A 72,089-nucleotide genomic window follows, 5' to 3' on the forward strand; every position below is an offset into this window, starting at 1 on the left:
CTAATCCACCAGTGAAGCCAGTATGAAGCAGCATGAAGATGTATGAACCAGACTGAAAGGAGTCTGGTTTTCATTGGACTTGGAGTTTTCTCAATACCTCAGAAATCCATATTCTTCATCTTCCAATATATTGCACACTCAGCAGCTGAGACAGTAGCAGCTGCTTACACAAGTGATAAACTTTCCTGTAGGAAGTTGTGAGGTCCAGATATAAACACAGTTCTTTGTGACCATGTCACAGCAAGATGTACACTAATAGTGGCTTTTGAGAAAATGAAAATCAAATGCTTCACTGGGTATAAGGGGGTGCTGGGGTCAGTATGAACATCCAAACCTACCTGAGAAAGTAGGGGCTCTGAATAACCCCACTGCTGCATGAAACAGATGTTAGTCAGATTTTGTGGCACCTGGAAACTTCCCCTGTCTAACAGAAGACTCTTTAGATCTTTCTAGACTAAACCATACCAGAAAATCAAAAATCAACAGAAAGTCAACACATTCAGCATACAAGTCTCCTCCCCCCCACACACAGGTTGTTTGGGTGATGGAATTGCACCGACTCAACCAGCCATCCATACGAGTTTCATCTTGCATGCAACAGAGTCAACATGTACTGTGACTTGGTTTGGATTTCTGGATTGGTGTACGTCTGAAAATCCTGGACAAATTACAAAAGCTGACAGAAAAATACAAGAGGGGAGTAAACAACCCATAATGGCAACCTGTCACAAAGTGCAGCAGCTCTGATAGAGGTACTTTCAATTTGGCTTTTTTAACAACAGCTGAGCCACCGTAAGATTAGGCCACTGACCATAATCATCCTTGGTATTTTTTTCCTAGTTAACTGTTTAAGTGGCTTTCTCAGGCTAGCTCTGTAAACCAGATCTATCTACATTAATGAGACTTCCTTATGAGGTACAGACATTCACTAGCATGCTAGCAGGGGAAGATCTAGAAAAGCTTACTAGATCTACTAAAATTACATACTATTAATAGTATTGTATAATAACATAACTTTTTATATATAGCCCGAAGGCTAAACATATTAAAATGAAGCACAGCTGTTTCAAGGAAACACAGCAGTTCTATTCACTCATCTCAGCATTGATTTCACACCACGGACTGCCCTCAAGCGTCAGTCTGAGACATTCACCACCAAAACACCAATGGGACGGGTGCTCCAGCCAAAGGCAGAAGCAGAACCAGGAGCCAGCCCTGGCAAAGAGTGGGTCATGATTCCTTTGGGGAGGGAGCGGCTAAGGTGTACGTTCCTTCCCGAGTCCTATCCCTTTATTACTATGTGTTTATATCAACTTCTCCATTACCCTCCACTCCACAGCCATCCTCCTACACACAGGTTTCCCCTAAGAAAGCACTGCCGAAGACCACAAGGGCTGTCCTCGTCCCAGGGCCCTGGAAAAATATATGCATATATATAGGGAAAAGGCATGTGTATAAAATTTATTTAATTATTTGTGTAGGGAAAAGCCCTGCGCCCCCGCACTCTCATGGCGGTAACATGAGAACCAGGATGGGGATGGGGCCGTGCCCGGTAGCCGGGGAGCCCCGCCGGACTCTGCGCTCCAGCCCCGGCTGAGCCGCACGGTCAGGCCCGGTACCCGGCGCTCCGCTCCGCGCCCCGCCGGCGGCTCCCGGCGGCTCCCGGTAGCGGCAGCAGCAGGAGCAGGAGCAGGAGCAGCAGGAACAGGAAGCGGGGCCGGCGCGCGGCCGCGGCTGCTCCCCCTGGTGGCGGGACGGCACGGGACAGGACGGGGCGGGGCGGGGGCGGTGCCACCGCCAGGCCGTGGCCCCGCCGCGGCCGCCCCAGAGGCCGCTGCTGCCGGCGCTCCCCTGCCCGCCCCCGTCTGGCGCTCCCTCCGTCCCTCCCTCCTCGGCCGGGGTAGCAGGAAGCGGCTCTGATGTCAGCGGCGGCGGCCGCGGCGCGGCTCTGAGCGGCTCCCCCACCCCCGCCGCGGTCCCCTCTCCCGCTGCCGCCGCTGGGGCTGGCGGAGGAGCCCGGCTGCGGCCCCGGGGGCGCCGCCTTCTCTCGCCCGGGGACGCGCGGCCGAGACGGTCCCGAGCTGCGCAGAGGCCGCGGCCTAGGGGAGTCGGCGGCGCCCCGCGGGGGTGCGGGAGGGCGCGGGATGCGCAGCGGCGGCGCCGGGGCCTGTGCCCGCCGCCACTGAGGCCCCAGGCCGCCGCGGATGTGGCCCCGGCGGCGCCTCGGCCAGGCCCGCCCCGACCTGCGCCAGGAACCGCCGCCGAGCCCCGCGTAGCCCCGGCCCCGGCCCTCGGCTGCCTGGTGCCGGACCCTCGCGAAGCCCCGGCCCCCTCTCCTCCCTGCGGTGAAAGAGGAGGCATGTCTGCTGCCGCCTCCGCTGAAATGATTGAAACCCCCCCGGTCCTCAACTTCGAAGAAATCGACTACAAAGAGATCGAGGTGGAAGAGGTGAGTGAGGGTCCCGCAGAACCCCTCGCTCCCCGGGCGCGGCCAGCCTGGCCCCCGCCGCGCAGACCCCGAGCGCCCCCGAGGTTCTCCCCCCCGGAGCCGTCCCTTCCCCGCGGAAGGGGCCGCGGAGGCTTCCCGGGTGCGCCGGGATACCGGCAGCCCCCCAGAGTACCTGCCCGGGGGTTCTGTGCTCCCGTGGATGCTGCAGCTGCTGGCACCGGCGAACAAAGGCGGACTGGCTGGGAGCGGAGATACCAGTTTGCTTTAGCCAGCCCTGCTGCTGGATGCCTTACTGTGGATGTTTTATTTTAACGTGATAATTTATTCAGGACTTTAAAGTTTCACCGCTCATTTTGCCAGTCACTTTAGTTTAGGTGGGAAACATAGTTGTCAGGAGAGAACTGTTAATTTGAATATTTCTTTCGGATCTCTATTTCTCTACTCCCCTGCTTTCACCTTCTGCCACCAAACCGAGCCATTGTGTATGTAATGAACGTACCACTCTTTGTTAAATTTACACCTCTGTGAACTGTAAGGATAAACAGATGTTTTTTTCTTAACATAGGCTAGTGATGTTGCATTCATGGATATGTAAATTTCATTTGTGACCTGTGCCTGTTACCCAGGAAGTGACATTCAGTTATTGTATAACAAAGTTGGAAGTTTTTCTTCAGTGAAAGTAAGATAGTGAAATTATTTCAGGTGTACCTTTCATCTCTCTGAGGTTCCTGTAAAAATAGGGTGGGCGTGGTCTAGGATGGCTGGCATGCTATAATAACGGGCTCAGTAGTCTCTATCTACTACAGTATCATTTGACACTCAGAATTACATAAAAATATTGCTGCTGTTTTTTCTTTTGTCCCCTGCTAAATTCTCTACAGGAATGAAGTTGCTTCATGTAGATCCATAATGAATTTGATGAGACCAGCTTGTGGACCTAACAGGCATCCAAGACTGCTGAAACAGTCTGTGTGCTTTTATTTGTAGATTACCGTCTTTCTCTTTCAGTAATAATTACCCTCTTTTCCTTAAAAAGTTTGTATGGAAGTGGAGTTTTGTGTAGTAGCTTTTATAGGTATGACAACTTGCATCTCAGGTTTTTAGAGTAGTTTGCTAGATACTGGTTTGTTCATAATTAGCCTACTGGGCTTGGGTCTCCTGAGGATAGCTCAGGGACCTTAAAATCTACTGTGTTTCCATGGAGCACCAGGGCACTTTCTGCTATATTCAGGAAGTATTGTGGCAACTTTGGCTTTCACCATAGCAGGCACGGGACACTAGAAATTTTCAGCAGACACTGTCTCTCAAAAGATTACCTTTATCTCTTTCTATGATTCTGGCGATCATAGAATTTTTTGTTTCTACAAGTCTAGTTGTTCCGCCTCCCTTTATGCATGTAACTATTCTGAAGTGAAGGGTTTTTTGTTGTTTTTGCAACACTTGCTAATAGCCGGGAGTCAAATCACGTGTTTCGGGAGAGACACCGTTTCTCACCCAGTGAACGAAGTTTAAGTGGGTTATCCATCGTAAAAAGGTGCCCTGTGATGGCTGATAGAAGTGAGTATCACATCTGCTGTGTTAGACACAGCCCTTTGAATGAATAAAGTGCTATACAAATCTTTAATCCTCACAACACCCTTGGGGAGGTTGTTAGCAAGGATTGTATTGCTGTTTTACATGTAGGAAATGTGGACCTGCAGAGTGTGTAATTGGTGTAACTAGGGTTTAGCATTCTAAGGTTTAGTGCTCAGAGTTTGACTGTGTGCCTGGCACTTGCAGAAACAGGACTGTCAGCACAAAAATGTATCTAGAGACAATGCCTTAGTAGAAATTTGTTTAATGCAGTTGTTGCATTATCAACAAAGTATCTTTGTAAAGATAAAAAAACCTCATGTAATATAAACAAGAGAACTCTGATAAAGTGTTGTCTCCATGAAAAATCTGTCACACCTGGCATAGCATTTTGAATGTACCTGTCCTCACAGAAGTTCTTATAGGTAATGGGGATACCCTGGTGCTGAACACAGTCTAAATGTCATTGCACAGAGCAAGAAATAAGACCTACTCTACAAGAAAACAGATAGATTGGAGGTCATACTTAGACCTTGCTTTTCTGAGCTGTGGGTGTTGACCTCTTACTCATGATGCAGTTTCAGCACAAATAGCCAACTTCGTAGTCATAACAAAACACACATCTTTAACTGAGGATTTTCTGTGCTCTCACTTTAGGCTCAGAAGCTTTCAAGGATTTTAAGTGGCTGTAATACCTCAAAATGGTCATATTTATGCTTGGCAAACTCCAAATGTTTCAAAATGGAGTGCTAAAGAGATCTACACTGGAAGCTCAAATGCTTTTATAATCGTAGCTTTGCTGTTGTATTATCAGGGCTGTCTTGTCAGCAGATAGCAGTCCCACTCTGCCACTGGTTTATTAATAGATATTGAAGTTCTGGAATACTTGCAGGCCCAGAGACCTTGCTAATAAATGTGAGATCTGTAAGTGCACTTTCATTTAGTTTTGTGTGAACTCTACTAAGATAAAAACAAGAATATACTGTATTTCAATTTAGCTACCATGCACATGACTAACTGTAGTGTTACTTCCCACCAGTCAAACATGTCTCCAGCTTCAGTCTGCCTTTTTGTTATTTCAAGTGCTTAAAATGAAGTAAAACATAGAGGCAATTATTATGAAAGAGTTGGAGTCAAATCAAAATCGATGTGACGCAGCAGGAGCATCTTCAAAACTAGAATGGGAAAAACAACATAAAACTTGTGTTCAGCAGAAGTACTCTCTATTTTACTATGCAAGTTTTCAATTGTGAAATTTTAAAGTTTTAGTATAACTAGACAAATCATTAGAAACTGAAAAAATAAAACCTAATATAACTGAAATCAAGTCAACAATAAAAAGCCTAATAGCCTTGTCTTAAAATCTCATCTTTAAATCTAGAACAACACTCCTGTTGTTTCTTCCCAGAGGAGTTTCCACATCTAAGCAACAAGCAGACTTTGTTTTTTAATTGTTCCGGCAGCCTACTCCCTACTCAGGAAGAGCCTATCACTTTTTCCTGAAGATTCCGCAGGCTTTCCTTCACCAGGTAACTGGGTAACAGTCCATACTTGACTAAAGCATAGACCTCTTCATCACATGATGTGTTTATCCTTGGATTGCACAGCCAGAGGTACATGTCTGGTCATGTATACTGCGACCCTGCCCAGTCACTGCCTGATGTAGACAAGTTAAAAAGTTAATGCCATATTTGCATAGTTGCAAATTACTTTTGGATGGTCTGAAATTGTAGATTATTTGGAAACTGTTGTTTAATGCTCTACTGGTATATTGCAATTTTCAGTAAAGTTTATTTTCAACAATCTATTTGGGGAGTGATTAATTCTAAGAGAATTGGGGTAATGTTTTCCTTGAAATTAACAGATAAGTGTTATAAATATTTATTTTAGAAAATTTGCTTAAGGTCCCAGCAACTAATTATTTCAAAAATAGTTAATTAATTTCATTAACTGAGTAGTGTGCTGAGAACTACATGTATTCCTTTCAATTCTGGAGCAAAGCAGTTCAGAGGCATGAGAATGAGCAGTATTGCAAAGCAGCTGGGTTTTGCTCTCTTTTATATAGTTAACTTTTAAAAAGTTAGTGAGATGCAGTAACTGATAATGTCCATTAGAAGGTAAAGCAGATTTGTGTAAGCTGCTGTTGAGCACGGAGCTGTTACTACCTCCGTTGTTTCTGTGTCCTGGGTGATCATCCCCAGTTGTAGAATACCAATCTGAAAAATTGGAAGAAATTTGGAGAAGAACCAGATGTGATTTGAGATCTGAACAGCATTCTTAGGTATGATGTGAGTACAGAGGGATTGGTTCTCAAGAACCCAGGGTGACAGTTAGAAATCAGTTTGAAATCAGTTTGAAATCAGTCTAATTTCTCGACCTTTTTCAGTAAGGTTTAAGGAAGCTGGGTATTCAAAAACAAAGGCAAAAAATAATTACATGGTGAAAACATATGCCTGTATTTTCTCTGATTTTACTCAATACATTTCTGAATTAATTCAAATAACTACTTAAATGTAGTTTAGTTACACCAAAGGAAGATTCTCTTCATTCATTTACATAAAAAATAGCTGAAGTGTCAGCTGGGGTGTGAATTTATAGAAGTTATGCAACACCAATTCCATGTGGATGAAATTTACTGTGCAGTGAGTTAGAAGATGACTAATAAGCTAGTTAAACTCTTAATGTGACACTTTACACTAATTTCTGCACGTGCAGATATATTCAGTGACTCAATTTGTGTCCTGTAAAAGAGACTCATACTTCACTCCTGTAAAGAACAGATGGGAAAGAAACATCACAGATCTTCCTGTTCCAGTGATGAAAGCAAGATCTGTATTGATGAGACAAAAGCAGAGTTCTATGTCTAGTGCCTTTCCCTAAGAAAAAAAAATAAAACAATAGAGCAAGTTTCACGTGTCCCTTATTTGTTTCACCCAGTGGATTGTTACCAGTATTTTACTGGTTGCAGAGCACTTGTTTGTTTTTTGGTTTGTTTTTTTCCCAAAGAGCTTCACCCTGAGTGCCTCGTTACCCAACATCTTTTTTCTAAAATAATAATCCACTCTCTAGGCTGCTCTGACAGAACAAATTGATTCATACCAGAGCATCTGACAGTAGTTTTGTTAATGTTTTTAAATTGCTGGTAATTAAAATGAGTTCAGTTCTCGAGACAGATGTATAAAACCCTATCAGTGTGTAAAAGCTTTTCAGTATGTGATAAACCAGAATGAAAGTATGAGTTGATAAACTGTTGTATTTGAGATGCATGCATTTCTTGGAATGACTTGAGCTGTCAAAATGCGGGGAGGGTTGGTTACATATTCAGAGCAAAGGAAGAATTTCTGGAAACACCATTTTCAAGAGCAGGCTGGATGGGGTTCTGAGTAACCTGGTCTAGTGGAAGGTGTCCCTGCCCATGACAAGGGGCTTAGAACTAGATGATCTTTTAAGGTCCCTTACAACCCAAACCATACTATGATTCTATAATTTCAGGAGCATGTAAGATGATACTTTGATTCTTCATAAATGTGTTCTAAAGAAGCTGAAAAGAGAGTTAGTTCTTAGAACTAAACTCAGATAGACAAGCCACTGAATGAAAGCTGTACAGTGTTATACAGCTCTATAACAGATGAAATTCTGGTTAGGGACCAACTGTATGAGTTTGTCAAGTAGAACTCGCCTATGTTTATTAGGAATCTAAGTTGATTTTAGTAACCAGTTTCTTTCAGGAAGAATTTTTTTTCCTACAGTGTTTTGCATAACTTCTAAGTTGAAACTTTGAAACTAAATTTAAACTAAATGACTTAGTTTACTTTAAATTGGTAGGATTGCTTACAGGGTTTTTTGGGGTGGGGGAGTAGAGAGGATTTGGATGTTTCTTGATTACTGTATGAATCCCTGAAAGGAAAAATAACACTTAGAGTTGTGCTCACACTAGTACAAATAAACTTGACCAGTTAAAGAACATAGCTGTAAGAATTGGCAGATAGATCTGAACTCCTTCCTAAGAGTGCTGCCAGGGTATTGGCCACAGTCATTTGTGGCACAGGGCCAATTTGCTTCAACCTACTTAATAAAGCATAGCACACACAGAGGAACCAAAGCTGGAATTTAAGGCTAGTTGAATGAATGATACAAAGTGTAGGCATATATTTTTAGAAGCTCTAAACTCTTGTTCATGGCTTCTTTTGGCACTCTTTTTTTTTTTTTTTTTTTTTTTTTTAATTTCTGCTTCATGTGTCATACAGGCAGATATGTGAAAAACTGAAAATATTAGTGTACTTTATTGGTAGTGCTGGTGCTCTGGTAGACAGAGAGAGTAGAAACAACTGAATTTTAAAATGTGAATCTTTTTTGTGTTTTTAGAACTCATTATAGAACATTTTTTTCCACTCTGTCTTGTTTAGTGTCTGGAGCTTAAGAGACCCAAACATTCAGTTTGCATACATACAATTTCATTAGCGGTATACCAGTAAACAAAGCAACACAGTTGTTAAAGATAACTTAAAACCTGTTGTCATTGTGGAGGCATGGTTTTTGTAGGGTTTCTGTTGTTGGATTTTTGTAACTGCTTGTCTTGCTTCCCAGTATCATAGATGAGTATGTTATGCCATAGATACTGCTAATTATTAAGTCAGTTCTCCAAAGAGTACTATGTCTGCTAACCAGGGAGCTATTATATTTTATTGCTGTCTTATATATCCAGCAAGTTTTTTTTAGAAAGAAAAGCACTAGGTATTCCAGCAGGCAGAGCTGCCTTACATGGAAACTTTATGGCTAGAGAGAAAAACTTTGCATTTTTATGTTTTTGAGTTAATAGAAAACCTGTGCAGTTAATGCAAAGTTGAATTAATTCTTCCAAAGTTTTGACATTTGTTAGGGGATTATAGTGCATCTGAATAAATAGAGATGCATTTTTCTTGTTTTACTGGGGGAGGGGAAATTTTTGGTCACATCCCTTAGGACAAAATACATCCTTAAGGTCTTAACATATCTGCAGTCTCTATTTCCTGCATGATTTCTAGTCTACATAACTTACCAGTCAGTATAGTCTACATACTTACAAGTCAGTATCATGTATCTTTGTTTATGTACAGCATTTGATACTATTTGTACACAGAGACGGAGGTAATGCTGGTTCCAGGGTTCTTGTATGGTTCATATTCTTTAAATAAGACTCTAAATACATTATCTGGAAAACATGCCAGTGGCACCGTCCTTCACCATGTCACTGTCACACAGTAAAATGTAACTTTTTACCGGTATGTATTTTACCGGTAGAAGAATAAATTTTAATACCCTTTTAATCTTTGATTCTCTGTAAGTATTACTTACAGTTTAAAATGGTTTTTTGTCATGTACTTAGTGTTTTTTGACAAACTTAATTCTCTTCTGTCAGGAAGGTAGAAGAAGACTTGTTCTTACTCTATTTCTAAATGTCTCATCTGCCCTATATTTTCCTTTTTTCTCCTAGATGATATTTAAAGGAACAGAATCTTTTACCAAAAGAATGTGTTTATTTTTAGATCATTTTCCAAATATACACAGTGCTGCAGATCAACTGCTGTTTATTGATTTGTTGTGTCAATAATTCCATTAACTGTGCTCTGTATAATTCCGAATATGCACTCTTGCCCAAACATATGGTGTGGCACCAACAGCAGGGGACAAGAAGGAATGAGCATGAAGAAACTAAAGTTCAGGCAGTGCCTCCCTCCTGTGATATTAAGTTACTTAGTTCCAGCACTGAAGAAAACTACATGTTGTTTAAACTGTTCTGACAATATCGAAGACTTACTTCTTTAAAGAATAAATTTAAGGGAAGAAAATTATATGTAAATGAACTCCAGCACAAGCTGCATTCTGTCAGTTGTACAGGGTTTTTTGCTCTGAGTAAGGTACTTTTTCCAGATTAAGTCAGAAAACGCCACTGAGTTTTCGCATCCAGGAAACTTCAATTTGTCTTGGATCCATCATTGTTTCTGATGGTTGCTCTTTTCATGTGCTATCCAGGAGCCTGAGCTGCTTTAATGGAGGCTCTTCTGTTTTCCCTGTATCCTAGGTAAATATTCACTGCATTCATGTCCTCTTCTCAAGTTCAACCCTCTGCCTAAGCAGGCACCAAGTCACTGGTAAATTGTTATGAAACCTTGACATCATAATAATTTATCAAACTATTTTCACCAACAATAAAATACACATACCTGATGGTTTCACAGCTTTCTGTTATGTTATTAAGGTTTAGATTGTCTGGTAAACTCCTCCTCTTGGTACTTGACACTGATTTATTTTTTATTATTATTTTTTTCCAGTCATCAATGGGACTTCTAAAAGTACATCTGATTTTTGGAATTTATTCCTCTTTTCAGCTAAAACCTGAATATTGTGACATTCATGGCTCAACGTAAAACACTACATTGGGCAGTATACTTGTTTCTGTGAGTTTCTTCATTTAATAGAAATGTTTTAAAATACAACAGCATTGAAAAATAATGATTTCTTTAGTATATGAACTGGAAATATATGTATTTCTCAGGGTGAAACTTGCTAATAGCCATGGATTTATCTGCTGGGGAACAGTATACATTTATATTGACTTATGTCCTGAATTTAACCATGTGGAATCAAATGGAAGAGATACATGGGCTTTCTTTTTTTTGTTATACATCAAAAAAATATATTTAATGCAAAAAATATATGTAGTATACATTGTATAATCATAACATTAAAATCATGTACATAATACATAAAGTGTATTTGTGCTTATGGACATATACAAGTCTTTTCATCAGGGAAAGATACAACTAGCCAGAAAAAAAGTAAGCCTGTCCCTTCACAAACTGTTGTTAGTGATTCACGCTGAGTAAAAAAAGAAAGTCAAATTGCTTCATTAAATTTTGACACCAATCTTTTAACTGTGTATGCACTGTAATTTCACGATTATAAGCCGCACCATTTTGACTAAAATTTTGATCTGAACCCAGAAGTGCGGCTTATAATCAGGTGAGGCTTATAATCGTGAAATTACTGTAATTCTTTTTATTCTGTCACTGGATTACTTGTTAAGAGAGTTGTAGATGAAAACTGTGAAAGAGTATGAAAAAAGGTATATTCAGAAAAGGAACCTCCTGAAAGGTGTCTCACAGAGGCTTGTACCATAAGACCAATTGTATTCACCTAGGAGAATTCTTTATATGCCCATCTCCTTCCCTCAGAGGAAGGGAGGGTTTTTCCCATTCATTTGGATAGCCCTGTTTGGATTCCTTCAACCCTGTTTGGATTCCTTCACAGTGTAGGGGAGCAGCTGATGTGGAACTGTATTGCTGCTGCCAATACACTTCATCCTGCACAAACTGCCCTGTGGCATCCTTCTCTCCTTAGCTGTCCTTAGTATTTCCCAGGTGCTTGCATGGTGGATTTTTATGTGCTCACTAATCACCATTTCTGTGAAACGCAGACTTACGACACACATCGACTGATGAGATTTTCTTTATTCTGTAGGTTTGGTCATGTGCTGTGCAAGGTGGGTAGAGGCTTTTTAATGGACAGCTCTTGTGGCAGTAGAAGGTGAGGGACCTGCCAACCCCAAGAAAATGGGCAATTTTATTCAAAACGTGGTCTGAGAGAAAAGGAAATAACAAGGATTGTTTGGGACGTTTATGTCTTCCAGTGACTCATTGTTTCCAATTTGTTTATATGTACTATTTTTGTAGGCTGCTCGTCTATCATTCATATGGCTTGGTGTTTCCAACCTCACTTGTGGAATGCAATAGTTAGTGTGTGTTCCCTCAGGACAAGACATAACAAGGCAACACAAAGTGCAAAGCTCTGCACTTTGGCTGGGGGATGAGGTTACAATCAACAGGTCCTGTTCTTTAATGGAGCAGAACGGGGCATGTTCTGTGCATCTCCTGTGCATATCTTATCGCAGACTCAGTCAGTGAACCACTGTTGTGGAAGGTAAAGATGAGATGGCAGGAACTCCTGGCAGGCTAAGTGCATACTGTAATGTAAAAAAGAAAAATATTTTCCCCTAAGGAAAAATTAAAAGAAGTGAATTTTCAATTAAACATCATGTGTAATTCACCGGTAACTGAAAGTGACCTTCTTTCTTATCCTGCTTTCATTTCTATGCTTGCTTTCAAAGAGCTACTGAAGTAATGGTGGTGTTAGGGCTTCTTCACAGCCCTAGAAGGTTAAAGATTACTTGAACACTACAGCGTGCAGAAGTTGCTAGTACTGCTTTTGCAAAGTTACATTGAAGAGTTATGACTCTTGTCTGAGATTGGCTTTTCAGTTTTAGGCAATGTTAATTCTTAATAAGCTAGGAAGCAGACTTCAACAGAAATAGGGAAAACTTAGGGAAAGTTTGTAGACACTGTGCTTTTCTTGGAGAACTTGCTGGCTAATTTACTGCTATCACACCCTTGAGTCATCTGTAAGAAAATGAAGTGATAATTTTGAGCACACTGAACATCACGTCCCAGTTTCATCATGGTCCTGTGCAGTTGTGCATGCATTTAAATTTCAGAAGTCTTAATTCCTGTTTTTAGCAAGAATAAGCAAATACAGCAGATGGATATAATTTCATGGGTGAAATCTAAAGAAAACCTAGTCTCATTCCTCTAATTTTCTTCTAAGCAAATCTTATTCTAAATAATTGAGATGATGCTTTTCTGAAATACTGTCCCTGCACGTTAGTAATAGAATGTTTTGTCTGTGTTTTCCAATTCTTCTGTAAATGATCTCTTGAGCAAGCCTAGCTATGACCAGTTATGCTTTGATGGCTTAGTATTCAATTCCTACTGCAAAACTTGAGCCTGTGTATCTTTAGTTTTCTAAATTAAATTTCTTTTCTCTTTGTGAAGTCCTGCACAGCAAATGAAACCATTTCAAGTTTTAACTCTAGTGTTTTGTATTTTGTTCTAGGTTGTTGGAAGGGGAGCCTTTGGTGTGGTCTGCAAGGCAAAATGGCGAGCTAAAGATGTAGCCATTAAACAGATAGAAAGTGAATCTGAAAGAAAAGCCTTCATTGTCGAGGTACAGTATTTTGGTGGAAAATCCGGGGTTTGATAGAGCTTGTTTCCTGAAATTCATGGATGCATTTAGTGTACTAAAAACTGTTTTATCACAAGAAAAATACTGCCAGTACCCAGTTCACGCCTGGACCCTTATCTTGCAGAACAGGAGACCTGTCAAACCACATTGCAGCACCTTTAGTTTGCTTCTCATAAAAACTGAAAAGCAGGAGTGTAGGAGAGACAAGGTAACACAATTAGGGAAATAATAGTTCTTAGATTCTGTCCCAGTCTGAAGTCAGGGTGCAGCTGAAATACTGCCAATGCCTTGGAGCTGATTAACACTTCCGGGGGCCACCACATAGGTTCTCCAGTACAATCAGCTTGATATTTGAAACTGTTTCTGAGTTTTTTAGAACTATATCTAGTAAAATGTGACATGCTGAAGGGCTGGAAAAGCATGTTTGTAATAGCCTTTCTGTAAATATTTATATGTTTTGCATTATGATGGAAAGTTTTTAAGGTTGTTAATCTGAGTCTGGCTTAACACTGAGTAGATCTGATCAGTCTCTTGGGATTTTTGTGTTCAAAAGAGATCTGAGCAGATAATCCCAGAAATGCTGTGGTAATTACTGCTATTGAGGAAACTGCGCAGTGCAAGCATCAGTTGAAAGATTTCATTCTGATTTTTTAGATCTTCTGAAGTGCATAGAAAAAATAACATTTGCTCTCTACACAGCATAGACTACTTCAGCAGTCTGTGTAAAGGGGAAAAAAGTTCCTTTTTGCTTTCTTCTACTATGTACTGGTAAAAAAAACCGATGCAAAATAATACAGTTGTCAGTACAAATAATAATAGGTTCTTGGAACTATGTCATTTTAATATTAAATTACAGTAATTTCACGATTACAAGCCGCACGGACTATAAGCTGCATCTCCGGGTGTTGGCAAACATTTTGTTCTTTGTCCATACACAAGCCGCACCCAGTTATAAGCCGCTCTGTCATTCTCAGGGAGGACCCACGTGCAACAAAGTTGCCAAATAGTAACAGAATCGTGGCATGGCGGGGTTTACTGGCTTGGCTCGGGCTTTGAGGGCTCGGGGCTGGGCCAGGTGGCCCAGCTCGGGGCTGCCGCTCGGCAGGGCTGCTCGGGGCTGGCTGCCGCTGGGCTCGCTTGCCCCGGCCCGGCGCCGTGGTAGCAGAGGGGCACGGAGCCTGCCGGTACCTGCGGCGGTGGTGGGAGGCAGGGATGGAGCCCCCCGCTCCCGCGGCGGCAGGAGGGGAAGGAGCCCGCTGGTACCCACGGCGTCAGGAGGGGACGGGAGCCCCCCACCTCCCCCCGAGCCACGGGGCCAGCAGGAGGAAGCCCCTGCATCTCCCAGGCTGGGCTGCCTGAAGGAGGGAGTCCCCGGCCTTCCCCACCCCCCACGCTGCCAGTAGGGAGCCTGGCTCCACCCGTGGCGCAACAGAGTAACCAGTGTGTAACAATCACACAGTCCCGGGTTTTACTGGCAGGTTGCTCGACTCGGCACCTCGGTTTGCACTTCCGGGGTTGGAAATGTCAGAAAATTATTCACATATCAGCCGCTCCTGAGTGTAAGCCGCATTTCCGGTGTGGGAGCAAAATTTTGGTCAAAACGGTGCAGCTTGAAATTGCTGTATTTTATAGGGTTGTGGGCTTGGGGATTTTAGAACTTTTTTCCTCTATGTTGTCAAAACATACAGTATTACTCTGTTTTGGTTTTTTTATTTAATCAGACAATTTTTATTTCGTCCCAAAATTGAAGGCTCCAGGAAGAGCACCAAACCTATAGACATCATAGTTGCGCAGTGCTTGTGACTTGAGTGACTTTTCTATAGCCTGACAAAAATACTTTCTTTAAATGTAATTTCTTCAAACTTTCTTTTAAAACACGGTTCCAGTTTGACACAAACCTGATTACATAAATTAAATTACAAAGAATGACATAAGTCTTATAATTCATAAAATCACCATCTGGTCTTACGCAGATATAGAGAGCTGTACTTACTGTTGTGGTGTATTATTTATAGCTATGAAAATAAATCATTAGCCTTTTTTTCCCATGGTTTGAAACTGTGATTTGTATTGCAGCTTCGACAATTGTCACGAGTAAACCATCCCAATATTGTCAAGTTGTATGGAGCCTGTCTAAACCCAGTAAGTTATAGCTTATATCAGATGACAAAAGGTGACTAGCTTAACATATGCAAGCATCAATTCACAGAACATGTATTTTATATTAAAAATGTGTCTTTTATGTATTTTGTCATGTTTTAGCCATAATAAGGAAATACACAGATGTGTCGATTGGTTGATATTTTGGTATTTGTTTTTTCCTTTCTACTGCTATGAAAAATAAATTTTTTCAAGAACACTCAAATCTGTTTCAAAACACCAGTTATACTTCAGTTTGTCAAAATGGCATCTATGTCTTACATATGTAATTGCATTCATATCAACGGTCTATTAATTGCAAATGAATTCAAAAAGGAAATACATTATCAACACAAGATTGTGTCTTGTAAATCAGCTCCTATTTTCATACATGCAGTTCTCAGGATTTGCTTGTTTTCTGTCACAGCTGCAAATGGTCTCACAAATTCTCTAAGCAGAAAAGAGGGTACTGTGACAGGACAGATGTATCCTTAGGTAATTCTTTTAGGAGCTATTTAATTGCTTAAAATACTGTTTCATCCCTTTCGTTTCTTAGTACTAGTGAAATTCTTCTGGCATTGTGTTTAACTTATTTTTTTGTAAGCCACTGAAGGAATAAAGTAAAAGAGAACGAACTGCAGTTTGAAGACAGTATTTGCTTTTTAACTCTGAGGAGGAGGGAGGTCATTATTTTATTTTCTAACTTCAAGTGAGAACTAAGTGTAAAACTGACTTTTCTTACGTGTAAATACAGACATTTCAAACGGAGTGATGTGTTTTCCATTAGCTTAGGTATGGAGGTTTGCAGTTGCTCTCAAAGAACTTCTCTTTCAGTTTACAAAAGCTGTTTTATGCCTCTGCATTGAAACTATGCCCTCTTTTTTCCTCTTTCCCCCAAAGGTGTGTCTTGTTATGGAGTATGCTGAAGGAGGTTCTCTGTACAATGGTGAGTATCATTTCAACTTCCTGGAGTTAAAGTGCTAGTATTAGGGCAAACATCATCTAAACTACAATTTGTTTCGTAAGTGTATCTCCATTCTTGGAGAAGCCACCTGAATACAGTCCAGGGCAACTGACTCAAGGTGGCCTGCTTGACCTGCTTGATGGACTTCCAGAGATCTCTTTCAACTCTTATGTGATTCCTTGAAATTCTTAAACTAATTTTAAGGAGAAGGGAGTGTGCCTTTTAAAGCTACTTTTCAGTTCACTGATTTGTTCTTAATAGCAGTTTCTTATATTTTATACCAGTAATTTAAGATTTTCCAGTGGAACATCTGAAAACGTTCTTCTTTAATTTGTAAATTCCCAGGGCATTTGTTTAACACAGAATTTAGCAGGGATAGCTGAGAACAAGCAACACCTTTCATACTGAATTTTAATATAAATTATTATGGAAAGCGTACTAAAAAATTAGGAAATATTTTGACATTTCTGTTATTTTAACAGTCTGCTGAAGAATATTTTTAGTTGCAGTAATGAGGTGTTGGTGATTACTTAGATTCCATAGAGCTTTCTGACTGGTATTTTGTTAACTCTATTGTATCTGTTGTAATATGCAATAAAGTTCTTTTTAGTTTGTGCCTTTGTTTTGCAGTACTGCATGGTGCTGAACCTCTGCCTCATTATACTGCTGCACATGCCATGAGTTGGTGTTTACAGTGTTCTCAAGGAGTGGCATATCTTCACAGTATGAAACCAAAGGCTCTAATTCACAGAGACCTGAAACCACCAAAGTAAGTTTATAGTTATTTTTTCATATTTTCTTGCAATTGGTATTTAAGATCCTTTATAATAATTGTATTGCATTTAAAAGAAATGCCTTTAATTGATACTAGCTTTTGAAGGTACTGTATTCCAAATGAAAGCTGTGCATTTGAAACTTCAGTTGCAGAATGATGGTTTATGATACAGAAAATTAACTATTCAGGAACTCTGTTAAACTGGAAAAATACCCTGCTCCTGCCCTGCATCATGGAAGAGGATTTTGTTAGGAATGGGGCTTCTAATCAGAGGCATTTAAAATCTCCCCATTTTGGAATGGTTGTAGTGTTCAATGGGAGAACATTGCAGGGGGGTTAATTAGTTCTAATGTCATATTTAATCTGTTGCATTAGAGCTCTTTTGCCATGTGGCCATCCTACTTTTTCCCCTGCTTCTGCCTGTTGCACTACCCCTGTCAGAAGCTTCCATCACTTTCCGGCAAAACAAAATTTAATACTTTTCTACCCAGTCAGTTTGTTATCTGGCTCATATTACAGCTTCAGATCTGGCTTCACACATTAGATAGAAACAGATATTTGAGGATCAGCAGAATCATCCCTTTTTGGTGGTGATCTGGAGTTATTGCCAGGTAAAATTTAAATCTTTAGTTCTTTCTTGTATTCCCCAGGTTTGATTTGGAGAGTTGCTCTCATGTAACTTTGAGTGCTTCCATTTAATTAGCTATGTTGACTGACATTAGTGGGAGTCTTGGTTGTTCTTCTTTTGGTAAAATTGTTACAGCACTTGCTGGTTTTCAGTCCCTGGCGTCTGAAATTCTACTTTTGTCACTATCTGCTTAGTGGTTTACTATGGCTAAAAATATTCATTTAAAATCCAGCAAGTAGAAATATGACTAAATTACAACATATATTGTATTGCTTTAAAATATATAATATGTTCACATTAGACACAAATGACCTTCCATATTTCTCAGATTATAAAACAAAGCACTGAGATACAAAGGCTGAGATATTCACCTATATTAAAATGATAGTTGTTGGGATTAAAAAAAATGGTGGTTTGTTATCAGACTATTTTATTCTACAGTTTTAATAGCCTTTTTTTTCTTTCTTTGACAGTTTGCTCTTGGTAGCTGGGGGGACAGTTCTAAAAATCTGTGACTTTGGTACAGCCTGTGACATTCAAACACACATGACCAACAACAAAGGAAGTGCTGCTTGGATGGCACCTGAAGTTTTTGAAGGTAATAAAAATGCAGTGTTAATACTACATTTTCTTTATAAGGATGCAACTGTGAATTAATGTAGTGTAAGAATGAGAGCATCATGTAGTCTTTAAAATAAAGTTTACTGAAGTTTTTAAGTAACAACTGAAAGAGTTTCAGCAGAAGTCTAACTTTTTTTAAAATTTTGTACAAGTGTATATTGTCAAATAATTGTGCAGAGGTTTGAAAAGCAGCACTGAACCAACTCTCTCATGTTAATATTAGACATTTAATTACATGAAGATGTGGAACCTTTATTTGTCATTGCTGAGATTTGCATAAGGAGTACCTTTAGACAGCTTCAGTTCCTTATTTTGTAAGTAAGTAAAATACAGCCAGAGGGCTCTTTCCCCACAATTTTGCTGTTTCTAAGATGCTTAAATCATTTCAAACTCTTCTGTCATTTAAATACGCTGTCATTACTTTCACTCCCTACTCTGATCAGCTTTTAACTTCAGAATTTCCCTGTTAGAGTCTCTAAATTGAACATAATTGCCTTCTTTTTTGATCCCCCGCTTTCTTGTAACTCCCATCTTCATCTGCTTTTTGTGTAATCTAGAGTTTTGATGTACTTCCTCTTTCCTACATATTGAGGAACTTGTTAATACCATTTAATTTGTTTAATTAGGAAAACAAGCTATTTCTTGGAGTGTAATCGGGGAAGACTGATGATACTTGATAATTAGATACCTATAATTGTTGCATGATTATCAAAGAAATAATCCCATAGATATTAGATTGAAGATTAAACACCTTTTAACCTGTCTGTACCTTAATTATCAATGCAATCAATGGTTTGGAAAAGTCATCCTCCTGCTCTAGGAAGCAGGTGTCCTTGATTTGATATATTTGGCAAGTGCTGTGTTCAGGGGTGGTTTCTCAGATTCTGGATCCAAGTGGCCTCTTTTCTTTTACTGTCCTTAATTCCAGAGACTGTCCATATGCAGTTTTAGGATTTCTCCCAAACATCACCTTTGGAACTTTTGTTCTGAAGTTACCATTTTCGTCCACATATCACTTAGAGTGCCAGCCCGTTTGTTTCGCTCTGCTGCCTGAAAATTTTCCATTATGTCATTTTATATTCAGGCACTTCCTCTATTTTTTAGCCTGGATTGCTTCTTTTCTTAATACTTGTTTATTATTAAATTAAATTGTATAAATAGGATTTTTTTTTTTTTTTTTTTTTTAGAAATAAGCAATTGAACAATCAGTGTTAAAGCTAGATTTTTCTGGTGAAAAGTCCTAAACTAAAATGGATATAAGTAAGTGTATTGTAGTAGGGATTTACAGGTCATATCCTAGTTCCTTTGGTATATGAATCCAGCCAGGTAGAACAAAGAAATCTTGTATTGCAGTTACTGTTGGACAGCAGCAAGAAACCTTCAGTTTACAGTTGTTTTTTATGTGCTTTTTACTGAAAACATTTACTGATAAGTAGACAAATCATTATAAAAACACAAGTGTCAAGGACAGAATCTATGATGCATGTTCTACGATGCAGCATATCAAATTAGTCTTGAAACAGTCATTAAACTACTAAAATAACCACTTCAAATGTCAAAATTGTTAAAAATTTCTTTGCTTGCATCAGAATTCGACAATGGAATAAAGGCTAATATTACTTGGTGCTGTTCTAGTACTAAGGTTTCTGGATGAGAACAATAAAGGCATGAAAATCATCCGTTGCAGAACATGGCATTTAGTGAAGTAGTTGCTGTAATACTAAATTTTTTCACCCCATTTTAAATATTAGGGCACCTAAAGCCTTGTACAAATCAAATAATGTAAATTAAAATAATATGATATAGATCAGGATGAAGTAGAAGAGAACAATTCCAATATCAGAAGTCCCATTAGAAGCAACTATAAAAAATTAAAATTGCTTTGAGATAATTGGATAAATTGAGGAATTACTGTGTGTCTTGGGTTCAGACACCTGTCCTCCAAACTAGGACACTGTGTCTATCCAATCTTAATTTCTCACATAAGGAAATAATACAGAATACTCTCCCACTTCTTTTGGACTTCCACTTTTTAGAATTTCTGCCACAAAGTAGAATTTCATTGCTCAAATAGGGGAATAGCCCTACTTTAGTTTCATAGGCTGTGTGTTACAGAAGTGCTGTGACTGCATAGATGAGACTGTTTTGCTTCCCTTAGTGCTCTGTCATTGTTTACATGACATTGTTTCCCCCAGCATCTTTGAAAATAAGGTAACTTTGTTTTTCTTCTTCGTGCCTTTTGAACTCATTAACCACATTCAGCTACTTTGATACGGGTGTAAAGAGTTTTTGAGATCCACATTCTTAGAGAAGTCTGTAAAATTGGAACTAATGCCTTCACTTAAAGAGGGCTTGTGGTTCATGCTGCAGCCTGTCTTGTGTTTGTCTTGCAAACTGGCTGGGCTGGAAGAACTACCCAGAGAACAGGCTGCTTGTCTTGCACAGTTTGTCAGAGGTATGGGGGCAGAGGAACTTGGCTCACAGGTAGTTGATGGAGTCTGTCACAACTGGTGCTATTTGGTGGGTATTCACATGAAACTAGACTTCTTTAATTCCACTATTACTGAAACGATTTGTCTAAATAATGCTTTCTGATTAGGTATAAACAAAAAAATCTGTTGGCCACTATATACCAATTTTAATCCTTATTTGAAGATAGATGAGCAAATCTATCATTTCTATTCACACATTTACTCTCATGTCATTAGCGATTCACATTTCTTATTAGTGTTTGCATGAGTTACGGTTACCAAGTGTACATTCTTTCTTTATAGCTTCTAAACATTTTTATTTATTATTCTATGTCACCTACCTGTCTTCAGCACCTTAGGAGTCTTAGAAATATTGAACTTATGGTCCAAGAATTTTAATTAAATAATGACATTACAAAAGAATGATAATAATAAACCAGGCGGAAATCAGATGGTGAGGAATTGAGGACTTTGCTGAATTCATTCATATAAATGAACTTAGTTCTTCTGAAGACCTATAATTAATAAAGAGTGATAGATATGACAGATGATGCCAACTGGCATATTGTCACTAAGGTTGGAAGAAGTTAATTGAAGAATATTTAGAGGAAACAAAAATAATCAATAGATCCTGAATGCAACAGCCTAATAAATTGCAGTTGATATTATGTAAGGAAACTAATGCATTTTATCATTTCAAGATGACTCCAAGGATTAATTCCTAGAGAGGGGTATTCTTAACAGTCATACTGTCAGGTGATTTCTGACTTAAGTTAGCATGGATCAGCCAGCTTTAGAAAACTGGTTTTTCTCAGCAAAATAAATGTGAAGTGAAAGTACGTATGTAACGCTATTTTTTTATTGGAGCAAGCTGCCATGGGGAGTGGTGGAGTCACCATCCCTGGAAGCGTTGAAGAAATGACTCAGCATGGCACTTTGTGCTGTGGTTTAGTTGACATTGTGGTGTTATTGAAAGGTTGGGTTCAGTGATCTTGGAGCTCTTTTCCAACCTGATTCTATGATCTGTTCAAATTGTATTTCTTTTTGATGTGTTACATAGAAGAGTCAAATTATATCGATGGCTTTCTTCCAGGTAGCAATTACAGTGAAAAATGTGACGTTTTCAGTTGGGGTATTATTCTCTGGGAGGTAATCACCCGTAGGAAACCTTTTGATGAGATTGGTGGTCCAGCTTTCCGAATAATGTGGGCAGTTCACAATGGTGAGTGGAAAATACTTTATTACATTTGAAATTGTGTATAAGACCTTTAAATTTGCTAAACACTCTTAACTGTACAGCTTTAAATTACTAGTGTTTCTATTTTGTACTTCATTAAATATGCATTTTTGTCACAAAGACTAAATAGTCAGACACTGCCACTTTTGTGTCAATGTGGATTTTGAGCTACTTGGCTGCTACAGTGCTTGCTGTGTGGAACTGGTGAATGAACAAAGAAGGATGAAGAGCAATGTCCTCATTATTACAACACTCCATTTTAAAAGTGGTCTGAGAAAAGTATCTTACCTGGCTGAATAATGGTTTTGTTAGGTACATTGTCTTTCATTGTATTTTTTTTTTAATTGGACATATACAATAAATGTGTAAGTAATTTAACCTGTGTTTAGAAGTGTTAGAAACTCATCCAAGACCATTAGACATTAATAATGTTACTTTCGTTTTTCATCTGTGGTGTTTGGCAGTTTGGTATTTTTTTATTCTGCTGTTTGAATGATTTTACCTTTATGCCTAGGTACCTGCAGTCATGGAGCAGCACTCTGCTGTGCTAGGTACTATACAGAACAGAATTCCAGGAACTTAGACAATGAACAGGACACAGTGGTTATGTTCAAATGGACTGCTTTCTTTAAAGCAGTGGTGTAACATTGGTCAGGGTAGTAGACCCTGTAGTATCTTCACGCTAGAGGTGTAACTGTTGTACTGCTTTACTGTTTTTAGGTACCATGGCAAAATAGAATTTTTTGACTAATAAAATAATAATAGTGAAGTAGTTCAGTGTAGTAGTTCAGAATGTCTGCAAAGAGTTTCTACCATTTGTGAGAGACAACATCAAAGCAAGCACAAACCTTTTGGAAGAAAAAATTAACAAACAAGCAATGAAAGCTTGTACTCTGCCTGAGTGTCACTGCTTCAGTAGTAAATGATAGAAGCATAAGGTGAGCACAAGCATACCCTATTCAAAGAAGAGAATGAGGCAATGATAAAATCAATGAATATTATAGTCTTAATGATGCACAAGAGAGATGTTTGCAAATGCCATTTTTTAATGAAGAAAGAGATTCTCCAGTTTTTCAAGGACACTGAATATTGAGATTAGGAGTGATAAGTACCTTGTATAAAAGCATTAACTGTAAAACTAAGTGTAAATCTAGTAGTAAATCAGGAAGCCTCAGAAGTGTGGGAGGGTACTTTAAAATTCCCTGTCTGTACCTAGTTTTGCTTTAAAATTTTATCTCTTATCTTTTTCTATTTTCTTTTTCCTTCTTCTTAAGAAGGGAGTGTTAGTGCACTTCATCTCACTTAAAGCTATTGTGGGATTCTTACTTCATGTATTCCTTGTTCTGTTTAATATATTCTTAAATACTTACTTCTTTCTTTGCAAACCATCACTGTGTATCATGTATCAAACACAACTGGTTGTCCATTAATTATTCTTATTGGAATTGTAATAAGGGGAGGTACTTAAAGCAAAACCCAGCTGAATAGTTATACAATTGTTGAAGTAACATGTTATTAAAAATGAGTATAGACCATGAAAAAGTAACACAAATTGGTAGTTCAGGATGTTCTTAGGAGTTAAATCAGCTTTGAAATACTTTGAGTCTTTTAGGCTTTTTCTTTGTTGTTTTTTTTTTTTTTGGTTGGTTGGTTGGTTGGTTGGTTTTTTGGGTTGGTTTTTTTTGTTGTTGTTTTTTTATGAATACAGCATAGAAACCAAAGACTGTTATTACTTACTTCCTAGTTTGGCCTAGAACTTTATTCTTCAGGAAGAAGTAACATTTCATTAGCCTTTGTAATACGCTGTATGTATTTGGTCAGTCAACAAATGTACTCAAACCTGTACTGAAAAAATAGTTTAATTTTTCTTGACTGCTGCTATGTAGTGCAAAGGAAGTTTTGTTAGTTTTTGTTTGTAAGAGAGAAAATTAAGTACAAACTACTTCATCCAGATTACAATTAACTCTGCATTTTCCTTTATTTAGCAAAATACTGGAGATGGATCAGACACTCTCAGTTGTTTTAGAGTCTGTTTAAAAAATTTAAGGATGTTTTCTAATTTCAATTGCAGGTACTCGACCACCACTGATCAAAAATTTACCTAAACCAATTGAGAGTTTAATGACCCGTTGTTGGTCCAAGGATCCTTCACAGCGGCCATCCATGGAGGAAATTGTTAAAATAATGACACACTTGATGCGGGTATAAAAATTTATTTAAGTATTTTAATCAATTCTTAAACTATTAAACTGAGGAATATATTTTAAAAAGGCATGCCTGTCATCCCACTCCAAAGGTGGGCTTGTGTGTTTTCTTTTGCCTCTCTCTTTTTGACAAAAATTGTCACAATTATTGTAGTAGAGAAAGGAATTATTTGTCTTTTATATATATATATATATATATATTTGTATGTATGCCCCCTTTGGAGTGGGCATAGTAGATTTGAGAAAATAAACAAAGTCATGGTTGTATCTAATGTATTAAATTTTTTAAAATAATTGCATTCATTTTTCTTTTAAATAAGTTATAATTGTAATGTATAATCTACACTTATAAATTATGAGGTACTGTTTAAATAATTTGAAAACAATTACTAATTATTTTCTTATCAAATAATTACTGTTTTTTCACAGTACTTTCCAGGAGCTGATGAACCTCTGCAGTATCCTTGCCAGTATTCAGATGAAGGCCAAAGCAACTCTGCCACTAGCACAGGTACGTTTGTATAAATTAGAGAAAAAAAACAGCAACATGAAATAATGCAGATAGATTATAAAGCACATTCTTACATTGATTTTGAACTCAAAATGGAAAAGATTTCCAAAATCTTGAGCATCAGCAGACTCTATTATTTTGTTAATGCCTCATACCACATCATACTTGGTGTTTTCAGTCGAATGGTTTTGCTGAAGTGTATATGTAGTGAAGAAAAAGCTTATAATAAAAACTTTCTCTGAATGCCCAGGTTTACTGTCTCCATTTTTTCCCCATAAATGTTTCTAGTATTTGACACTCTTTTACTCATATGTAATGTTTAGGAGCTATCAATTTCACTGACTTTACTAGTTTTTCTCTGCCTCTCAGTACATGTTTTTAGGATATAATTTACACTTCAAACTGATAATATATATATTGGCTGATATTTTTGGGGTGTTCTTGCTCCTCTGTAATGATAGTCTTTGTTATTAATTGTGAATGAGGTTACTGTTGTGTTGGTAATATAGAAGCTACCCCTAACAATTTCAAAGACAGGTAAAGATTGACTTCAGAATTTTATCATGGTATTTAGTTACATGTTTTTTCACTCCTCTTGCTTCTTATACTAATTGATCTGTAGCAGTCTTGCAACTTGTCTTTCATTAAAAATTTTCAAAAGTGTTGCATTAAAGGCAAGTTAGAGTTCTGAGAGCTTTCCTGTGAAGAGATGCACTTCAGTATTTTTAGTTGGCATTCTCAAATGCTTTTCCTTTTTACTACCTCCTAGGTTCATTCATGGACATCACTTCTACAAACACAAGTAACAAGAGCGATGCTAACATGGAACCAAGTGACTTCCAAGGAGCTTCTACCAATGACACTATTAAACGTTTAGAATCAAAACTGGCACAGCAAATGAAAAGTACAGCCAAGCAACCGGTAAGCCAATGTGTGCAATTTTAAACCATAGTAACACAATGGACATGGGTAGACATTAAGTGTTGTATTTGCTCTGAAACATGTGTCCTTAATCAAAACAGTGCAAAATTTGATCCAGTTAGTTATAAGAATACGAAAAGGGATGGAAAAATTATTCCAAAAAAACTGGAGATCTCTAGTGAAATGTAAAAAATAATTCATTGTATTTAAAGGGATTTATTAGATCTAAAAAAAAGTTTGAAAATTGATGCCTTGATTTATAACAAAAATATTAGTATTACATGAAAGGATTAAACGTATAGGTAAATTTTGAAAATACTTTGGCTTATTTCAAGTAGAATGCAAAAATACAAAGATTTTCTTATGACAATATTTGCCTAAATCTGCTGATTTTTTAATCTGTGTAAAAATAGATTATTTTCAAAGCTGCAGATATTTCATTTGTATATACCAATAATAGTTACATTATTGCCATTTAGAAATTGTTATAAATTTGAAAACTTTTCCCTTCGATAATGCACATTGTAGAAACATACTGGTGCATATTATGGAGGGTCTTCTGGAGAATTTTCTTTTCGCAAAATGTGGCTGTTAAACAGGGTGATCCTGGCCGTTTGAGTTTGCCCCCATCCCGTGGGAGCAGTGTTGAGAGCTTGTCAGATGTTCGTGCACGACCACCATCTGCCCTTGTTTCTGGAGAAGCCAAAAGGATGAGTGCTGACATGTCGGAAATAGAAGCAAGAATCGCTTCCATCACAGGTAAAATTTAATGATGTTTGGGGAGTAGACTAAGGAATTGGAAAGAAATAAAGGAGGAAGGAAAATGCAAAACATGCATAGTCTTACAGAAAGTTGACAACAGTAGCCATATGAAAATATTTGAGGTGTTCCTGTAGATTCGATTGTCCTTTATTAATTGGGGGGGCAGAATGCCTTTATTTATGGTTATACACTCAGCAGGACTGAGTACAGTAATTTCACGAATACAAGCCGCACCAATTTGACCAAAATTTTGGTGGAAACCCGGAAGTGCGGCTAATATTCCGGGGCGGCTAATCTATTAACAAAATTCTAAAAGCTGCCAACACGGAAGTGAGAGCCCGCGGCAGCCCCAAGCCAAGCTGGAGCCCGGCCGGCCCCGGCAGAGGTGGGAAAGCCTGGCAGAGGCGGGGCCAGCAGTGTGGGGGCGGGCGGCAGAGCCTGAGCCAGCAGGGCGGGGCAGGGAGGGCGGCAGAGCCTGAGCCAGCAGGGCGGGGCAGGGAGGGCGGCAGAGCCTGAGCCAGCATGGCGGGGGAGCCCGGGAGAACTGGGGCTAGCAGTGCAGGGGAGCATGGCAGAAGCAGGAAGGCCGGCGGGTGGGGCTGCCTGGCAGCGGGGGAAGCCCAGCAGAATCGGGGCCAGCAGCGTGGGGGAGCCCGGCGGTGCGGGGGCCTGCAGTGCCGGCCAGGGCGAGGAAACGCGGCGGCGGTGCAGACGGGAGGGGGCGGCCGGCGAGCCTGGTGGCGGCGGCGGCAGCCCTGCCGGCGGGGCGAGCGAAAGCGCCGCGAGCGAAAGCGCCGCTCGGCGAGCGAAAGCGCCGCCGCTCGCCGCGAAAGCGCCGCCGCGAAAGCGCTGCCGCTCGCCGCGAAAGCGTCGCCGCGAAAGCGCCGCCGCTCGCCGCGAAAGCGTCGCCGCGAAAGCGCCGCCGCTCGTCGCGAAAGCGGCGCGGGGCGGGGCGGGCGCGGCGCTCGCGAGGCGCGGCGCAGGGCGAGCGAAAGCGGCAGCGGGGCGGGCGGCGAGCCCGGCGGCGGCAGCCCTGCCAGCCGGGCGAGCGAACACGGCAGCGGGGCGGTGCTGACGGGAGAGGGGGGCCAGCGAGCCCGGCGGCGGCGGCGGCAGCACCACCCGGCCAGCCCCGCCGAGCCGTGGCGCTGAGCTGGGCCACCCGGCCCCGTCGGCAACCATGAGCGGGCCGAGCCTTCCTGGCCCCGCCCCGAGCCAGTAAAGCCCGCTATACCGCGATCCTGTTACTAATTGGCCAATTTGTGAAAGCTGCGCACGGATTCTCGCGACGAACGAAAGTGCGGCTAATATTCGGGGTGCGGCTTATCTATTGACAAAGACAGCAACATTGTCGAGGCACCGGGGGTGCGGCTTATAATCCGTGCGGCTTGTATTCGTGAAACTACTGTATTTTAATTGAGTATTTTAAAAGTTTTAGAGATTTTGTTGAATTAGATTTTTAACTATCAGTCCTATTCCAAATGCACAACTTTCTTCTTTTTATCTGAAATAGTGTTATTACATCTCTGCTAGCGTAATTATTTATATAATAGCATTTTCTTCAGGGTTGTCTCTATAATACTTTTGAAATTAGGAGGTAGGTTTGAAGTTCAGCATGTTCCCAAATAAATTTAAAAATCCACTTTAACAGATTTGAGAATGAGAAATGTAATTAGATTTTATTCACCAGGTTAAGGCGGCCTTTTGTTAAAAAAAAAGCTACAGGTGTTTTGCCAGGTTTCCTTCAGATATAAACTGTCATTTCTAAACCTTAAATCTTTGAGAGAATTAGAATTTATCTGTAAGTATAAATACATAATTTTGTGGTGAAAGCAATCTTGATTCATCCCAGAGTGAATTAATAAAAATGTGTACACTTGGCAAACACTTTCTTGTCTCTTTTCTTCATCAAAGGTATTGTTTGTTATTATATGTAAACTTCAGGTTTTAAGTTTCATATGTGAAAGTTTTTTGTTATGGTATATAACCACAGATTTAAGTATTGAAGCAGAATTGCTTTGGTTAGTTCAGGGTTATTTAGTTGTTTGAGTATTTTTCTACCAATATGTAAATTGGGGTAGTTGAGTAGCTACAATTAATAAGAAATTACACATCAAAATTCTGGCTTTCTTGTGCACCATGGCTATTTCATTTTTGTTCTTCATTGTGTTATGATTATTCCAGGATCTTGTTTTACTAAATACTGAGGTACTGAAATAATGTATCTTGCCCTAAATTATTTTTACTTTCATGTTTTTATTTTAAAGCCTTATTCCAAATCTTGTCTTTTGTATTGTTAGTCTTTGACTGGATGGCTATGTAGCATATCTCACCCTGAATATCTCTGAAGGTTTCTTAATACAGAAGGCAGCTGTGTACTTACTTGGTAATAACACCACGCTGTTTTTATTTTAAAACATGTCAGGACTCACTTTGGTCACTGACATTCCTAATGTAACTTTTTGACATTAGCAGAGATAACCTGGCCCTCCTTTGTATAAGTTTTTAATTTTCCTAGTTTGTCTTCTTTTAGTACTTTGCTCTGAAATAATAATTGCTATTCAGAATAATCTAAGGATTTTTGGGGTTATTTTTTGTTATGACGGTAGGGTTTCTTTTTCTTGAAATAAAAGTACATATTGAACATACTATTTTTGCTTTGGAGTGCTTTGGGTATTTTTTTGTGGAATCACTTCAGGCAGTAGTGGACTATGAAAAATGAGGTCACACACATATGACCATAACTTTTTCAAAAAGAGGTGAAATAGCACTGTATTGGTTTTGATTTTTGTTTTTTAATCTTGTTAACTGTATGACAGAAATAATATGCTGTGAACCTGAAAAGAAACTTCGTGGCTGGGGGAGGTTTGGGCTGTTGTTAAATCAAGTTGAAAATTATTTAATCTTGTTCCATCATCCTTTAGATTAAATGCAAGAGTAAATCATGTAGCGCACATCACCATTGCTTACTGAGATGAGTATGCTACAATGTTCTACCTTTGGGAGATGTATTCAAATTTGTTTCTAAATAGGAACTATTTGTCTTAAACCACAGAAGTTGTAAAATTGAAAAAAAAAAAGTACGATTAGATTTTAGTTCAAAGTGTATAATGTTTCTTGAACATTATTCAGAAATGAAAAAGCTGGTAGTTACATCCAGTTTTCAAAACAAAAAAATCTTCACTGGACAAAAGAGTAACTGGCAGGAATGATTGTCAAATGTAATGAAAATGAGCATTTTTTCAGTGATAGATGAGATTTGCTTTGAAAGGAGGTGATTTAAAGAAACAGAAGTACCTGGCAATTAGACTTTTTCATAAAATAGTTTGTATCTAACACTAAAGAGAAAATGTTAGTTAAGTTCAGGCAATCAAGTTTTTTTTCTGAATGTACAGGTGAACTGAAATAATTTAATTTGTTCTCTGTTTGGATAATTACATTTGGTTTTCCCTTCTGTGTTGCCATGCTGCTTTCTGTGTTTTGACTTTTGTGTTGCTAACTATAACTAATTACACCGTGTTGTAATGATGGCTAGTTCTGCATTTTTTGCTTTTTAACAGTTGCTTTACTATGTGTAAGCATGAGTGGAAGGCAATGCAGTTTATTCTGCATGACACGTTTTTGCATGAACTCTAGTTTAACCAATTATATGAACAATGCAGTATTAGGAATTTAATAATTTTGCTCTTGCCATTTTAGTGTTTTGCATGTGTATTGTATATGTGTATTTTTTCAGCCTATTCCAAGCCTAAACGAGGCCATCGTAAAACTGCTTCATTTGGCAACATTCTGGATGTCCCTGAGATCATCATACCAGGTATCGCAGACCAGGTGAACGGGTCAATTGGTTAAGATGCCGGAATAATGATCAGACTGCTAAAATACTTCTTGCTCCAGTTGCCTTAGGATAGGCCCAGAAATTATCCCACTGCATTTTTCATAGTGCTTCAGTAAAGAGGAGCATGATATTTTATTACAAACTTACTTTTATCAGTAAATTATACAATCTTCTAATTCAAATTTACTTCTACTGTTAAAGGATTTTTCCCTTACAATCTTGGTTTTCAGAGTCTTCTTAGAGGGCAAAATTCTATGTGCATTCTTGTATTACAGTACCTCATTTGGTGAAAATGGGCCTAAGTTGAAAAATTCCAGTCTAGGTAATTGTTTTACCCTGATCTTTGTTGTGTTTGGGCCCCCATTTATAATCAGATAATAGTAGAACAAAAAACTAAGATAAATTATGTACAGAATTTTAAATCCATTTGATACTTGTAATTAAAACATTAACACTTAGTCTGTGTAATTCTTATATTTAACTACACTTTTCTAGGGCTAAAATGTGTGTGCATGAGGTATTGCTGTTGTGTTTAAGTTAACGCGAACTAAAATTTCTAGGAGAGGCTTCTGATAGGAAAAAAAATTAATACAATCACGCACCATGGATAGGAATATCATTTGGGGCTTTAATGAATAATTCTTGTGTATCCCAAGTCTTTTTTTAGTTAGTAGCATGATGTTTTTCTTTCTTTTATTTCATACTTCTCAAAGTCTAAAAATAAGCATAATCAATCCCAAGCTGTGAAAGGCATACCATTAACAGTATGCAAGTCACTTCAAAAGGATGTATCAGGGGCAGGAAATGCAAGTGATAGTATCTAGAAATCCACAAAAACTGTGTCCCTCCTGTTCTAAATTTCTGTCATCTGAGGAAGTTTCCTTGTAAATCTTGATATTGTTAGCTATTATAAAGTTGAATGCGAAAGATAATTTTCTACAAAAGTTTCTTTCAAATAACTTTAATGAAGGTTAGAGTAAAAATACATAATATAAAAAAGTAGATTCCAAAGAGCAATAGCACCCATAAAAAGAAAACCCCTTTGGCATTGAGGCTAACAGATTGGCAAAAAAAGTTTTCTAGAGTAGCTTTCCACTGTAACTTTAAAGCAGTCCTGGCCTGCACTGACATAACTGAAATCCTGAGAAAGCAAGGGAAGCGAAAGTGAAGACATCTGTCCAGTTTCAGTGTTAACTCATGATGAGAGCCTGGTAGGTAATCTCTAGAAGCTAATGAGCATCTCTTGTCTCTCTACACTGTCTGCCCATAACAACATTGAGGCTTCCAAGAAACCTTGAAACTTTTAGGTAATAATTAAGAAGTCAGTGAAATAAAATACCATGGTGTTTTCACAGAACAGATCATAGCAGTCTATTGGTTTCTTAGTTAGGCAGAGGCAGTCACTAAAAATTCTTCACCTGATCTATAAAATAGATTGAATTTGACAGGATGGGAATTTCAAGATAATTTGGAATACATATGAAAGAAGCAGAAACCTGTCAAAATAAAAAAAAAGTATAGGGTTGGAGCAAGCATATTAATGAGTTTTCTCAAAATTTACTCCTAAGGTATTTAAATCAAATGAACAATAATAAAATACCCTGTTAATGCTTTATCAGAAGCAGCTATTCATGAAGACGAGGATTAGAGTATCACATAGGGAGAATTTTGCTGTAACTGAATATGTGAATAGCAATAGGATAAAATCCAGAGTCATGCATTAGCAGCAATTTCTGTTAATAAAGTAACATGGGACCATAGCACATGCATGCAGATTAATCCCAGGTAGTATGAGCCAGGAATAGAATGTAGCTGTGCAAAACCGAAATCTTAAGATTCATTTCCAGGAAATGACACTGTTGCTGGCCCTTGTTGAATTTGAATCAGGAGTTGAACATACTGTTCTGGTCAGCCATATAAAAGAAACATACATGCACTCAAATAATATGAAGAATAGTTTCTAGGATAAGAGGGATATAGAGGGCATAAAAGCAAATCTGAAAGCATGGCCTTTTTTTAGCCCACAAAATGAAGGCTGAGAATGAATTATTTTCTATAGATGAATCTGCAGCTAAAAACCAGGAAGAGAGAGCTACTTAATCTAAAAGACAGTATTGGCACTACAGAAAGAATATATAAATTGTGTGCAAATAAATCTGGGCTTTATATTGAAAGTTTTCCGGTTGTCAGAATGGCTTTCCAGTAGTAATCCCAAAGCCAGAAAAAAATGAGGCTAATCATTACATGACAGAATGTGATCATCTGCCCAGTAAACTAATTATATTCATCTGTATATTTCTCACTTTCCTTTCTTTATGCTCTCAGCGCAAGGCTCTCAGTTCTGGACTCTGAACACACTTTTCGTTTTCTAGACCTCTAAGCTTCTAAGACCCCCCAAACTGCTACCACCATTTCAATCCCACCCAGTTATGTTCCATATTATTACCACCACAGACCCAGCTCCTCCAGACTTCCCTGGGCATGTCCCTCGGTGAGGTGAGTGGCTCGTCCCTGTCCTTGGAGCCGCAGGAGTGCTGGTCTGTGCTGCTGCCTGGAGTTGTGCTGAGCACATGGTAGAGCAGCTGCTGCCCAGAGAGGGGAAGCACCAGGCAGGCATGTTACCATGAGTCAGCTGCTTTGGGCAGGGCTATTTTGGAAGTATGAGTACTACATCTGCTATCATTGGGGGTTTTCGTAATGTGTTGCCTCAACTGCATTTCGTCCATGAACTGATTATGCTTCCAAGGTCGTAAAATACATATTTATCAATTAAAGGTAAAATATTGGCAGAAGGGGAAGTTTTTAGAATATATTTGCTCTTCTTTCTAAATAAGTAAGCTAAGGGTGAATAGAGCTATTTGTTCATTTAAGATGCTATTTTGTGTTATTAGCTTGCAAAACTTGAAAACTGAAAAATGGGTCAAATAATTCCTCCTTTGTGTAACAACTTTGTAAATTAGTTTGCAGTGGTGGTATCCTGCAACCAGATAGCCTAGTGACATATCAATTCTTACTTTTTTGCATTTTTTGTATGCATAGTACAGGTTATAAGCACCAACTTTATTTTTATATACATATTTATATATAAAACATAAAAACCCTACCAAGTACAAAAGGTTTAAGTATCTTTATGTTTAAAGAAACAAAAAGAAATCTGAATTCTAGTTTGTATACTTTTTTGATAGAAACCATTCAAGCAGCATCTAGCAAATATACCTACAAGTACAGCCTCCTCTTCACTGGCAATGTTAGACATCTTGTGCATTTAGCATGCGTGCATTTGGCTTTGTAATTTTGTCATCTTAAACTGCCACAGCGTTACGATTTTTATAGCATTGACACTGCATAAATGATTACTCAAGATAGACACGTTTTGTAGAGGGTCTTTAAAAAGTGGATAGGAATTATGTATGCTATAGGTCTGTAGTTTTTCTATCTACTTTTAAATCAATCTATGCCAGAAATCCCACCCTTGTCTTCCCTTTACTTCATTCTTCTGAAATTCAGATAAATGTTTTAAATTATTCAAAAGATCTTGTAGCACCGTTACAGTCACTGATCATCCTGCACTGTGAGAAACACTTGAGCTCTGTAGGTGTGTAAGGAAGAGAGGGGACTGTGAGTAAATAAGAAAGTGTAAAAGGAGATGTGAGTATCTGCTAAAGGGCAGGGAGAAGAGGTCATAGCTGGTCTGGATATTTGGCGACTGGGTGGGGGTGGTGATCAAAAGCTTAATAAGTTGTACAATTTATTTTTGCCTAGAGTATGTGGGGCAGGACATGAAGGAAGTTTCCTGTTCCTTTAGAATTTAATTTTAGAAAATAAACAACACTATGTGAAATGGTTTTTCTGAGACCATTAAGTATATTTGCGACATTTGCTTTTTAATCTTAAAATCCCATAAACCACCAAAAGCCTGACAATGTGCATCAAGTTACTGTGGATTAACTTTGTCCATGTAAGAATCTCTTCATTTTTATAATGAGGAAAATTATTTTTAAATGTACATAGAGGTAAGAACAAGATCAAAACTGGGAGAGGAAAGCATAAAAAAGGAACCTTGATGGTTTAAAATAAATATTTTTTGTTGTGTTGTATAGTATATTTTTCAAATGAAATTTGTCTTGAATCTGGAGCAATAAGTATTTGTTGATTTGTAGTCTGTTTCTGCCTTGTTAAAGCTATTTGCCAGATGTCTGCAGTATAATACTAATTAAAATGGCATTGCCTAGTAGAGCTTGCTCTTCCCTCATGCTACTAACTTGAAGATATTTCATTTAAAGGTGTTCATTTTTTACAACAGTAGTTTTGGCCCCTCTTTCCCCCCTACCCCCCTTCACTTCCCGCAAGGCATTTTCTTTTCTTTCTTGCACCCCACCCTGATTATTTTAACATTTTGGCAGCCATGTTCTAATATTTCAGCAACACATGTGCTGGGTTCTTTAAATTCACAAATGTTGCTAATCTGAAATGAGAATTTCAGATATTTTTGCAAGCCTATTTCAGCTGAGCTAATTTTATAACAATGTTGTTGAATGAAATGTGCACATAATTTTGTATCAGTCGTGGGTGGATTGCACATATGTTGAATATTGAGATGAGCTGTGGCAGCCAGATGAAGTATCCACAGCACAGAATTCTATTAAATGTATAATCTTGTTTGTTTAATGATTACATTAAAAAGTTCACTGCAAATGAAAAAGTTCAGACATATTGACACGGATTTGTCATTCACAAGATCCCTAGTATCAAAGTATTAAACAAACTTAGTCGTTGTTGCTTGGGTAAGTATATACTTTCCCTGAATTTCAAAAGCAATACATCAAGACCACAGAACAGTTGCAATTCAAATCCATTTGTAATCAGAGCAAAAAGTATATTCCCGTTTTAGAATCCTGGTTGATTTTCTTATATGCTTATTTCTTATAGTACCTTCTATAAATTTTAAAAAGTCATGACAAATTGATAAAGTGACACTAAACATTTTGTATTGCCGTTGTTTTCCTGTGTTCCTACTCGTAATAGTACATATATTTAAAACTTTAAAGGCTTATTAAATATATCAATCAATATTAAATATTCTTGCATTTTTGTAGTAACTTGCAGTTCTAAACATGTGTCAGGATAGGCTTGGAGTCGTGGGAATTATGCTGAATGAGAAGTATCTAAAAGGTCAGCAATGTGATGCCTTTTTCAGGGCATTGAGTGAGTTGTGTTGGTGGCTGAGTGCGGGGCTGCTGGGCGAGGGGCTGCCACGGCTGCAGTGCATGTTTCAGATGCTCCCCTCCAGTAGCAGAGTTACGTAATGCAGAGCTAAGAGCAAGAATTTTGAGCATTGTCAGCTGTTACTCAGGACATTTTGGTGTTTCCTTTTGGACAGCTGACCTGCTCTCAAGAGATAATATAAACAATCACTGTAATAAAAATCAAAGTAGCCAGGGAGATTCTGTTGCATAATCTCCTTTTATTTTTAAGGAGATTTTGTTTCCTGAAAATGCCTTTGATTGCTTGTCAGTGCTAAAATTTAAACTGTTTTATGTAGCTGTCACTGGTAGATAATTGCGAACAGGTGGAAGGAGAAGAGGAAAAGATTACAGCATTGTGCTTCGTAGGTTGATGGTGAGATGTGATTTAGCTGAACGGTCCTCTTTTCACACTTCTCAGAGCATGAGAACAGGACATAGTTTCGTTCCTCTGAAGGAGATAGGAGACCAGAAGGAAGCGCTTTCACTTCTTACTTTTCTTGAGGGGAGTGGCACACAGGCAGAAGTCCTTGCTGTGCTCCTTGAGCAAGGCAAAGAGCAACAGGTTAAAGCTGGCAGCCTGTTATCTTCGCGGTTAGCTTTTAGAAATCCCCATAACGTAACGCACTTGAAATAGATGTCGTCATCAGCTCCTGCCCCAAGTACTAAGCCTGACCAAATACATGTGACAGAAGATGGTGGAGTAGAGTGCAGCAGCTATTCATGTGGTAGGAGTGGTTATTGTATTAGGGTATACTTTTTGTTGACAGGCCAGCATGTTTTGAGTTAAAATTCTGCAGCTGTCTCTCTCTCCCCCTCTCTCACTTTGTCTCTGTGGATTTGTACAAATTCCAAGCTCCTCTGCAACAGTCGCACCCTTCTTATTTTGTTCTGAATATATTTCACTGGTTTGTTTTTGTTTTATTTTTTCCCAGCAGGAAACGGACAGCAGAGGCGCAGATCCATTCAAGATCTTAGTGTTGCTGGAACAGAGTCCAATCAGGTAATGTCCTTCTCATCTCTGCTTTGCCTTTCAGTAAAGTCAGCACCAAATCTGTACTGGGGAACTGATCTGGAAATCTTCACCTTTGATGCTTTCATATAAATTATGTGGAAGCTTGGCAGACTGTAGTGTTGTTTGTATTGCATTGAAATGAGATTCCATGAGGGTGACTATGAATGAGCTCTAGATGAGAAGCATTTTCTGTATAGCTTATGCAATATTTTTCACTTTTATGTACACATGTTTTTTTGTGTACCGCTTAATTTGGCTGAGGGCACATGTTACACAGGAAAGCCTTTTCAGCTCTTTGTATGTAGAAAACAATTGTAATTACTACTTGCTGTATAAAACAGTTGTATATAGACTCACTTTCTGCATGAAAATAAAAAGCATGTGCATCAGTATAATAAATGTTATTTATTATCAATCTCCGAATCCTGAGTAGTAAATCATAGAGGTATCTGCCTGTTTCTTGTGAAAAGTTTGCAGCAAGGTATTGTCACAAAGTTTTGTTTAAAAAAATATTATTTAAAAATGTATTTTATAATAACACAGCTATTTGTCTGGTGTTGTAAATGCCATGGTAACAGAGACAGTGGTATGCTACATAACATGCTCCTAGTTACATTTCAGTTTTAAATGAGAAAAGTATAGCTAATGCTTCATTCAGATGTGTTTATTTTGTGTTTTTAATAGCTTCAATAATTCACAGAGGCTATTTGGTCCTCAGTGTGAATTGGCAATTTTTTGATCCCTACTATTATTTGAGTGTGAGATTCTGGTGCTTAGCATATTCATCAGGTTATTCAGGTTTCCTTATTAAACAGCCTACTGCAATAATCTAAAATAGGTGGTAATTCTTGGGGGTGTGTAATTATCAGGGAGATAACCTTTGATTTTTCTTTAATTCCATGGAATATGGTAGCCACGGAAACTTCATCAATCGTGTAGGTATTAGTAAATTTACTGTGTACGTCTACCAGAAAATAACAAGTCTACATAATACATTTTAGTATATTCAGAGAAGACAGAAGACAGGTCTGTTTGATAGAACCTAATCTGCGAAATTTAGGAATTAATTTAGCCTATTCATTTAATTATAGAATTAAAATTATGCAAGACTTGAGGGAAAAAGCTAAGTGACAATACATCAGTTATACCAAATTGCGCTGATTGATGTATGAATATATTTAATTACAGCTTTTTTATTTAAAAGTTTTCATTCTGTTCATTTTAATGAATGGTTGATATTTCAGATTTTCATCATTTGCTTTGTATCTTAATAACGTTTTATTATAATATTTCTTTGAAATATTCTGTTCTACTGCTTGTATGGGTGTTGTAGCTAAATTGTCTTTGTGAACAGAAGGATACGGAAATTTTGTTTTATGTTTACCTCACCAATTTCTCCTGTGAGTTTATAGAAGTATCAGAGTCACATTTTACTTTTTTGCTTCTGATAGCGTACATATTGGAAATGTAAGTGGAAGAACTACAATTATCTGTTGCTATCCTGCAGTTTCTTTGGAAACATTATGGTAAAATCTGGAAAACATAATATTTTAACACGCATGAAAAATGCAGTTTCAAAGACATTTTTACACTGTCCATATAAACAAATAATGAATTTTTATCCCCTTTTTGATGTGAGGAGGGATCGAAAAGTCTGCTGAGACTAATGCTAACTTTTGATGTATATATGCTTGGATATGAAAAAAAAATTGGGAAACAACAAAGAAACAGAGCACAATGAAATTATGGCTAAAGGTCTAAGATTAATCTTTATGGGTTTCTATAGGTCTGGACCTCAGTGCCTTGATTTTTTATTAAAAATTTTGAACTGCTATCCATATAAGCAATCTACGAGCCAAAGCAGGAAAAGCATCTGCGTGGCATAGCTCTGGTCAGTTTATCCAATCTCCCCATATGCACCATACCATATATAGGGTATCCTTTCTAATGCGAAAATCCCCTTCCCCCTCCCTCCCTTCATTGCAAACATCCTTCTTCCCTGCATTCCATTCTCCCTTACACCCACTCTGCGGCGCAGCCTTCTTCCCCAAGCAGCCATGGCCCTGCGTGCCTCTGCTCCCTCACCCAGACCATGAAAGGCCCTATCCCACTCAAAATTGAAGGATTGCCATGGTGCCTCTTTTCTGCCCTTTAACTATTTGACACAGTGAAGCTGATCAGAAATATTTTTATTTAACGTATTTTTCCTGAAAATTGCTGCTGTGTCTGTATTAAACGGTTCTAATACGACTGCTGGTTTTTAATTAAAAAGGTTTTTCCAATTTAGAATGGAATTTTTCTTAAGGTGAAGGAAAAGACCAGGCTTGTATATAAATATTCAAATGTATGTATGTATAGTATTAATTAATATACCATTTAAAATATATATAATAGTATATATAGTATTATATAGTATAAGTGTATTTGTATAATTGTATATTAATATACACTTAAAATATATATACACAATAAATATTTAATAATACATGTACCATAGTTTGGGTGCTTACCTGAAAGGGTTAGACCGAGATTCTTGGTCCTGTATATCTGTTTGTTTTCATTTGACCATCTTGTATGTTTTATGATTGTATTGTCTATTTTATGTCTGTGATCTTAGAACAATACTTAGGTTGCATGCAGTCTTTACAAATTTTAAAGTTTTATACAGATACTGAGAAACATGTCTGGCATAATGACCCAAGATCTGCAGGTTGTGATCTGATGCCCGGTGTGGTATCCATCTCTTTGCCTGTGTATCTTTCATTGGTTTGGTTGTTTTGTACTCTTCTTTCACAGCACTATCATAAATACCAAAACTACCTACTTGCTCTTTTAAACATCTTTTTGTTTTGGGATTGTTGATTTTTGGGGGAGGGGGCGGGTCATAACTGTTGTTGGGCCTTCATAACTCTTACAGTTTACTTTGAAATGAAAAAAAGTATTGTATTAAACAAAACCATGTACTGACATGAACAGTTGAGAAGCAAGGTCAGAGTGTACGTGCCCACATGCGTGCAAGCTAAGTGGGGTAATTTGGGGATCTGATATTACACAGATGAATCATTCTGCCCGTGAGATTGTGAAATTTGTCACAGATGCACATTCAGGTTTTTTTCTCCCTTTTCACAGAAAGATAAAATTCACAGATGAGATGAGGAAACAAGACTAGTAATGATGATTTCTTTAAATTGTGTTGCCTGTTTAATTTAAACTTCAGGGAGGATTATTCATCAGAGTGTGCCAGCTTTTCAAGACTGTAAGTCTTTGAGGAATGAAAGCTATGAATGCCATGTGGGTTTGACCACCTGGCAAAGATGACTTGAGAGTAATCTGCCAGCAAGTGTGGAGGAAGCAAGCATGAAGGGGTAGCAAAAACTGATTGCTAAAGTCCAGATGCTGGTTTATGTGCCAGAGGGGCTGCCATCCAGGTGGCCTAAAGCATCTCACTCAACATACTCTTGGACACTAATCGAACCAATGCTCAGTTTGAGAAACTTTCCTTCAGCTTCACAGTGCTTTTTAGGTATGCTTCAGATGTGATTCCTTCATTTCTGTATCTACTGATTTTCATGTAAATAATGATATCAAGGAAATGGGGTTTTTTTGCTTGGTGGACCAAAACAATCTGGTAAAGCACTGAGAAGTTACTGTAGAGTATTTCTCAGGTGCCCTTCACTATCCACTATAGATACTCAACAAATCTGTTTTTACTTAAAGGACTTTTATGCTGTTACAAGTGCTTTATCTTATGATCTTTTACATCAGCAGCATGTATTTATCATTCATATCTGAGGACACTAACAGTAAGCTCAGCAACTTTATTTAATGTCAACAAAAACTCCATCACAAAAGATTTTTCAAAATGTCTGATCCCATCATCTTGATAACATCCAGTTATTTCTACTGTTTATTGTCTTGTTTCTAGATATTAACAAAGAACACAAAATGCTTAATAAGCATCACAGAAGAAAGACAGTGCACTTTAAATAATGGATGTTTCAGTGTATAGAATCTTGTTATTCTTTGGATTGTTACTTGGCTGTAATCCTGAATTTTAAAACTTAAATTGAAGTAGGATATTTGCAAGTAAAGTCATAAAGAAATATAGTTTCTAGTTAATGTATATTTGAGTACTTCTTTTGAAAAATTGAGTTATTTAATGAATAATTTCATGAAAAATACACCATCTTGAAAATAGTTATATTTTAATAGCATCTTTTTACTTCATTTTTTTCTGAGGAACTTGCTGGGGCTTATAGTCTTAAGTCATTTGCTGTGTTAATTTAATGTCACCAAGGGGGTATGTGAAATAGAAACATATATATTATAAATAATGTTTCTGAAAAAGCAGCTTAGTAGAATAATGAAGTCTATATTATGTTTTTGTGCTTTGCTAAACAAAAGGAGTGGAGGACTCGAACAGTACATGAAAACACATCCTTCAGAATCTTGGTTTAGTTCTTAATTTACTTCATGAGGGAGCATGTACAGTAATTTCACGATTACAAGCCGCACCGTTCTGACTAAAATTTTGCTCCCATACCGGAAATGCGGCTTACACTCAGGAGCGGCTAATATGTGAATAATTTTCTGACATTTCCAACCCCGGAAGTGCAAACCGAGGTGCCGAGTCGAGCAACCTGCCAGTAAAACCCGGCTTTACGCAATTGTTACAAATTGGTTACTCTGTTGCGCCGCGGGTGGAGCCAGGCTCCATGCCAGCAGCACAGGGGGTGGGGAAGGCAGGGGACTCCCTCCTTCAGGCAGCCCAGCCTGGGGGAGAGATGGGGGCTCCCTCCTGCTGACCCCACAGCTCCGGGGGAGGCAGGGGGCTCCCGTCCCCTCCTGCCGCCGCCACCGTGGGTGCCAGCAGGCTCCATCCCCACCTCCCCCTGCTGCCGCGGGTGCCAGTGGGCTCCGTCCCTGCCTGCCACCACGGCGCAGTGCCGGGCCGGGGCGAGCGAGCCCAGTGGCAGCCGGCCCCGAGCAGCCCCGTCGAGCAGCAGCGCCAAGCTGGGCCACCTGGCTCCATCAACAGCCCCAAGCCCTCACAGCCCAAGCCAAGCCAGTAAACCCCGCCATCCCGCGATTCTGTTACTATTTGACAACTTTGTTGCACGCTGGTCCTCGCTGCGAACGACAGAGCGGCTTATAACTGGGTGCGGCTTGTGTATGGACAAAGAATGAAATGTTTGCCAACACCCGGAGATGCGGCTTATAGTCAGTGCAGCTTGTAATCGTGAAATTACTGTACTCATTTTCTGATTGATGTGCTTCAATTGGTTGATCCTTTCTGATTAAGCTCTTTTTTAATGTTTTCTAAAGATTAATCACATAACCTCTGAGTTAACAAAAGAACCAGAAGTCTAGTGCAGCTACTAAGCTATATTCCTTTAATTGAATTTAGTTCTATTAATTGATTAACATTGGAAACAAACTTTATTTCCTCGTTATGTTACAGAGCTGCTAGATTTCACTGAATGACGGCGTGAAAATCACTAAACATATTGTTACCATTTTCTCTAAAGATCTTGAACATACTGTTCAGCATTGCTTTTTGTTACGCTGAATAGCAAAATTATATCAATTTGTTTTACATAACAAAGAAGAAATAGGGATGGAATTACCCCTGCAATCATGTAAAGTTGACCAAACCATGACGAGAGCATTCAGGGTAAAAGCTTGGGGAGGGGGAGAGTATTTTGGAGGATTATACATTTGGATTTCTTCTTTTTTTTATTTTATTTTTTATTTTTACTGAACTTCTCAAAAAATCTTCTGTTAACTTGTCATTTTGTTTTATTTTGTCATTTCAGGAGAGTAGAAACAGCAGTAGATCATCTAGTCCTAGTGTGAGAATGATCACTACCTCGGGACCAACCTCTGAAAAGCCAACACGTAATCCATGGACACCGGATGATGCAGGTAATCCTTTGTTCATTTGTTTATTTTGTAATTCTTTTGCCTGTAAAAAAATTGAAATATTTATTTGATTGTGGGGTGTGTGCTCAGAGACTAGTAAAAGTGAAGATCATGATTATTTTAAGTTCTGCTTAAATCCAATCATTACATTACTGCCTTGTTTTTCACATACACTTTAAAAATTCTTTTTTATAGATTGTTGAATTACATAAACTTGTAAGCATTTTGCTTGTAAGAAAGTACTGTAAATTGCAGTGATAGTAATATTTAATGAGGGTCTTCTTAGCAGTGGCTTTTTACTATAGTATGGTTTTAGGGAATAGACATGTTGGAACATTTTAGTCTTGTCCAGTTGTATTTTGAATGCACATTTAAAGATTTCATTGCCCTGACATCTTGAATTAAATGTTATGGAGGTGAGTATCAGTTGAGTAGGTTGCTTCTGTTTACCATCTCTGTTGTAATTTTGCTTATGCAGAATGTAGATGTGCACACAAAATTGCTGGTTTTAAATGCACTAAATGTGTCTGTAGAAACATTGTAAATACTCCTACTGTAGCATCACTGTTAATTTGTTATGAACTAGGATAAAGAATGAAGATAATTGAATAGTTCAATTTGATTTTTAAAGTCATGATGCATTCTGTTATGAAAAGAACCAGTACTGGACTTCAGGAAAAAAATGGATCCCCACAAATTCCGTTTCAGAATATAAATAAAATTACATTTTTGTTACCACAATGTACATCGTGAATCTTAAATTTAGTCTCAAGATGGTACTTCACAGTCCCTCAAATTCTGTAATCTTATGCTTGTGATCTTTTCATCTGGATGATCAGACTCTTTTTTTCCGTAACCAGTTGCAAAATGGAAACTCATGTGGTGACGGACTCTTGCACAAACATATGTATATATAAATAAATATATATCTATATTTGCACAATTGCATTTTACCAAATATAAGGTGATTATGTAAGATGTACTTTTTCCCCCCGCCCACCATGGTAGTGGGAGGGCAACACGCTCTTGCGTTTTGCTTCTCTATTTTCTTCTTTCTGGCCTTTGTTGCTTTGGCTGACCACAGTCAGTGCCTTGTCACTCGTAACTTCCCCAAGCCCTTACCCACTGCTGCAGACCACCGTGGACCCTCTTGTGCAGCATAGACCCCGAGTTGCTTTAGGCAGTGAGCACAAACAGGAATTGCTGCCTCACATTGGAAGCAAGCTCTTACCCAGTCAAGAGTTCATTGGGAACTGAAAACTGCAAATCGTAAACCAGTGCAACAAAACTTTGTGCCAAGTTTTGGTTTTAAATGCAGCACAGCACTGGAGCTTAAAGTCAAGTCTGTTTTCTGGCCCAGAGAAATCACTCACCTTATACTCAGGTAAATACAAACATGCCATATGTATATTTTTGCTTGCTAGGTTTATGTAGGCCATGCACAAAGAGTTGAAATAATAAGAGAGAAATAATTTTGGTTTTCTGTAAAAAATGCTACGTTTTTAATTTAATGAAGCAAAGTGATGAAACAAGGATGCAGCCGAATCTGGTCAATCGAGGAAAATTTGCAGTTCTGTGATGCTGTGCTGAAATACTCGGGAATATCACCTGAAGCATTTACATGTATTGATGTATTTTTGAAGCATTGCAATGATTCCATCCATATATGGCAATAGTCTTAATGTAGGGAAGGGCTTCTCATGATTGCATTTAAGATACCTTGATGATTAAGTCTTTGGTTTTAGGGTTGTTTTCTTTTTCTTTTTCCTTTCTGTTTTTGTTTTTACCACCTTCCAGTTTCCTTACAAGCATACACTTAACCACTTTTTCTCCATTCCCACCCTCTTATTTCTGTTTCCTTTTGAAGCTGCTCTTGGAAATAGCATAGTCTTTGAGGGCAACACCTTAGTTTCTCTACCACGACTACTCTGTGGCAGGTGCTTTTGGGGTATGGGTAAGCAGCCCCTTTTTTTTCCCACCTACCCTCCTCCATATAATCCTCTAGTAGCAATTATGCGGCTGTAAAATCAGTAGTTTCTCCATGTGTCTTTACTCCTGTGTCTCTTAAAGCTTAACAGTAACCTTGTGATTTCCAGATTGTGGGCTACTGAAAGATAAGAATGCAGAAACATACTAAGTCTGTAATGAAAGGTCTAGAGAAATCCAGAGTAACTGCAGTGTAAGAAGAGAGCAGCCATGCCCTGGAGATAGACTGGTTATTGGGTTCCTTGCTACCCACAAAGTGTCTTTACAGAACAGAGAAGATGCCCTAGAGCATGTTGTGAGGAAGATACTTAGACATCTCACTGGGAGCAGGTTTCAAAACTGAGCAGGAGGTTGTGCTTATTTTATTTTGGCAGAGCTGATTTGCACAGCTTCTAATTTTAAAATCATTAGATGCATGGGCTGGCTGGCTGATCCTTCATAAACAAGAATGAAATGGCAAATTTTTTATAAACAGAAATGATCGCAAACTGTACAAAAATAGTATTTTTAAAATCTGTGTGCTGTTACATGGCTTCTAGAAATGTAGGTTGATAACCATAATTTTTTTATTTTTTCTTGATGTGATAGACCATACTTTAGATGTTCTTAACTATCAGAAAAACAAAATGATTCATCTGCCTTGGGATTGGAACGCTGCTATTTCCATCTGCTTATCCACATTCAGATTGTGTATTGTGAAATTACTTAGACTTCTTGTTTTTGTCCTGTAAGAATAGAATTAACTCTTTTTAAATACATTAAAGTTTTCTTGATATTGTTACAGAGACCAATGGGTCAGATAACTCCATCCCAATGGCATATCTCACATTAGATCATCAGTTACAGGTAATAAATATACAGCTTATTAGATTCTCAAGTTTGCATTTCATTCTAACATGTGACTTTGGGGCTGCAAAATAGAGTGCCACATATTTACCTGGGTTTATGTTCTGTCTAATTTTTGACCAAGGCTAAAAAAATATATTAGGTAATCTGAGATTAGTTGACTCAGGTTTGATCAAGCTATTAAAAACAAGCCCTGGGAAACATGATCCCTAAAACCAAATATAAGCTGAGTTTGACTGTAAAAATAAGACATTATTTGCTTGAGTGTTACTGAATCAAATCATTGTATACACTTTATTTTGTGTGTGTGTGGGATTAAACACTGCTTTGATTTTTGTGACAAGTATCTGATTAAAAACTTCAGATTTGAGTTGTTTGGCATCAAGCACAGTAATATTTTCCAGGGCATGGTTTAACACTTATTTTTAAAGGCTTGCTTACTGGTTTTTAAAAGACTGTTATAAATACACAGCAGAGACATTCTAACACACTATTTACTAAGATATCAGTTCATTAGTCTTTAACATGTCTGATTTATTTTCAGCCTCTAGCACCATGCCCAAACTCCAAAGAATCTATGGCTGTGTTTGAACAGCACTGCAAAATGGCACAAGAATATATGAAAGTTCAGACAGAAATTGCATTGCTGTTGCAAAGGAAGTAAGTGAAATGTGTTTAACTTTTTCTGTTCTTGTGTTTCCTATGCACAAAGTCTGTGTATAATAATAAAAATACATCATAAAAAGTGAATAATAGTCACTGTGATTATTATTTCTGGCTTTATGAAGTAACATTTCATAGGGCATAATTATTTTCCAACTTCAAAATCAGAAATACTGGGCTGCTCGGTACAGATGAAATATTTAGAGCAGGAAATTGAAAATTGTAATCAATATCAAGACTCTTCTGCATAAGTCCTACTTAAGATCCTGGCAAATCTCTGTATGTAATAAACTGATGATGTTTGTATCATCTCAAATGAAACACTTGAACTATTAAAGAACTTTGGAATTTAATTTAGTACACTATCCATTAAAATATTTTCAGCTGTAATTTATAGATAATTGTTTAGTTAACAGATTGTAGAACTTTGAGTAACATGTCAGTGTTACTCATTTTGCAGTTAGTTTTAATTGTATATCTGACTTTTGTCGAGCACCGCATTTACAATATTATCAGCATTTGTCTTATCTTTTTCTACCATGGGTTTAAGTCCTGTTATGTACCTTCTCCTTGTGCACTGGAAATAAACTTTCCTCTTGCATTGTTTGCACATGTAAGGCAGCTGCACATACCGTTGTATTAGGTCAAAAATTATTGCTGATTCAGAATTTGAGTTCATAACAAGTTCTTTGTGTTCTGTTTCCTGATGCTGGGGACCAGTTTAGAGAGGTCACAGTCACACTCTAGACCAAATAATCAGCTTGTGACCCTCCAGTGTCTGAGCCACTCTGAGCAAGCAGCTGTTAATAGGGAGCTTCCCTTGGTGTTTGTGTAAACCTTTTGTGCAGTAGAAATAACATAGAGAATGGGGGGGAAAATATACTGTAAGATTGAACTTCTATCACATATTCACTCTGGGCTTAGTATCTGTGAACAAATTGGTTTTTTCATATGTAACTAGAATTTTTAGAGTTGATGAGGAGCTAGTGGTGCTGGCGTTAATATCTTGATTGTGTTGTCCCCAACATAATGTTGTCCCCAACGGTCAATAAATTATTTAAAATATATTTGTTTGAAAACTGTTTGGGTTTTTTCTAGGAAGTTTCACTTTTCTTTCAAACTGTTCACATTTCAAAGTGTTCACATATATTTCTAACTGTTTTTTCTTAGTCAGAATTTAATTGTCCATAGGAGTTAAAACAAAAAAAGCTGAGATGGATGAATTTAATGCTGGTTAAGGTAGTTATTAGTTCAACCCTCATATAATTACCAAATTTTCTTTAACTGTAATTAAAAACCATATGGCAATAATTAATTAACATCAACTTTCTCCTTTGCTATTTTGTTGCAAAAATATTGCTGGCAGCTTGCTGCCTTGTCACCTCATGACAAAATGGTAAAACAAACTGCCACACCAGTTTTGCAGAATAAATTATAACAAGTTTATCAGGGTGTTTGGGCTTCTAAAATCTTTGGTAAAAAAACATGTTGAACACTTACGGCATAAATAATGTGAAATGCCAGTTACAGAAGTAATTTGCTTGATTCTGCTTTTCCACTTTAAAAGTGCTTTATAAGTTCAACTCCAGATAGAAAATAGCATTTCACTTAAAAGTTACAAAAATTACTTCAATTCTGTATTTTAAGTTTTAGAGATTTAAAATATGCATAGTTACCTAAAATAGGAGTTGAATATATTTATGAAATTTTGTGTGGCTCCATAGGTATTTTACTGTGACCTGTAAAACTATGTCTGAAAGATATTATCTAAAGGACAGTTTTAAAGACTGAGGCTCAGTCTCTCAGCTATTTTAAAGTTTAAATGTGGATTTGATTTGGAAGGGAATTTTCCCCCAGACTACATTAAAGAATAACATTCTTTTGTCGACTTCTTTTGCACAAAATACCACCAGCTGTGAGTTCAGATTGATAATCAAATACTGATTTGAAACATGTGAAGTCATCTACACACAAATGGAAATAGAGTATAAATGACAATGACTTTTCTTTTTCATTTCAGACAAGAACTAATAGCAGAACTGGACCAGGATGAAAAAGACCAGCAAAACACATCCCGTCTGGTACAAGAACATAAAAAGCTGTTAGATGAAAACAAAAGTCTCTCAACATACTATCAGCAATGCAAAAAACAATTAGAGGTCATCAGAAATCAGCAACAGAAGCGGCCAGGCACATCATGATTTCCTGGGACCTTTCAAATGAAAAATATGCACAGAAAAGACTGATTTTTTTTTTATTGTTATTATCCTTTATTATGACAGCTCTTGAGTGTTAGCTTCTTGGTGTGATCTGTACGTGTCTGCTACACTTAACATCATTTAATTTTCTTTTTCCTAGGTGAAATCCAGTTCAACAGGTTAATTGAATAGGGTGAAAAAACAGTGACTTGAATTAACCAATAGCCCTCAGTTTAAAGCAAGAAGAGTGGCTGTTTGCATGCTCCTTGTGTGAAGGCTAGCCTAACAAGTGTTGAGGAGGCTGCTAAATTGTGAGAACCTACTTTTAGTTTTTGGTGTTGCCTCAGTACAAGCAAAAAAAAAACTTTCCTGTTTAAGAATGGTTTTGTTCCAGTGTCTCATCTCAAACTATTATTGTGATGATTATTTTCATAATAAACTGAAACATGCACCAAGCTGCAGAGGTGATGTTGGCTGACCAGAGTAATTCATGATGCATTAGTGATGCCTTTTACCTGTAGACATAGTATATTTTTCCACATGCAAAATGGTAGGCATACTGATGCCAGCATTCTTGGTTCAGTGCTTGATAGCCCTGCATTTTGACTAATATATTTCTTGTAATCTTGCGTTCATAAAATATTTGAAGTAAAAAGCTGTATTTTGTTTACTTTCTTGGGGTGAATGACATGCAGTTTCATTTAAATACTGGCCAAAAGTTAGGAAGGTGATCACTGGACAGAGTTGGTCCCTTGTATAAAAGAGATATAATCAAAAATATGTGAAAGCGTGTTTTAAACCTTTAAAACTTTTGTCCCTGTAGAATCACTGGAAGGAAATTCAGAAAGAAAATTAGTACTTGCTCCATTATTGATTTTGTTTGAGGAGGTTTCTTCTTACAATTTATTTGGTGAAAAGCATTTACTATAAATGTAAATAAGTTTGTCTTAGTTAGAGAGAGAAGAGTTTGGGGAAATGACTTTATTTTAAATAGAAAATTATGAAATGGAGTTGAGTATGCAAATAGTGGAAACTATTAAGAAAATGAGGGAAATAGATCTCCATCAGGAATCTCAGCTACTCCACTCTTTTGAACATAGCTCAAAGGAAGTTCATCACAGAATGCCTGCTGCCTTTGTGACTGAAGAATTGCATTTAATGAAATCGAGTGGAATATGTAATGTTCAGTGTTGTTATTTACCATTATTACATAGGAGAAAATAATTACTTGTTTACATTGCAGATTGATTATTTGGATTATGAATTAACTTTTAAGTGGTACAGAAATGAGGCACTTCTACATACAATGATAAATTACTTCTTACGTACATACATAAGTTCTTGATGTTCTCAGTTACAGGCAGGGTTTTAATAACATTTATTTGCAAAATTAAAATAGGAAATTGAAGTTTAGCTGCTGAGCCCTATAAATAAAAGAGAAGTAATCTGAAATTTGCTTATTTCAAATGAATGATTGCTCATACCCATGAGCAGAACTTTGGAAAAACCTTAAGGGGAGAAACCTCACACTATTTTCTCTTTCTCTTCCTGCCTATTTGATAAAAACCATTAATACTGTTGTGATTATCTGTGAACAGCAAAGAGGACGAACAACTTAACCGAACATCCTGTCTTGAAAATAAATCTATTGTTGGCAAACCTTTGAGAGTTAGAAACCTTTCCCTCATTTTATTTAAATAAAGGAAGGGTTCTCATTCCCAAAACCTTAACAGATAATTTGATTAGTTAGCTGAAACTGATATTGGGATCAACTTAAGGGCACACGTATTTATAGCAAATTGTAATTGGGGGAGAAAATAACTCTAGTATTAGGAATAGCACAAGTTATCCAAAGCATTGCTGTTCACATACATCTGTCTGTCTACAAAAATGGAGACACTCAGTGATCAGCAGCTTACTTAACATATGCTGAAACATTTAAGTAGAACAACTTAAATACTGATGCTCAAATTCAGAGGCATTGATAGTTACATACACAAAATCATTTCCTAGGACAGTTTTTACATTTTGCTGTGTGATAAGAGATATGCTTAAGGTAAATCAGTGTTGTATGTGAAAAGTCACTTTATGGCAAGGTTTGAGTAATGAAAGTGAATGCAGTGATAAATTAATGGTACATAATACGAAAGTAATTTCTAGCAGTTGCTTATGATTTTTCAGGGTTTACATTGAAAAGGGTCTCAGATTATAAAATAAGTGCTATGCTACCATGCACTGCTGGCTTCAATCAATAGTTTGGTTTTATCACTCTTACTTTTCAAAGGGAATTTGGAGTTAAACCTTTTGCTTTCAAATTGTCCTTTTCTTAATTTTGCCAAAAATTTTAAAAATACTTGCCCAGATTTCTCACTGAGGTTTTCCGCTCAATGAAATGAAAATTTTTGTTTATCACTAAAAATGAAAAAATTTGTTCATCATGAAAAAAAAGGGTGAAACACAACTGTTTGGGCTAAGAAGAGTTTAACAGCTTAACTTTCAGTGACCTTTATTGTTTTCATAAGGCTGTTGTTTTAAAGTCGTTTACAAATGTAGGGTTTTTTTTCTATTAAACTGTTTGGACTGTTCAGAAACTTTTTTCATGTACTCTTCTGTTCAGTTAAAGCTGTTCCTCTAATAATGGAGATGAAACATCTAGTTTTGGCTGGGCACTGCCTTCTCAGAAAAGGTAACAGGCTCTGCTTTTTGTTACAGTCTGTGTTCTGTAAGATATTGTGTAATTGAAGTATGCTTCTGTATACTATGCAGTTCTTCCACAAATACTTTTTTAGGCTTTTTGGTTTGTTATTTTTTCTGATGAGGAGTTGAAGATTGTAATTCAAAACTTGTACATAAAATGGTGAATGATTTCATATGATTCAGGAATGAGCAGTGTGGCTTTCTGTTAGAGGGTTTTACTGCTTTGTCAGAAGTCTAATTAATAAAAGCTGAGAGACTTCCACAAACATGTAGTAATGCCCCAGCTCTTGCCAGAGCATCCGTGATCTCTTGGAATCCCACACTGGGTGGAAGGTAATCATCATGCAGTTGTTCCCACTGCTGAAAAAAATTCTTCTGCTATGAGCTTGTCCCTTCCTGTATGCAGAACTAGGGTGTAGGATGAATAGTCTTACTCATAACTGAGTATAAAGATATTTTAAAAGTGCCATATCTTCCTTGTGGATGTTCTGCAGAGATAAGTGCTTGTCTTCTGTTGTTAAGTTCAGAAAAATTCCATTCCCTGGATCTTGCCCTTTTTGTTCATAATGGATGTTACAGTTTGAGAGATTCCATTGCCATACTAGAGACAGAGATGACCCCCAAAAGTGTCTCATTGCCTCTGAAGAGCACAAAATTGTGCTTCAGGTCTCTTCTGAAGTGTTCTGAACAACTTGACCCTTTCAGGTGCCCTGCTGTAACTTGCCTGGAAAGTTTGTAAAAACAAGGGGAAAGAAAAAAGGCGTGGCACACCCAGCTCCTCAGAATACAGATATCCCTGGTGCGCTGGTTGGCGAAGAGGATCTTAGGAAAGTAAACCCATGTAGATGTATATGCAAACATAAACACGGTTTGTACTGTTCTTACTTGTTCTTACCTACCTGAAAGGAGGGTGCAGCCAGGTGGGGTTGGCCTCTGCTCACAGGGACAGGGGACACAGTCTTAAGATATGCCAGGGGAAATTTAGGTTGGGCATTAGGAGGAATTTTTTCACAGAAGGGGTGATTAGACACTGGAATGGGCTGCCCAGGGAGGTGGTGGAGTCACTGTCCCTGAAGATGCCTAAGGAAAAACTGAAGGTGGCAGCTGGTGCCATGGTCTCATTGACTTGGTGGTGTTCACTCATCTGTTGGACTTGATGGTCTCAGAGGTCTTTTCCAACCTCATTGATTTTGTGATTCTGTAGAGAGCTGCCTATATCAAATCAGAATTAATGATGTCTTACTTTTTTCCCAAAATCAGAGATTTCTTTAGTTTTTATTTATTTCAGCAATGTCACTAGATGGATGCTATTCTATGCCTGTGAAGATCACATTCTCTAGAGGTAGATAAATAAAGGTGTGAGAGTGCATCAGTTATTTTCTGTGCCCCTGTAGCAGTTTCCTGCTTCTTGCAGGGACAATTCATATCTCCCACTGAACTTGGAGAGGTTTGCTACAAATGTTTTAACTTTGAACCTAGATCTGTCTATCTGGTCATGGCACAGTACATAATGAAAGAGCAAAACCAAATTTAGACTAAGTTGGTTTAATTTTAAATTATTAATAAAATACTGTCTTAAAATACTTAGAGCACTGCTAATCCTAGGGCTTTAGCCAAAACAAGTATTAAAGAAGAGTTTTGTTCATGACTGTGTGCTTTACACTAAGTAGCTAAACATTTGAGATACTCCAAAGGATGCAACAGGCATAGTTTGTCAGTACTCCCCTTTAACTTGAATAAATGCAGCCATGCGCTTGGGAACCATTTCTTTTTACACTTGGATGGAGAGGAGCACATCATAGAATCACGGAATCATGAAGGTTGGAAAAGACCTGGTGGACAAGAAGCTGTCTGTGAGCCAGTGGTGCTCTTCTGGCCAAGAAGGCACATGGTATCCTGGGGTACATTAGGAAAAGCATTGCAGGTTTAGGGAAGTGATTCTTCTTCTATCCTCAGTCTTGGTGAGGTGCTGTGTCCAGTTCTGGGCTTCTGGCACAAAAGAAACATGGAGCTGCTGGAACAGGTCTGGTGGAGGGTCATGAAGATGATAATAGGACTGGAGCATCTCTCATGAGCAGAGGCTAAGGTAGCTGGGCCTATTTAGCCTGGAGAAGAGGTCACTGAGAATGGATCACATCAATGTTGGTATTTGAGAGAGAGTGACAAGAGGATGGAGGCAGGCTTTGGTGATGCCAAGCTAATAGGACAAGAGGCAATGGGCAGAATCTGATGCACAGGAAGTTCCACCTGAACGTGAGGAAGAATTTTTTCACTGTGCAGGTGATTGAGCACTGGAACAGATTGCCCAGAGAGTGGAGTCTCCCTCACTGGACATATCCCAAAAGATGTTTGAATACAATCATGAGTAGCATTATCTAGGAGACCTTTGGAGGCTGTAACCTGCTGTCATCCCTCCCAACCTTATCCATTCTATGAATCTGTTAATACTGATGTGCAGCCTGGTGGAAATGCATTGGTCTTCCTTTTGCCTGATCATGCTTTTCACTTCCACTGATACTGAGCAGGGAAAGAAATAGAGCAACTGCACACAGACTGCTCTCCTGTGGTAATTAGGCAAAGGACCAAGTGGTGACTTGCATTCATATAACCTATGGGCTTAGCATGTGCTGTGGAACAAAACTTAGTTTATACCAGAAAATTAGAAAAAATTTCCCTTCTGCAGCCAGCTTGAGGATTATATAATCTTGACATTTTCTCTATTCAGAGGGGGATGAGTCACTGGAGAAGATTGCCCAGAGAAGCTGTGTATGCCCCATTGCTGGCAGTGTTCAAGGCCAGGCTGGATGGAACTCTGAGCAATTTGGGCTTGTGAAAGGTGTCCCTGCCCATGGCAAGGGGATTGCAACTTGATGATCTTGGAAGCCCCTTCCAACCCAAACCATTCTATGATGAGGTGCATATGCAAAGAGCTCTGTCTGGATGTTTCCCTTCTTTCTCATTAAGAGTAGCAATGTGGACATCACAACTGTAGCCACCTCTGAGTGATGTGCAAAGCCACATGACTGACCTAGTAGCTTCTGCAGTGTGGAAAGAGAAGTAGTCAACAACATGCTTAAGAAAAGGAGAGCACTTCATGCAGCTTTGCTGCTGTATCTATACAATAAATAGATAAAGGAAGACTACTCAGACTCCCTTCCAAAAACAGGCAAAGTTACAAAGATTAGGCTAAAAGAGGGAATAAAGCATCCTATCATTTGGATATATCCATATTTGTGAAGCCACCGCTGTGGAAGTATCCCTGTGAGCATTTCCATTCTCCAAGGTCCCAGGGGAGCCTGCCTGAGCCTGTCACAGGAGTTCTCCCTGAACAGATATCTCCAAAAAGTTAAACCTGCTACTTGCAAATCAGATTCTTATTCAAGTTTCTTACATCACCTTCATCATCAGCAAATTCCTGGCTATACCAGGAATTGTTCATGTGGTAGGAGGTATAGATAATTTAGCTCATCCTCTGAGGGCTGCTGGGAACAAACTGCTTCTGTCAGGGAAGTGATCGGATGGGACCTCAGAAGAAGACTCACTGCCAGGAGCCCCTTTGGTCAGTGCTGCTGTGCTTTGCACCAGAGCACAGTACTGTGGCTGAGGTTACAGAGCTGGTGGTGAGAGCAGGGCCGCTGCTTTCCATCAGCAGCCTTTAGCCACCCCTCTGGGTGTCCTTGGGTGCTGGCAGACACCAAAGCTGCTCTCAAGTGTGAGATTTAGGGTGATAGTCGTATGCTCATCAAAAACCCTAGGTTTTTTTTCTTTGGAAAGAGATGGCTGAGTAGGGATTTTGTTTATTTGTTTTGGGGTAGGAAAAAAAACTGGGGTGAGGGTCATTGAGAGCATTGTATCCACATCTCTGGATCAGGGAAGAATGCCTGTAGCCTTGACACAAGCCCTTCTCTGAGTGTGCTGCCAAAAGAACCATGTGGTGAAACAAGTGATAAAGACTTTCATGGTTGCTTTCCTGAGTGCTCCGAGTTCTCAGACCAGAAAGCAAGGAGAAAAAAAGAGGAAAAAGCCTTAACAAGACAGCTGGGAGTCAAATGTGGCTGGTTTATTCATAATTTTGCACATTGTGCCATGATCCCCCCAAAAAGTGCTGAGTTTTCAATCTCAGCTGTTTTAATTCAGTGGTTTTAGGACCATGTGATCTTCCCCTCTTGGATAAACCTCAGCCTTCACCTGGCTTTCACATCTGAATTTGCCCCTCTGTAAAGCAAAAGTTTTTAGCTAAATATTCCTGGAGCAGGACCTCAGGTAAAGAACTTGATATCTTTTTAGGAAAATCCTATTGTGGTAAATCACAAAAGGTGCAAAAAGTAATGAACATTAAGAATCTCACTTAGTTTTAAACATCTGAAAATTCTGATTTTGGTGATTCTTTTTCCTTTCCTGGTGCCCGGTCCCAGAGTGATAAAAGATTTGAATACAACCAATCCCACACAGCTTTTATGTATTCTATCCAGCTCCTACAAATTTAGTCTCTGTCAATGAGGTTCAGTGGAGCACAAGTCCTGTGAGGAGCAGCTGAGGGAGCTGCAGGTGCTTAACCTAGAGAAAAGGAGGCTCATGGGGAACTTTATGGCTCTCTACAACTTCCTGAAAAACAGAGTGTAGCCAGGTGGGATTCAGCCTCTTCTTCCATGTAATAAGAGGAAATGCCCTCAACTTTTGCCAGGGGAGGTTTAGACTGGAAATTTCTTCAGGGAAAGGATTGTCAAGCATTGAATAGGCTGCCCAGAAAAGTGGCTGGGTCCCCATCCCTGGAGGTGTTTAAAAGCTGCGTAGATGTGGCACTTTGGGACATAGTTTCATGTTGGACTTCACAGTGCTGAGTTAATGGTTGCTCTTGATCTTTGAGGTATTTTCTAATTTAAATGGTTCTATGAATCTGTGATTCTATGCACAGAGTTTAGATAGTTGCTAAAGAAATTCACAAAATATAATTTTAAAGAAGATGATTCTAGTGAGGTTTAGCCTTTATTTGATTTATTTGCGGACAGATTTCACAACAAGGGAGTTATGTTCAGAATATCTCTATTGGGTAGAACACCAGTCTCACGGCAGGTGTTGATGTTACAAGTTTTTAACCAGCACCGTGCCTTCCCTGGCCTGAACAGTTACTCCTAGTCTGGATATTGAATTTACTGGGGGAAAGCAGAGCTTTGGGATCATAGAGAGTAAATCTAGTTAGTCCATTCCTGAAATCAAACAAAGGGCTGAAATTTTGAAAATTTACAAGAAAAATGGAAGAAAATGCCAATGAAGAAAATTAATTTGCAGACACTTTTGCATGTTAATCCAGATGTCTAAAACTGGCTGGCAAGGAAGTAAATCATGTATTACCCTCAGTGCAGAGACATGATGATCCAGAAAATTTGCTTTTGTCCAGCTCTGTCAGTTGGTCTGAGATATTGTTACTCTTCCAGAAAACCAGGGCTGGCCAAGACCCTTTTGCTGTCACAGAGGGATGGTGCTATCTCTGCTCAGTATGTGGCTAAGTATGTGGCTAATCTTAAAACACCAACCATTTTCCAGAGCTCAGACATGGAGCAGGTAGCTGGAGAGCTGGTAGAAGTGTTTGCAAAGACAGTTCCTCCCACTTGTTTCACAGGCAAGGGAGACACGTATTCCCTCATGGTAAATCAAGCTGTGAGCCTAATTCAGGGTTCTGAAATGGATGGTGCAGAAAATAGGTCTCTGCCTTACAAGTGAGGCTACACAGGTGGGTACAGGAGGAATTACTCTCGGATGCCTTTAGCATTTGTGAATACCTCAAGAACTCCCCAGCCATCAGCATCTGCCAGTGAGGAAAATCAGAGGTGATACCTACTCTCATTTTGACTCATCTGTTATGTTTTTGCTGCTGAACATTATTTTGGACTTTAAAATCTTTTAATAGCCAAATATATATTTGACCAACACTTCTCATGGTATGAGTGCATAGCATAACTTGCCCTGTTATTTGGACCAAGGCTAATGTTTGATGTATAATAGCCATTTTTATCTAATTACCCCTAGAATTAGTGTTATCAAGAGCAGTGCAGGCTGTGCATACCTTTTGTGTGTCTGCAGGCAGGCTGCAGGAGGACCTGTGACGCAAAGAGAAGTCTCAGAGTCACCACAACTCCCCACCTCAAAGAGCAGCAGGGCTATTAACTTGTGGCAGTGATTTTGCAAGGTTTACAATCCAGGCTAACGTTGCTAATTCACTCTGCGGTTGCCACACAGCAGACGAATTAATGGAGTGAGTCATTGTCAACTCCTACTAAATAAACCAGTGAACTAGAGATGAAAGGCTTTGTGTCCAAGTTGTTTTCATTAATTGCACTGTGGGGCAAGGGTAGATTTAATTTCAAGGACTGGAATATTAACCTCAATTCCTTTTCCTTAATTGAGTGTGGAGAAACAAGAGGGGTAAGCAAGGGAAGCAGAGAACAAGGACATGGGTCATTAGCACTGTCATCTGGTCTCACAGGCAGTAGTGCCTTGTAAAAAATGTCATTGCAACAACCAAGAGGCAAAAGCTTGTTTGGCAATGCACAGAGCATAATTAATACGGAAATTTACATTGGTGATTGAATTTTTACCAGTATTTAGATGTTTATTTGCCTCTCAGCAGAGGCAAATAATGATATACCAGTAACTGGAGCCTATCTTGCAATGATTCCTAGGGTAAAAACACCAGCAAAATCCTGCAGAACCATCTCCATGGATGATGCTGGCTCCATGGGAAGCCTTTAAGGGGAAAAGAAGTGGTCATTAGGTCTACATTTATTACTGATATATAGCACTTGCAGAGCATTTCTCACCTGAAGGCTTCAAATCACTTTCCAAAAAGGATGATTACAGGAAAAGAGAGGCCCAAGGGAGCACAGCTGACTTTCCAGAAAGGAATGAGACTTTGGGAATAAGATTCGTGTTTCCAATAATGTTTGTGGTGGGCCACAGTGATTCTGTCATTTAATAATTATCAGTTAAGCAGCACAGTTCAGGAGAGAGTTCCTGGATCTAGCCAAGTTAGATCCAGGAAACATCCTTTTAGCTAGCAAGGATTGGGTACATTTTTAATTACTCAACTATCTAAATTGATTAAACTAATGCAAATAGAAAAAAGCCAATTACATACCAGGTCAGCTGTCATTGTGAAAGTGAGGAAGCAGTGAATGAATGGGTACATCTTCTGGGTATGCATAGCAGGGTGTGTGATGAAATTACATGTTAGTATGAGATAAGGTGCCTCCTACATATAAAAGGCTTTAATAAAAGACTATGAATTTTGGGCTTGCTGCAAACTAGCTGACTGTGCCTAATGTTGTTCAGGATCATAACTGTGAATGAAATAAAAAACCTAAGAGACAACTTTCTGGTAATGCTTCAGAGAACTTTAGAATTCAAGGAGAGAGTAAAATATTCTAAACCAAACACATTGTTACTTGTTAAAAATTCTGCAAAATAATTTTTAAATTAGGGTATCATTTTTTTGTTGGTGGAATATGTTAACAGAGATCTTTTTATGTTACATACTTCGTGATGGTTGGTTGGTTGGTTGGTTGGTACAAGTGGCTGTGCTTAATTACATTTAAATGCTGTGCAGTTAGGAAAGAATGTGCCTAAAGCTGTATCTCCACATTCAGTGCTCAGAAGAAGAAGGAATTTCTCACCAAGCTCAAATTCTATCTTCTCTGCTATTTAGAACACAGGAAACATAAGATCATCTTTCTTTTATGAATCTAGTGGTGATTGAAAAGCTGTAAATAAAAATGCAATTTTTTCTTGTGGTGCTAATAGTGAGCAAACCAAAATTAAATAAATAAATGTTTCCCTTACATTTGCAGAAAACCTTTAGGGCTCTATGGAACAGTAAATTGTGGGAGTCTCTTGACTTATCTGTTACCCTTGGTTCCCTGGAGGCCCATCATTTTGAAAGAACCGTGGCCTACTTGGCTTGAGAAACCAGGTCAAACTCCCTTTACTTGGAAAAAAGTAAAAATAAAATATTAATGCCAGAGTTTCTTGCAATATCCAAAGCACACAGCTGAATTCCAGAAGGCACAGCCAGAATCCAGCACACTACTCAGAATGGCGCTGTTCTGTGTTTAGCCTCAGTGTATCATTGCTGTGTTAGTGAAGATCTGATTTATCATCTCTTGCTGGGAGGGTTGACCTCTCCTGGAGGACCTCTTTGAGTGCCACAGAAATTTCTGTGCATGCTCAGCTTGGGGTTCTGTTACCCATCCTCAGGAGCCAGCCAAGGCCAGTCTGTCCAGAGGAACATGCCCACTACCTGTGCCACCTATACCCTAAACAGTGATTGAAAGGATCAGTAAATATTTGATCAATATCTTCTTCATGCCCTGCTCTTTCTTTTTCCCATATTCTCCATCGCTGAAGCTGAGCTGAGTACAGAGAATTTACGTCACCCTCTACCTGAAATCTTTGTTCTAAGACTGGATATGGGCACACATAAGTTTTAAACTGCCTAATTATTGACCTTATTTGCCAATACATAAAGAGATATATATGATAGAAACACATAGCCTCTCAATTCAGGCAAAGTGAAAAAGAAAAATGTGCTATTCCTTTTTAATTGAGTACACTAGTACATAAAAGCAGTATTTTTTTACTATGTAAGTGATCATAGGTGAAAGCAGTTTTTCTGCAAAATTTCTCAGTGTCAGCTTTGCAGTAGCCAAGGCACAGCATTTACGCTGGATCTGCAAGAAACTGCAATAAATTTGAAAAAATTAATTAAACAATACTGAGACTGCCAGCAGGGGCTAAATTACGTCATGCAATAACCTGGATTTCCTGGAGGTGAGAGACTTCTGCAGAAGGAGAGCTGAGCAGCAGGACAAAGCCTTTTTTTGGGCTATACTGCTCACAGAGCCCTTCAAACCACGGCATTCTGCTCTGTAACAGTGATGAGACCCTGAGTAATGACCTGGGGACAGAGAAATGGTGCCACACATCCCTCATACTCACTTTTGTGCAAGACAATTTTTCCCTTGCATTAACATGCCAGAGCACTGAGGACTTCATATTTACTAAGACTTTTTGCCTTGCCATTCCCCACAGAGCACTGAATTCTGTACTACTGAAAGCTGTGATTATGCAAAAATACGGCCTTTTTCCTCCCCCTTGCCCCCAGAGGAATATCACTGCTTCTGAAGAAGCTTTGCTCTGCAAAGAGAACCTGGCAGGCTTGGTAACTTAAAAATATGATTGCCAATGAGCAAGTCTTCAGCTGTGTGCACATTTCATTCCAACTCAGTGGCCTGGGAATGTTCTCGAGCTAATTAAAATACACTAAGTAGTCAGCTGGTGGTGCTGAAAGTTGCTTTACCACTTGGAAATGGGAATTGCAGTGGTTTCCTCCTTATGGTCCAGAATTGTTGAAAAGGAACCTCACATGGAGCCTATTCAGTGCACAAAACCTCTCTAATGGGTGCAAAATGGTTTGGGGGTTTTTTGTGTCTGAAATCAGACATTGTTAATAATGTAAGGACAAGGAAGAGATGCTCTTTGGGAGAGGCTGGGCTTTGCAGCTACTGGAAAGAGCCCACTTAACATCTAGGCTGACCTTGATTACAGCTGGACAGGTTTGAACTCAAAAAAGTTGGATTACAGCCATTAAGAAGCATTAATGTCAGGGGTATCCAAAATTAACCTTTAATTGTTTTAATAAATACCTTGTGTGTTTCTTTTGGTTTAGAAAATTCCACATTTAAAAAAAAAACAATCAAACCACAGCACAGCACCACAGCACCTGCGTCACAAGGATGAATCACTGGAGTAGCCTTTGAAATGACCAGAGGGTGCTTGCAGTATTTGCAGCAGTTACCAAAGTGCAGAAGGACAAGTGCAGGGCTCTCCTGCTCCACCATAAGCCCAGGTGTAAGCCCCCATATCCATAGTGACTGCTTACCTTTAACCCTGAAAAGTTCAAAAAGCACTTGCTGGAGTCCAGCTTCTGTTTCAGCAGTGGGCAGGGCTCTTTGGAAGGCAGAAGTTTTGCACCACTCTCATCCTCCCACCTGGTATAAAAGATGCAAATGGGTCGCTTGGAGGTGAAGCATCTCTGCATTTAACTGCATGCTCCCTCTGACTGCCTTTTTGCAGCACTGCAACCTTTTCAAACTTACCAGCGATTTACCGGAGCATGACAGAGAGGAAAATGAGGTGTGCTTTTACATTTCCTTCTGCCAAATGAGCAGTCTCACAGTCACCTATGGAAACTGGAAGGGTGGAAAAGTGAATTTTCCTTTTCTCATTGCTATTTAAAGAAAGTATATGGAAACTAGTTTGGTGGATCTGCAATCTGTATCTTATTTAAAATTTAAATTGTCCATTGAATAAATTTCCATTTGCTCTAGCAGAGCTCTGGTGATTTACATCAGTTAAGAATCAGCTCATCATTTCCTTTAAAGCTACTTATATCATTCTGTGGTTATGAGCACTCTATAGAGTATTTAGGCTGAATTTTTAAAGAGTAGAAACCCTCAGAAAGCTTCCTCTAGCAAATACAAGTTTGAAGTGATATTTCACCGTGAAAACATGGCGAATTTTCCTCTTCCAGAGATTTTAGTGAGGTTTAGTGCTATTTTAGATACAGTGATCTGTTTAACAAATGGAAATGTTTCATCCTGTTGATCTCTGTGTAAGTCTTTGTTCTATACATTAGGTTTTAGAAAAAAGTATTATAACAAACCATTTTGTCTAAACTCGGCATGTTAAACAGGGCTTTCCTGAAGTTCTGATTTAATATTGATTATTTAATAAGCATGGAGCTTACAGCTTAGCTAAAGGTTATAATCTGTAACAGATACATCAGTTTGTTTTCCTCAAAGCCATATATTTTGACCTTTTTTCTATACAAAAGAATAAACTGTTTCTGTGTCGCTACCAACTATGATGACACTGTGGTTTTCCCTCTAGAGTTCACAATGCTCACTTTACATGATCTTGAATAAAAAAAAAAAAAACTGCAGCAGGTTTATGCCAGAAAATAAATACAAACACTGCTGTACTCTCTTGAACATCATCACTATAAAAAAAGCTTTATATTAAAACCAATTTTGCACACTGTCAGACTACACCACTATACACTCCTAAGGACAATGTTCCTGTCAGAGTAATTCAACTTTTCTAGCAAATGAGACCATTTCTAATGAGATAACACTTTCTCAAGGGACTGGATGGCTTAAGGACCTGAGCTCCATGCTCAGCAGAGTGTTTGGCACCCTGAAACCTACATTTCACTGAAGTGGATGGGATCTGCATTCCTGAAAGATCAAGTTGCTTTTGAAGACGACTACCAGTTGACCAAGCTATTTTTATCTGCAATAACAGCCCCATAAAAAAATTCAGGTCTTTTGGCAAATGTACCAGCAATGCCAGGGCCACATTATTATTACTTCTTCTGTGGTCATTGGTGCCCCTGGACTCGGGGTGACACAGACCACAAAAGTTTGACACCTAACTTCCCACAAGAATGGGTGTTGCTGAGAAGTGGTCCAGTGATCCCACAGCCAGGCACTGGTGACGGGCCCCAGTCACCATCAGTGGCCAGAGGGATCTGTCTTCCAAGTGCACACATTTGTTCTTTTTAAATGGAACAAAGGCTATTAAATCATTTGGTTTTTGTAAAATTTTTGCCTGGTCCTACAAGAATTCCAATTTCAAAGACATGTCAAGGATTTGAAGATATGAAGATTTGAAGGATATGAAGAGTTGCCTCATTTTAGTATTTGCAGGTATTTTTATTCCCAACCCACCCCTCTTTCATAACGTGAAAAGGAAGCTCCCTACTGGGAAGAAAATTTCCTAACCTAGTGCTCAGTATTGTAGTATTTTGGAATTAGATTTTGCATGTGGTCAGCTGAGATGTTTCTTTGGTTAACTCTTAAAGGAAGGTATGACCAAGGCTTCCTGGGAGAACTCTCATCTGTGAGCCTATACTGAAACAGGTAGGTAGGTAATCCATTATTTTTAAAGAAAGATTGTTTAAACCAGAATGCCTGGAAGCACCTTAACTCTAGACGACTGGAAATCATTTTCTAAAACCTCTTATTCACTAAGAATCATTTAATTCTTCAAAATCTAGTCCATTTTCAAATAATTTTCTACAACAAATGGGACCAGCTCAATCTGTTCTTCACATTTTAGTAATTTAAAAGGACATAACTGAATTTTATTTTAATGGTAATTGCAAACTCATGCAGAAAATGTAAATGCACACTTCCCGATTAGCTTGCAGCATAAACCATGGCTTCTATTAATGTATTCCAATTTGTAATTCTTTGCACAGTATGAGATTTGAAAGCTGTGATTAAAATTAATTAGGTTAAGTAAAGTTTATCCCCCCTGAGCACTGCTATTTGAAGAAAGAAATAGTAAAACACTAGCTACATCTGGCACCGCAGGAGGCTAAAGCATCACGAGGCGTAGCAGCACTGCTTTTTCAGAAGAGTTGCTTATGTTGCTTTTCTTGTGAACCTTAAGCACAGCGCTCCCTCCTCTAAAAGCCAATTTGGAGCTGTTGAGTTACACTTTGCCTCTTTAAATGCTCTGGAGCTACAACATCTGTATAAGCATCTGACAAACCAATTTTTGTAATACAGTGGTTGATGCTAATTTGCGAGTGGCATCATCCCTACCCAGCTCAGCACTACAGTGCTGACCCACTGCCATGGGAAACAAGCCTTACAAATTCAAGAGGCAGTAGAAGTGTCCTGAGGGACCTCCCAAAGTTTCTGCTTGCTGGTGTATTTAGTTGTTCTTGCATGGGTTTTTGCCAAACCCTTTTAGGAGTATTTTCTTCCAGAGAAGGAGTATGTGGATAAAAAGGACCATAAGTGTTGGGAACATTGAACTTGCTAGGATGGAAAGACCTTTTTGAAAGAAAAGGCAGTCATACCTGATCCCCCATTCTGGTTCAGAGACAAGGACACTGGTTGGAAACAGTGCAACTTTTCAGTGTACTCTTACTTTTGTTGCTGCAGAAGTGGCAGCTAATACCTCAAAATCTGGGTTTTGCCACTCTCTGCTCCTTCAGAGCAACTCATTAACTAATTGAGCAATTCTTCATCAGGTGAAGTCTGATGCCTTTTGCAATGTGTCACAGCCAAACTCCTGTGTTAGTTACTGGGTATTGAATATGCTTGACCTAATAACCAGCGCTGTGCCAGAAGCAGGAAGGTATTTTTGGAGGCTGATGCCATTGGTGACTCAAGATGAAGCCTTCATACCTCTCTGATGAAGACAGACTGTTCCCATCAGGGGAAGGTAAGGGCACTGTGCCAGATGACAACTCCTGAAAATGTTTAGCCCTGCCAGTCAGTGCTCCCTTTGCCTTCTCTCCCAGATGGATCTCATTATAAGCTGTACCAGTGGAGCACTTCCAGCTCCTGTGAGCCATGTTCCCATGCCTGGAGTCCCTCTGTGTTTGTGTGTTAACGAGGATGCAGCTCAGAAATTCAGTCAGATGGGAGAGTGAGGAGTGACAGGAGATGCATCCCTGCAGAGGGCGAAGCACGATGGGCTCAGCCCACAGCACCCACCAGCCACCCAGCAGAGAGCAGAGCGGCATTTTGGCACAGGGATGTCTCCCAACCAGTACAAAACTGGATAAAAATTTTAGAGGAATTAAAACACTAAAGTCCACTCCTGGTCAGCAGTGAAGTCAGAGAGGAAACTTTCACATAACTGATTCTGCTATGGCATCTGATTAGGAAAGAAATAGAAATTAATTTTGCTGTCGTTACTCTTGTTCTGGTCCCATATTAAAAAGGACGGCAATAACAAATAATGTGGTGTCTTTCTCACCCAAACTACTTCGCTCTCGCACATATTTCATTGCCTGAAGTCAGGTACTGTGCAGAGAACTCAGTCCTGGTGGAAGCCTAAGGCCAAGCTGCCACACATGATAGAGAAGCCACCACAGGCTGGCACACAAGGAAAAACTGCTTGTTTCTGTTACTTGATGTGAGAGTTGAAAAAGAAGACATGGGAAATCCCATTAAAATCAAAATACATTACACTGCCTCCCTGACAGTAATTTCTGAGCAAGGATTTCTTACTCTCTCTGGTGTTTCTGAATTAGAAAGAAAGAGCAGAGAATACACAGACATGTAGCCCTTTAGCTATGCAGCTGCCTGAGATGGCGAAAGCACTGCCACTGGGGTTGTAAACAAAAGGGACTGGGAAAAGAGACAACTTTGCAATCCTGTGTAAAGCCACAGGCTCCACAAGGCGATTCATGGTTTCCCAGGCTCACAAGGAAGCTCTGCAATCCCCAGGTCTATCATCCTTTCAACTCAGGCCAGGAAGTTACACCCAGTAATTTTTGGTGCAGGCCTGTAATTTACCTGAGCTACTGCTCTGTGCTTTAGCCAAAATGGCAGAGGGAATGGAGGGAGTGTTGTCAGCCTTGGCACAACAGTAATTCGCATGGAGGGGATGTCAGGAAACTGGGGGCCCATCAGATGTGGTGCCTCTGGCATTGGTGGGATGGTGAGGCAGCTCAGAAGGGCTGTAGCTGGCTGAAATCTGATGTATCCCCTTTGAAGAATGCCCATTCTACTGGACACTGAGGGCCTTGTCACACCCTCCTGTCCTTGGGGCTGCTGTCACAGGAACAGAGCAGGTCTGGCATTCAGTCAACAGCAAAGAAGAGACCATAAACCAGAAGCCACTTGAATTGCTAGGGCCAAAGTTCTACTTCCAGTTTTCATCCTGCTCCTTCTAGCTGTCCCTTTATTCTCCCTTAGGTCTCTCCTTGGCACAGCACTGATACCATGATGACTCTTCTCTTCCTGTCCTTCTGCTCCTCCCCTCCACTGCAGCTAATGCAGGCTGAGCAGATTGGGTTTGCTGGTTTATTGGAGGAGTCTGAGATCAAGGAGAGGAAAGGGCATGGTCACTACAGAAAAAGGGAAAAAACAGGACACGACAGCTGGCAGTACTGGCAGCACATAGGTAAGTGGGACTGGGAGCAATGTATGATGATGGATAACAATGGGAAAAGGAGAAGCATTGCATTTGCATGGGACTTCAGCAGCTGTGAAAGATTCACAGGAGTGCAAAAAGTGAAAGCTAGCATGTTAAGAGATGTGTCTGCTCCCTAGTATTCTTTCACCCAGTCGTTTTAGGGAGCATGAAAATGGCCAGTCTGAGCCAGTACAAAGCTCTCCCAACCCTTCCAGTCTGTCTTTGATGGATGCCTAGAGAAACAGGGCACAGATGATGAGATCTTTCTGCTGGCAGGATGTCCTGGGCCCATGTGAGCAGCTTGTGCTTCCCTTGAGCTGTAGGTTGCAACACAAATCACCATGTTCCATGAACCTTCGTAGCTGCTGAAGTACAAAATGAAACCAACTGCAAAGCATCTGGAAACCAAGATCTTCCCTTATGACACTTACTCTAGAGGGCTCCCTTTTGCCATGTAACTACAGGAAGAAGGAATGTCAAGAATAAGGTGGAAAAGGCTTGTGAGAATAATTTTCCCATTCCTCTATAGGACAGTGTTCTTACAATAATTACATGTTCCCTATGAGGAGGATCCCTTCATGCATTCCCAGTGCAGAGCTGGCTTTACAAAGCTAGACCATGAGTTGCTGAGATGACCACTAAACTGCTGCCTTATCCAGCACACTTACATGGCTTTCTGCTGTGAGGACTCAAAAATTTTGGGGAGTGGTTGGTTTGTTGGGGCTTTTTGCTTAATGCCTGAATGGTGTATTCTGGGGGAAAACCCATCCTCCAGATAAGAGATCTAAAGAAAAGATGTGACCAGCTGCTGTACGGTAGCAACATAAACTCTCACTGACCTGCATGATGTCATGGTCCCAAAGTGCTGGATTAGAGAGGTTACTCTGCATGTGGGACTTTGCAAAAGGAAAGGCTAATATGTTTCTGCTGGCCTGGCAAAAATTCATAACAAATATGCAATTCTGCTTCAAAGATCACCATAAACAATTCAGTGCTCTCGTTAGTGTCTACACCCTGCAAATGTTTAAACCACAAGAAACCACAAACCACAAGAAACCTGCGAACTGAATAAACAGCTGCTGCTCCAGACTCCAAATCAAGTTTACAATATTCTGCTAATAGACAGGCATTTGCATTGCAAAATCAGATTTCATATTGCCAATATCTGTGTCACAATTAAAGTATAGCTGAGCTTTTAGGTGCTTAAATGAATTCATGATATTATACTCAAGAAAATTATGGCTTCCATTAAAAAAAAAGGAAGCTTTAAAATGTCAAAAGATAAAGTGGCACAGGATGTGGATATATTAACACCTCAGGTAAATGGGACTCATTAGCTACAATATTTCATACTTTACAATATAAGGTATGCACATAAGAAAAAACTCCCTTGGGCTTTGGCAGCAGATGAGCTTTCTGAGTCTTCTCCAATGCTGTTGCCTGACTTGTTTTAACATTAACATTTATCGTGTATAATTCTATCTGTCCTCACACTGAAGAAAACATCCCCCTTGGTGCTCGTGTCACTGGACTTGCTTTTGTGGCTGCACACAGGGCAAACAGAAAGGAGCAGTCCCGAGGGCACATCCACACATTGAGACTGGTCAGTGGGGGATGCTTGGGGAGCCATGCCAGAGACAGAGCAGGGAGGAGGTGAACCCCCTCTCACCTCACAGTTCCAGGGAATATCTGAAGAAAGAATGAAGAGTCTGCAACTCCTTGGTGGGTCTTTCTGGCGTGAGTGTATCTCAGTGCTTCCCCGGATGTGTGACACCTTTTTGATAGGCATGTCAGGGAGGGGCAGGTCTCACGGGAGATGCACAGCCATGCCAGTACAGCCCTTGTTTGCTGAGAGAGGAACGGAGAGCTATTCAGGGAGGAATTGTTTCATCTTCTGGCTGATGAGTGAGTCATTCATAACATCATTGATCAGGCTGATTACAGCTACCTTAGTAAATAAAATGTGCCTGAGACTGCTTTCAGAGTCCAACACCCACCCTCTCACAGCACCCAGGTAACATTTTCCAGCTGCTGCAGTCTGCTAGGAATACTCCTGGAGTATGCCTCAGCGCTGAGGAGAGAGTTCTGGTGTGTCAAGACCTTGCTGATTAACCATACAGACCATGGCATGCCCAGCTCAAGGCCCTGTTCCTTGGCTGATGGAGCTTTGTAGCAGAGGCACTGCTGCTGTGTCTGACCTTCGCAGGAGGAGAGGCTGTAATCCCCAGAACACCTGTGCTAGTCAAAGTTGTGCTTGTCTAAAAGGAAGAGTGGGTCAAACAGAAGAGATGGTAGGTCACAGCAGAACTCACTGGTTTTCTCAGAAAAACCTGCTGAGCTCTGCAGAAAGGGACAGCAGGAAGTGCCACAGGGGGAGAGACAAGCTTGGGCCAAAGGAGGAGCTGGAATTCCTACTGTAGATCTCCAGGTGGGGAGACCAGCTAGGACTAAGATAGAGAAAACAGAAGAGGAACTTGTACTGGGAAAACTGGGAAAACTCAGCATAATATTTCTATTGGTGATGTCCACAGAACTGGAAAGAGATAAACACAGTGGGGAGCAGGTTGAGAGGGGGATAAAGAAATACCAGGAGCTGTGAGCAGTGAGAAGCTGGAGGTTTGAGGAGAGCTGGGGTGACAGGAGCAGGGAAACTGGGGTCACTGGCGAAGCCCTGAGAAGGCTCAGGGTAAAGTTGCCCTGGAGGCAAGGCCAGCAGACAGCCAAGAGGAGAGGCAGGAGGGTGTCCCCTCCATGCCAGGTGGCTGCAGATGGAGGACAGGAGCAGGAGACAGGCAGCTGGGCCGTGGGAATGGGGTCACACTGACCTCTCTCTTTCTTCTTTCTGTCCCATGGAAAGATTTCTCCTTCAAGATTAATCTCTTGGGAGCATTTACTGGGTCATTTTATCAGCAGCCTGGCTGTCAGTATCCTGCTAAGGGCAGTCACTAGCAGGAGAAGGCACAGCCCATCTCTCACCAGATGCCCTGACTCTGTCCCATTGGGTGAACCCTAGGGAGGGAGTGTGAGGATGGGCACAGCCAGAACCCACCTCACCTGCCCTTTAGTAAACCTGTCTGTGTGAATTTCCCTTTCCTGACACATTAAAAATTCATATGAAATAGAAACTTGGATCTGAGCTGCCACCAGCTTTCATTAGTTTGAACCACTCTAAATTTTTCTATTTTCAAAGTTGTCCTCTGTAATTCTGAAATAAAGTGAGAATCTGAATCTGGAACTTGACCTATTTTTTTAAGGCACCCCAAACCAACATTTGCCCTGAAATCGGGGACTCCTCTGACTTAAATGTTGATCTTTCCATTGGTCCATCAGACGATATACCAATAAAAAGTGTCAGCACAAGAAAAACACTGGAAAGTCAACCTTGGACACAAAGGTCAGTGTTGCCAACAGCCCTAGCCTTGCAGCCATCCTGGAGAGAACTCCATGAACATAATAGCCACTAGGTGCCACTATAAGCATGGCTTTATATTTAGAAATAAGATTCAAAAGAAAAACAACGAAGTGAACCGTCAAGGTTTTCTAATTGGAAAGCAGTCCTTTCCGTTGTAGTGCATTTCCTTTGTACAGGACAGCTTTGCTTTAGAATTGCAATTTTCCTAGGCAAACTTTCTGTTACCTCTCTCCATCATGATCACCACCCTCATATACAATAAAAAATGTACTTGTGTGTAAATGTGAGTGCACCTTTGTGTTTGCCCTTTCTGGGCCATCCTCCTCAGGAACAGCTAAAGCAGAAATTACCTTTGGCATTCTCTCATGTGTCTTTCAAAAGCACTGCTCTGGCCTCCATCAGGGAGACATTCCCGTGTCACCTCGGGCAGAGAAGTGCATTGCAAAATCAGCAATGTGCTTTGCTGCGTAGCATCATCAGCCCCACGCTCCCGTGCACACTGACCCCATTTCCTACAGGACAGAGAAGGGACATGACTCAATCAGCTTTCACCCTTATGTCCCAAACAGCTCTGCCCATGCCATTGGGAATGGCCCAGGGCCCGCTAGGAGAAGGAGCCTTTATGAAGAGCAGCACATCTGCAGACAGGGCAGGAGAGGTGGGATACACTGTGCCAAGACCCCATCACACCCCAGCCATTAAACATTGTCCTGCTTCTCACTGACAACTCACATCAGGTTTCAGAGCCGTTTTTGAAAAGTAGAGGGGGTATTTGGCCAGAAACCGGTGCTAAGTATTAAAGATTTTGATGGGTTTTCCCACTCAGTATTTCATTTGAATGCAAGGGAAGTCTGTGGGATTTAGGAGGAAATGTACCATCCTTACTGGTCTTGGACCTCTGATTAGTTACCATGTTTTAGTTAACATAGAAAGAATGGTTTTCTTCTGATCATTTTCTAGTTATTTTTAAAAAAAGAAAGCAGAGTCCTAAAAATGAGGCACTTAAAAAGTTCTCTCTTCTATTTTTACCTGCACAATTGAATACTTTAAATCCAGAGCTTTTTCCCAAAGGACATTAATAAAAACTGACAAAATCTAAAATAGATAGGGAGAGCATTGGAGATGAGCACTTGTTGGGCAGACATACCAAAAAAATGGAAAAAAGTATCAATTCTCATATGAACCTTCCCCTTTGGGGCAGTTGCAGACATCAGCAATCCTCACCACATTTGTGGTAGGGTTGGTTGCCTGCTTTACCCTCTAGAGATGTGCCTGCTGGAAGCCCCAAACCTTCCCAAACCATTTGCAAATGCTTCTAAGTGGAGCAACTATCTCTATTAAAGCAATGAAAACTAAGGGGTTTTTTTTCCCCCTGCACTCCTGGGATACTCTCTATTTTGGCTCTTATTCAGGAAGGCAATTAAATATGTGCTAACTCTGTGCTCATGAATAGTCACATTGAAATTTAAAGAATTACACATGCCTAAGTGCTTTCTTGAATGAAGCCCAAAGTTTGTATCCCAAAGAGAGCTAGAAACACTGTGGCTGAAAGCCACACACTGCTCTGAAGACCATGTCAAGGGAGCTACAATTCAGCCCACAGTCCCAGGAGGCTGTGGGGAGTAAAGGAAGAGAGTCCAGATTTATGGATGTTGAAGGCAAATTCACCACTTTCCATTTGTAGTCACTGCCCAACCACTCTTGAGGAAAGTATACAGTGTTTTTCTTCCACTCCCTGTTTCTCCTTCCCCAGCCTGATAGGATTCAGGCAATCAATACCTGATGCTCACTATTTTTTTGCAAAGTTCACCCTCTAGTCCGCAGCCCCAATGCTGTGGAGTATATGTGAAGAGGATACAAAGAGACGCAGGGGAATCTCTGCAAACAAGGCACAGGAATTTACTTAGACTCTTACCTACCTCTGTGGCCTTAGCAAAGGCAGGTAACTCTGCTTCTCATTTTTCCCAGATAATGACAATAATTTCCCAGAAATAAAAAGTAAAACTCCTTCAGGATGATTTATTTGTTGCACTCTGTGCTCACATTGGTATTAGTAGAGTCCTCTCTTGGTAGCAGAGCTGCTGACAGAATAGAGAATCCTTCCTCACTGGCTACTATGAGATACAGTAGTTGACAGTCTTCTGCCAAATGACCTCCACTGTGAAGGCTTACTTTCCTTTCCATGGTAAATGCCAACCCCAAACATGCTGATGCAGCCCAGCAGCTTGTGTGTGCTTGGGTTGGGCTGAATTAGCCAAAAATCTGAGAGAAATGGGGTTTGCTAGGTATCAAATGTGTCCTGACAGTATTACTAAGTGGTTTTCCATCACTCCCCTTTTTGCTAGATGGTCTGATACCTCCTGCTTTGTGCAAAATTTAGCAGAATGCCGTTTAGAAAAAAAGATGGGGTTTTTCCCTGCAAAGTCACTGTGGACACACTCTACAAGGAGCTGATGAATGATAATGTCACTGTGAAGGGACACTTGGGTGACAGCTGATAATTCACATATCATTGAGTTGGCTTCTTGGGCAGGAGTCTCTGAAATCAGCACACCCCTTCCACAGGTGTCAATGGCTGGCTCAACTGAACACCGCAAATTTCTCATGTGGCCTTAGACAATGCACCCAGGCTCCCACAACATTCCTTTTCTCCATTCCTTTTGTCCTTTCCATCTGCAATCTCCATTACATCTTGTACACTGGGAGAAGGTCTAGTGCCATCAAGCCCTGTTCTTTTGTGGAGATGGTCCAGGCTGCCCAGTGGAAGAGGTCATGCAGAGAAGAGGTTTCAGACAAGCCATTCTCTTCAGCTCTGCCATTCATTGCCCTTGACTGGCCAATTTCAAGTCAAGATGCAAAGGCACAGGGGAAAAGGAGCCTAATTTTAATTCTTAAGATTGTTTTGAACCATTATATATCATCGATATTTTTTGTTTGGTATTTTCCCTTTTTAAATGCAAA

At 39.4% G+C, this 72,089-nt stretch overlaps 1 protein-coding gene across 7 annotated transcripts; it reads left to right on the forward strand.

Annotated features, from left to right (window-relative positions):
* The first annotated feature begins 2,244 nt into the window (after positions 1-2,244).
* On the forward strand, positions 2,245-48,858 carry MAP3K7 (mitogen-activated protein kinase kinase kinase 7). 7 transcript variants are annotated; one of them, XM_033054623.1, is made up of 18 exons: positions 2,245-2,449; positions 12,950-13,060; positions 15,155-15,220; positions 16,118-16,163; positions 16,812-16,950; positions 18,058-18,182; positions 21,770-21,898; positions 23,985-24,115; positions 24,547-24,628; positions 25,398-25,549; positions 26,149-26,308; positions 30,048-30,128; positions 36,328-36,395; positions 42,224-42,332; positions 44,197-44,283; positions 45,100-45,161; positions 45,706-45,821; positions 47,845-48,858. In XM_033054623.1, exons 1-18 carry the CDS (start codon positions 2,360-2,362, stop codon positions 48,023-48,025), a joined length of 1,935 nt encoding a protein of 644 aa, XP_032910514.1. In that variant the 5' UTR covers positions 2,245-2,359; the 3' UTR covers positions 48,026-48,858. The 7 variants fall into 7 exon arrangements, with proteins under 7 accessions (XP_032910514.1, XP_032910515.1, XP_032910518.1 ...); XM_033054624.1 differs by having other exon boundaries at positions 36,331-36,395; XM_033054627.2 differs by lacking the exon at positions 44,197-44,283.
* The last annotated feature ends 23,231 nt before the right edge of the window (positions 48,859-72,089 follow it).

This window comes from Catharus ustulatus, chromosome 3, assembly GCF_009819885.2.
Source record: "Catharus ustulatus isolate bCatUst1 chromosome 3, bCatUst1.pri.v2, whole genome shotgun sequence".
Taxonomy (NCBI): domain Eukaryota; kingdom Metazoa; phylum Chordata; class Aves; order Passeriformes; family Turdidae; genus Catharus; species Catharus ustulatus.

Coding starts and splice junctions, on each gene's coding strand:
- MAP3K7 (XM_033054623.1), top strand. CDS start 2,360: ATGTCTGCTGCCGCCTCCGCTGAAATGATTGAAACCCCCCCGGTCCTC. Junction 25,550..26,148: donor AAAGTACAGCCAAGCAACCG/GTAAGCCAATGT, acceptor GCTGTTAAACAG/GGTGATCCTGGCCGTTTGAG. Junction 45,162..45,705: donor CATTAGATCATCAGTTACAG/GTAATAAATATA, acceptor ATTTATTTTCAG/CCTCTAGCACCATGCCCAAA.